At 47.7% G+C, this 51,078-nt stretch overlaps 15 pseudogenes; 9 read left to right on the top strand and 6 right to left on the bottom strand.

Annotated features, from left to right (window-relative positions):
- Positions 1-11,456: 11,456 nt before the first annotated feature.
- Positions 11,457-11,576, bottom strand: LOC143949302 (5S ribosomal RNA; annotated as a pseudogene).
- Positions 11,577-11,671: 95 nt separating this feature from the next.
- On the bottom strand, positions 11,672-11,790 carry LOC143949606 (5S ribosomal RNA; annotated as a pseudogene).
- A 3,940-nt stretch (positions 11,791-15,730) lies between these two features.
- Positions 15,731-15,849, bottom strand: LOC143949152 (5S ribosomal RNA; annotated as a pseudogene).
- A 2,747-nt stretch (positions 15,850-18,596) lies between these two features.
- LOC143945617 (5S ribosomal RNA) lies at positions 18,597-18,715 on the bottom strand (annotated as a pseudogene).
- A 101-nt stretch (positions 18,716-18,816) lies between these two features.
- LOC143948418 (5S ribosomal RNA) lies at positions 18,817-18,935 on the bottom strand (annotated as a pseudogene).
- A 321-nt stretch (positions 18,936-19,256) lies between these two features.
- LOC143948855 (5S ribosomal RNA) lies at positions 19,257-19,375 on the bottom strand (annotated as a pseudogene).
- Positions 19,376-22,753: 3,378 nt separating this feature from the next.
- LOC143947960 (5S ribosomal RNA) lies at positions 22,754-22,872 on the top strand (annotated as a pseudogene).
- A 321-nt stretch (positions 22,873-23,193) lies between these two features.
- On the top strand, positions 23,194-23,312 carry LOC143948417 (5S ribosomal RNA; annotated as a pseudogene).
- Positions 23,313-23,414: 102 nt separating this feature from the next.
- LOC143948103 (5S ribosomal RNA) lies at positions 23,415-23,533 on the top strand (annotated as a pseudogene).
- A 2,749-nt stretch (positions 23,534-26,282) lies between these two features.
- On the top strand, positions 26,283-26,401 carry LOC143948279 (5S ribosomal RNA; annotated as a pseudogene).
- Positions 26,402-30,338: 3,937 nt separating this feature from the next.
- Positions 30,339-30,457, top strand: LOC143949605 (5S ribosomal RNA; annotated as a pseudogene).
- A 95-nt stretch (positions 30,458-30,552) lies between these two features.
- LOC143949825 (5S ribosomal RNA) lies at positions 30,553-30,672 on the top strand (annotated as a pseudogene).
- A 14,609-nt stretch (positions 30,673-45,281) lies between these two features.
- Positions 45,282-45,400, top strand: LOC143949266 (5S ribosomal RNA; annotated as a pseudogene).
- A 4,086-nt stretch (positions 45,401-49,486) lies between these two features.
- Positions 49,487-49,605, top strand: LOC143947959 (5S ribosomal RNA; annotated as a pseudogene).
- Positions 49,606-49,927: 322 nt separating this feature from the next.
- On the top strand, positions 49,928-50,046 carry LOC143946833 (5S ribosomal RNA; annotated as a pseudogene).
- Positions 50,047-51,078: the final 1,032 nt, after the last annotated feature.

Raw genomic sequence — 51,078 nt, 5'->3', positions numbered from 1 at the left:
TGAATAATGCGAATAATGCTAATAATAAAGTCGTCTAAAACTCGGCTATAAGTAGAGAATAAAACTATCTTACATCAAAATAAACCATGTACTGCCAAACCAATAACGGCCAATTACTTAACGTCTATCAGTCAATGACTTAACAAAATAAACTTAGCACTCTTTTGCTCTATTTTGAATAGTTGTAGTTCTCCACATTAACTGTCACATTGATATCACCACTGACAACACACCACTTTTTAACAGCACCAAAATATGAAAAAAGCACTTTATATGTTTCAAAAGTAGTTGCATTAGCAAAAAATAAAGTCCTGTCTTCTTTACACGCTAGCTTTTCTGTATACATTAATCTCTCTGTGTACACCAGCCACTCAATATAGACTAGCCTCTCTGTCTTCTGTATACAGGTGCCCGTAATCTATATACACTAGCCTGCCTTCTTTTTACAATAGTCTCGGTGTCCCAGCCTCTCTGCATACACTAGCCTCACTGAATTCACCAGACTGTCTTCTGTATACACAAGCCTATCTGTAAAAAAAAAAATAGCCGGTCTTCTGCATACTCTAGCCTCTCTGTGTAACACAGTCTCTCTCTGGATTCCCTAGCCTACATCTCTGCATACCCAGGACCTTCCTCTGTATAATCTAGCCTATCTGTATACACTAGCCTGTCTTTTGTACAAATTAGCTTCTCTGTAGCCGGTTCTTCTGTATACATGAGCCTCACTGTCTACTCTTGGTTGTCTTTTGTATACACTAGCATCTCTTTATACATGAGCTCTCTGTATACCCAAGCCTCTCTGTATACACTAGTCCACCGGTATACATTAGCAAGTCTGCATACACTAGCCTCTCTTTGTAACTCAACTTCTCTCTCTGTATACCTTAGCCTCCATCTCTGCATACCCAGGACGTTCTTCTCTATAATCTAGCCTATGTGTATACACTAGCCGGTCTTCTGTAGACATTAGCCTCTCTGTATAAACTAACCGGTCTTCTGTATACACTAGTCCGCCTGTATACACTAGCAAGTATGCATACTCTAGCCTCTCTCTCTGTATACCCTAGCCTCCATCTCTGCATACCCAGGACGTTCTTCTGTATAATCTAGCCTATCTGTATACACTAGCCTGTCTTTTGTACACATTAGCCTCTCTGTGTAAACTAGCCGGTCTACTGTATACACTAGTCCATCTGTATACACTAGCAAGTCTGCATACTCCTGCCTCTCTGTGTAACCCAGCCTCGCTCTCTCTCTCTGTATACCCTAGCCTCCATCTCTGCATACCCAGGACGTTCTTCTGTATAATCTAGCCTATCTGTATAAACTATCCTGTCTTTTTTACACATCAACCTCTCTGTATAAACTAGCCGGTCCTCTGTATACACTAGTCCGTCGGTATACACTAGCATCTCTTTATACATTAGCTCTCTGTATACCCAAGCCTCTCTGTATACACTAGTCCACCGGTATACACTAGCAAGTCTGCATACACTAGCCTCTCTTTGTAACCCAACTTCTCTCTCTGCATACCCAGGACGTTCTTCTCTATAATATAGCCTATTTGTATACACTAGCCTGTCTTTTGTACACATTAGCCTCTCTGTATAAACTAGCCGGTCCTCTGTATACACTAGTCCATCTGTATACACTAGCAAGTATGCGTACTCTAGCCTCTCTCTCTGTATACCTTAGCCTCCATCTCTGCATACCCAGGACGTTCTTCTGTATAATCTAGCCTATCTGTATAATCTAGCCTATCTGTATACACTAGCCATCCATCTCTGCATACCCAGGACGTTCTTCTCTATAATCTAGCCTATTTGTATACACTAGCCTGTCTTTTGTACACATTTGCCTCTCTGTATAAACTAACCGGTCTTCTGTATACACTAGTCCACCTGTATACACTAGCAAGTATGCATACTCTAGCCTCGCTCTCTGTATACCCTAGCAAGTCTGCATACTCCTGCCTCTCTGTGTAACCCAGCCTCACTCTCTCTCTGTATACCCTAGCCTCCATCTCTGCATACCCAGGACGTTCTTCTGTATAATCTAGCCTGTGTTTTGTACACTTTAGCCTCTCTGTATAAACTAGCCGGTCTTCTGCATACACGAGTCTCTCTGTATACCCTTGGATGTCTTTTGTATACACTAGCTGCTCTTTATACATTAGCTCTCTGTATACCCAAGCCTCTCTGTATACACTAGTCCGTCTGTATACACTAGCAAGTCTGCATACAGCAGCCTCTCTGTGTAACCCAGCCGCTCTCTCTGCATACCCAAGATGTTCTTCTCTATAATCTAGCCTATTTGTATACACTAGCCTGTCTTTTGCACACATTAGCCTCCCTATATAAACTAGCCGGTCTTCTGTATACACTAGTCCGTCTGTATACACTAGCAAGTATGCATACTCTAGCCTCTCTCTCTGTATACCCTAGCCTCCATCTCTGCATACCCAGGACGTTCTTCTGTATAATCTAGCCTATCTGTATACACTAGTGTATACAGACAGACTAGTGTATACAGAGGACCGACTAATGTGTACAGATAGGCTAGATTATACAGAAGAACGTCCTGGGTATGCAGAGCGCTCAGCTTCAAGGTATGGCCAATGTGAGTAATATGAGGGACACTCCTCACCCCCGCCCCCACCTACCAGATCTGACTTTCATCCCCTTGCCCTCTCTGCCCCGGTCATCTGGTGGCAGTTTTATGCACTCCCTGGCCCCCACCCATTCATAATCCTTACCGACCTTTCTTTCCGCTGCTCACAGAAACACACTGGATGACTTGTCTAATTAACCAACTTGTACAAGACACAGCTATCCTCCTCTCTGACACCGGTCCCCCTTGGAGGCTTTACCCCTCACTGTTTGGGTGGTCCCTGCCTCTCCCTGGATGCTCCACATACAGTGCCTACAAGTAGTATTCAACCCCCTGCAGATTTAGCAGGTTTACACATTCGGAATTAACTTGGCATTGTGACATTTGGACTGTAGATCAGCCTGGAAGTGTGAAATGCACTGCAGCAAAAAAGAATGTTATTTCTTTGTTTAATTTTTTTTTAAATAGTGAAAAGTTTATTCAGAGGGTCAATTATTATTCAACCCCTCAATTCAACAGAATTCTGTTTGGTTCCCCTAAAGTATTAAGAAGTAGTTCAGGCACAAAGAACAATGAGCTTCACATGTTTGGATTAATTATCTGTTTTTCCAGCCTTTTCTGACTATTTAAGACCCTCCCCAAACTTGTGAACAGCACTCATACATGGTCAACATGGGAAAGACAAAGGAGCATTCCAAGGCCATCAGAGACAAGATCGTGGAGGGTCACAAGGCTGGCAAGGGGTACAAAACCCTTTCCAAGGAGTTGGGCCTACCTGTCTCCACTGTTGGGAGCATCATCCGGAAGTGGAAGGCTTATGGAACTACTGTTAGCCTTCCACGGGCTGGACAGCCTTTGAAAGTTTCCTCCCGTGCCGAGGCCAGGCTTGTCCAAAGAGTCAAGGCTAACCCAAGGACAACAAGGAAGGAGCTCCGGGAAGATCTCATGGCAGTGGGGACATTGGTTTCAGTCAATACCATAAGTAACGTACTCCACCGCAATGGTCTCCGTTCCAGACGAGCCCGTAAGGTACCTTTACTTTCAAAGCGCCATGTCAAGGCTCGTCTACAGTTTGCTCATGATCACTTGGAGGACTCTGAGACAGACTGGTTCAAGGTTCTCTGGTCTGATGAGACCAAGATCGAGATCTTTGGTGCCAACCACACACGTGACGTTTGGAGACTGGATGGCACTGCATACGACCCAAAGAATACCATCCCTACAGTCAAGCATGGTGGTGGCAGCATCATGCTGTGGGGCTGCTTCTCAGCCAAGGGGCCTGGCCATCTGGTCCGCATCCATGGGAAGATGGATAGCACGGCCTACCTGGAGATTTTGGCCAAGAACCTCCGCTCCTCCATCAAGGACCTTAAGATGGGTCGTCATTTCATCTTCCAACAAGACAACGACTCAAAGCACACAGCCAAGAAAACCAAGGCCTGGTTCAAGAGGGAAAAAATCAAGGTGTTGCAGTGGCCTAGTCAGTCTCCTGACCTTAACCCAATTGAAAACTTGTGGAAGGAGCTCAAGATTAAAGTCCACATGAGACACCCAAAGAACCTAGATAACTTGGAGAAGATCTGCATGGAGGAGTGGGCCAAGATAACTCCAGAGACCTGTGCCGGCCTGATCAGGTCTTATAAAAGACGATTATTAGCTGTAATTGCAAACAAGGGTTATTCCACAAAATATTAAACATAGGGGTTGAATAATAATTGACCCACACTTTTATGTTTAAAATTTATTAAAATTTAACTGAGCAACATAACTTTTTGGTTTGTAAGATTTATGCATCTGTTAATAAATCCTGCTCTTGTTTAAAGTTTGAAGGCTCTAACTTATTTGCATCTTATCAAACCTGCTAAATCTGCAGGGGGTTGAATACTACTTGTAGTCACTGTATACCACAACGACATTGTCAGAGGGGCACCACTTGACAGGACACGGGGCTTTCATTCCGGTGGCATCTCCCATTGGAGGAAGGGATGATGGCCCCAACCCCTTGGCAGCAGGTTCTTTCATGTACAGACCAGGGCGGCTCATCTTCCCTTCTGGAGTCTTGACCTTAGATGGGGGAGTTGCACTTTGGGGGGTCTGAGTGATACCTAATGCGCTGTACTGGAAGGGCTTGACATTCCCGCATATGTGTCCCCTCCCCCTGGATGCGCCCCTTGTCCCCCCCTCTGGCTCCCACCTACTCTTTGCCGACATTGCCTTCTGCAGCTTTCGGGGACCCTGGATGACTTATTTATTGAGCCTATTGGTATGAGACACTGCTTCCCTCCAGGGTGACTCTGGACCCCCCTGGAGGATTTACCCCTTACTGTTTGGGCGGTCCCAGCCTCCCTCTGGATTCTCTACACAGCCCCCGATGGCGATGCAGGAGAGACACTAATTGGCGGGCCCCAGGACTGCTGCTCGGGTGAAGCCTCCCATTGGATGGAGGGATGGTGGCACCAGCCCCTTGCCTGCCGGATTTTCCATGCACCGACCAGGGCTGCTCCTCTTTCATCTTGATGTGGTGACCATGAACTAACCGGTCTTCTGTATACACTAGTCCACCTGTATACACTAGCAAGTATGCATACTCTAGCCTCGCTCTCTGTATACCCTAGCAAGTCTGCATACTCCTGCCTCTCTGTGTAACCCAGCCTCACTCTCTCTCTGTATACCCTAGCCTCCATCTCTGCATACCCAGGACGTTCTTCTGTATAATCTAGCCTGTGTTTTGTACACTTTAGCCTCTCTGTATAAACTAGCCGGTCTTCTGCATACACGAGTCTCTCTGTATACCCTTGGATGTCTTTTGTATACACTAGCTGCTCTTTATACATTAGCTCTCTGTATACCCAAGCCTCTCTGTATACACTAGTCCGTCTGTATACACTAGCAAGTCTGCATACAGCAGCCTCTCTGTGTAACCCAGCCGCTCTCTCTGCATACCCAAGATGTTCTTCTCTATAATCTAGCCTATTTGTATACACTAGCCTGTCTTTTGCACACATTAGCCTCCCTATATAAACTAGCCGGTCTTCTGTATACACTAGTCCGTCTGTATACACTAGCAAGTATGCATACTCTAGCCTCTCTCTCTGTATACCCTAGCCTCCATCTCTGCATACCCAGGACGTTCTTCTGTATAATCTAGCCTATCTGTATACACTAGTGTATACAGACAGACTAGTGTATACAGAGGACCGACTAATGTGTACAGATAGGCTAGATTATACAGAAGAACGTCCTGGGTATGCAGAGCGCTCAGCTTCAAGGTATGGCCAATGTGAGTAATATGAGGGACACTCCTCACCCCCGCCCCCACCTACCAGATCTGACTTTCATCCCCTTGCCCTCTCTGCCCCGGTCATCTGGTGGCAGTTTTATGCACTCCCTGGCCCCCACCCATTCATAATCCTTACCGACCTTTCTTTCCGCTGCTCACAGAAACACACTGGATGACTTGTCTAATTAACCAACTTGTACAAGACACCGCTATCCTCCTGTCTGACAACGGTCCCCCTTGGAGGCTTTACCCCTCACTGTTTGGGTGGTCCCTGCCTCTCCCTGGATGCTCCACATATACCACAACGACATTGTCAGAGGGGCACCACTTGACAGGACACGGGGCTGTCATGCCGGTGGCATCTCCCATTGGAGGAAGGGATGATGGCCCCAACCCCTTGGCAGCAGGTTCTTTCATGTACAGACCAGGGCGGCTCATCTTCCCTTCTGGAGTCTTGACCTTAGATGGGGGATTTGCACTTTGGGGGGTCTGAGTGATACCTAATGCGCTGTACTGGAAGTGCTTGACATTCCCGCATATGTGTCCCCTCCCCCTGGATGTGCCCCTTGTCCCCCCCTCTGGCTCCCACCTACTCTTTGCCGACATTGCCTTCTGCAGCTTTCGGGGACCCTGGATGACTTATTTATTGAGCCTATTGGTACGAGACACTGCTTCCCTCCAGGGTGACTCTGGACCCCCCTGGAGGATTTACCCCTTACTGTTTGGGCAGTCCCAGCCTCCCTCTGGAGATGCAGGAGAGACACTAATTGGCGGGCCCCAGGACTGCTGCTCGGGTGAAGTCTCCCATTGGATGGAGGGATGGTGGCCCCAGCCCCTTGCCTGCCGGGTTTTCCATGCACCGACCAGGGCTGCTTCTCTTTCATCTTGATGTGGTGACCATGGAGGGGAGGAGTTGAAATTTATGGGGTCCGGGTGTTTGCTGGTGGGAGTGCGCTAAAGGACTTGACATTTCTGCATGTTTGTCCCCTCTCCCCTGTTTCCCCCCTCCCTTCCCACCCTTCCCTTCCCTCCTTTCCCTCCCCCTTTCCCCCTTCCACTCCCCCTTTCCCCCCTTCCCTGCCCCTTTTCCCCCCGGGGCGTGGACGGGGGAGCGGGGGTAAGGAGAGGACAATCTGCCAAAGAGAGAAAGGCATTTGTTTGGGGACTGCATGTACTTTAGGGGTATGGGACGGGGGGTGGTGGATCCCATTCTGTGATGCCTTTTCTGTTGTGACGGGCTCCCTCGTGCATGCCTACGTTTAGGGCGAGCCGAGGAGACCCCTCAGTGCTAACAGTTATATGCTCTACCTCTGTTTTGGTTATACTATTGTTTTTTGTTTCTTTGATGTTACTGATTGTCTTTTATTTGCATACCGGTATCAGACGTGACATTTACCACTGCCGGGGCTGGGGGGACTAGGATTCGGGGGCTCCCTCTCCAACCTGTCTACCCAATTACCCAAGTAGGACAGCGCGTTAAACCCAGTGTACATCTGGTAAGCGCTATAGCATAATTGTGCTGTTTTAGTATACCCTTCCTGTACTGTTGAGTGCGGACAACCCTTAATTTCCCTCTCCCCCTGGGGTTGAGGTGCCCGGCCTCTTTTTCCCTTTACCTTTCCTTGCATTTGCCCTTCCTTTCTCCCCCTTAGTTCCCACCATGCATTACCTACCCAAAACCTACCTTGGTTCAACTTTCTTTGCTTTTCTCTGATGTCCCCCCCCCCCCCTCCCCGAGGAGCGATGGCAGACTCAGTCAAGGTCACCTCTCTAAACGTTAAGGGACTGAACTCCCCTGAAAAACGGTGGATCCTCCTGTGAGAACTGAACACATCCTGTACTGATGTGGCCTTTATACAAGAAACACATTTTAAAAATACTAGCCTCCCCTTTCTATGGTCGAGATCCTTCCCTAAGGTCTACCACTCTACTAACCCCTCCTCTCCATTCTGATCTCTAGCAGGCTCCCCTGGGTTCTCCAGGATTCTCTGGTGGACCCTGGGGGCCAATATCTTTTTCTTAGGGGCCACATTGGAGAGCGCCTTTTTACATTTGCCACTGTGTACGCTCCCAATGATCACCAAGACACGTTCCTCAGAACTACCCTGCACAGATGATGTGACTTTCGGGAGGGCCAATTGATATTAGGTGGGGACTTTAATGTCCCCTTTCGCCATCGGTTGACACTTCTGCCTCTTGCTCCTCGCTCCCTACCCCTCACCTAGGTCTCTATTCTGGCACCTTAATGAGAGCCTGCTCCAGATACCGGAAGTTTTAGCAGATGTGACCAGGGAATTGGACCTTTATTTCCAAGAAAACTAAAGCAGGACTGTGACCCGGGGATAATTTGGGAGGCTCACAAGTCAGTACTCCGCAGGGTACTTATCAGGCACGGGGCGCGCATCAAACGAACACGGAAGGAACAGCTTGCTAATCTGTTTCGTGAACTTGCCTCTGTGGAAGCGAAACATAAACATACCCCCTTACGGACCTTAGAGATTGAATTGGGGACACTCCATACCCATATTGCTGTCCTACTCCATTATAAAGCGAAAGCGGCACTCCAGTTTTGTCGTAAACTGACGTAGGAGTCAGAGGACAAATGCAGAAAAATCTTAGCCAGGTCGGTAAAGGAGTTGAAATCTGGCTCTTACATACCACAGTTGATAGATGAGAATGGCCAGAGGGCTCTACCCCAACCCAAATAGTCGAAGTCTTTGAAAAATGTTACTCTGTTTTCTACAACCTGCCCGATTCAGGGTCTGGACAGGACAATATAGACAGATATGTAACCGGTTCTGGTCTACCAACCCTCTCATCGGAATCACGGGAGTACTTGGAGGACCCGATCACACTGGAAGAAGTCCAGACGGCCGTGGGACCTCCGAAGGTGGGTAAGGCTCCGGGCCCTGACGGATATACCGCACAATACTTTAAGACCTTCCTCCCTATTCTCGGCCCGCGCTTGGTGAATTTATTTAATACTCTGAGCTCGAATGGGGATTTTCCTGAGGATACCCTTAGAGCCCACATCTCGTTGATACCTAAGGAGGGCAAAGACCCAGGCCTATGTGGGAGCTACAGACCCATTTCCCTCCAAAATTCGGTCCTAAAACTATTCTCTAACTCCACGTGATTGGCACATCACTTGTAGTCCCTTATACATATTGACCAGTTAGGTTTTATTCCCACCAGGGAAGATAGGGACAACACCACTAAGGTGCTTACCCTGATCCGTAAAGCAAAGTCATCTGGGACCCCTTGTCTTTTCATGAGTACTGATATTGACCAGTTAGGTTTTATTCCCACCAGGGAAGATAGGGACAACACCACTAAGGTGCTTACCCTGATCCGTAAAGCAAAGTCATCTGGGACCCCTTGTCTTTTCATGAGTACTGATGCCGAGAAGGCTTTTGATCGGGTCAAATGGACATTAATGTTCTCGGTCCTTCGCCATATAGGTCTGAGTGAACGGATGCTGGCATGGATAAGTAAGATATACTCACGTACTTACATTCCACCGGACATCGCGCGTACGTTTATGTTGAACTTCCCCCCACCCCTTGTCACTAAGATCCGCAGTTTGCTTCACGGGTGGCATTCTGGCCTCCATTCCTGGTTCAGCAGATGCAATCTCATTAAAATGAACATACTCCCTAAATTTACTTATCTTTTCCAAGCTCTCCCGATCCAGATTCCAGTCCTGTTTTTTAAGCAAGCTCAATCCTTGCTCACTCAATTTAACTGGGCCCACAAAAATCCCAGACTTAAGCGGTCACAGCTGACATTGTCTAAACAACAGGGAGGGTTGGTTCTCCCTAACTTGCGACGCTACTACCTGGCCTCCCATCTGGGGCGTGTATTGGACTGGAATCGAAACAAATTTTCTAAGCTCACTCCCGAATCCCGCTAAGAAGCGCCATGTGGTGCTATAAGTATTTACCCACAGAATTTATGTCACATCCCACTATAGGGGCTTAGTTGAAAGTCAGTCACCTGATCGCTACCCAAAACACACTCACGTCTTTGACTTCCCCCCTATTCCCTATACGTGGCCATCCAACCTTTGAACTGGGGTCCCACTTAGAAATTCCAACCTAGACAATGCGTCTAAATTCGTCATTGATGGAAAATGGCCTTCTTTCTCAACCCTAACAGATCCGACAGGGCTTTTCCAACTGCCTTTTTGGAGAGCGGCGCAACGACATCATTTTCTCCATTCCATCCCCAATCCTCAAACGTTCGCCCGCCCTCAGACGGAGTTTGAGACTCTATGCAGGAGCGAAGGCCCTTTGGCCCACATTCTCTCTCAAACAGATTACCCACACTTAACCTGTCTGGCCAACTGGGTAAAGGACTTTAATTGCTAATTTTCCCCAGCACAGAGACAACGCATTATCACTTTGGCTCTCAAAATGTCGCTGTGCACGAAGATACAGGAGACGAATTTTAAACTTCTCACCAGGTGGTATTTGACACCATCAAAGCTGCAGAAATGTTTCCCCTCTTCCTCGAACATATGCTGGAGGTGTGGAGAAGAAGAGGGCACGTTGCTGCACATTTTTTGGTCCTGCCTCAGCTTGGTGGACTTCTGGACAGAGATCCGATGCATGACACAAAAATTCACAGACTTCTCCATCCAGGAAGAGGCTGCATTCTTTCTCTTGTACCATTCACAGATTCCCATTAAGAAGTACAAAAAAATCTATTTTACGGCATGTGATTAATGCGGCGAAATCCTGCATCCCTCTCTATTGGAAAAAATGTTCCCCCCCTTTCATTACTCACTGGCTTAGGAAAATAGAGGACATTAAAAAAAATGGAGGACTTGATCCTCACATCACAAGGTAAACAAGAATTTTTTAAACAAACCTGAGACATCTGGAATACCTTTATATTCTCGCTAGAAGGATGTCGCCTGCTATCGCCTTAGTGCTCTGAGCTTTCCTTGACTGGCCCCTTGGACAGTGGCTGCCATCGTGTCTCGTCCCCTCTTCTCCTTTTCTGATCTTTCAACCCTTCTCTTTTCGGCCTTCCTCCCCTATCTCTCACCCCCTCCACCCCCTCTCTCTTTTGGAAAGAGTGGAAAATTGGGAATGACGGCCCCACACCCCCCTCTGGATGGATTATGCCGGAGGGACCTGGGGTTTGTGTGACCCTGGATCTTGGTACAGTACTTTATCCGTGCCTCGAATCATTGTGATTGATGGAAGGCAGACTCACAGTTGCGAATATACCTGTATCAAGTATTGTTCAGCTGCTTTTTGCTCTGTATTTCTCTGTTGCATTATGTACTTGGGGGACCGTCTTCCCCTATTTGGAAAAAAAATTATATTTGAAAAAAAAAGAAGCCTACGACACCTGGTATTCCCAGGCGGTCTCCCATCCAGGCATTAACCAGGCCGGACCCTGCTTAGCCTCCAAGATCAGATGAGATGGAACAGATTCAGTGTGATGTGGCCGTAGCCAATATCTTCAGGCACTCTCAACTCTCTTGACAAACACCAAGATGGTCACCTTGGAAACAAGCGGAAAAAAATAGGTCAATGGCCACAACATAAAAAGAAGCCTACGGCATCTGGAAATCCCAGGCGGTCTCCCATCCAGGTACTAAACTGGTCCCAACCCTGCTTAGCCTCTAAGATCAGATAAGATTGGGCTCTTTCAGGGTGGTGTGGCCGTAGGAGATTTCTTCAGGCACTCTCAACCTTGACTAACGCCAATATGGTCACCTTGGGAAACAAACAAAAAAATCAAGTCAACGCCAACAACATGAGAAGAAGTCTACAGCACCTAGTATTCCCAGGTGGTCTCCCATCCAGGTATTAACAAGGCCCGACCCTGTTTAGTCTCTGAGAACAGACGAGATCTGGTGCTTTCAGGGTTATGTGGCCATAGGCGAGCTCTTCAAGCACTCTCAACCCTCTTGACAAACACCAAGATGGTCACCTTGGTAAACAAAAAAACAAAAAAACAAGTCAACGCCAACAACATAAAAATAAGCCTCCAGCACCTAGTATTCCCAGGTGGTCTCCAATCCAGGTACTAGCAAGGCCCGACCCTGTTTAGCCTCTGAGATCAGAGGAGATCGGGCGCTTTCAGGCTTATGTGCCCATAGGCAATCTCTTTGGCCACTCTCAACCCTCTTGACAAATGCCAAGATAGTCACCTTGGGAAACAAGCGAAAAAAAAACAGGTCAATGTCAACAACATAAAAAGAAGACTACGGCACCTGGTATTCCAAAGCCATCTCCCATCCAGGGACTAACTAGGCCCAACCCTTCTTAGCCTCAGAGATGAGAAGAGATAGGGCTCTTTCAGGGTGATGCTGCTGTAAGCGAACTCTTTGGGCACTCTCAACCCTCTTGACAAATGCCAAGATGGTCACCTTGGGAAACAAGTGAAAAAAAAAAAAAAACGAATCAAGGCCAACAACATAAAAAGAAGCCTACAATAACTGGTATTCCCAGGTGGTCTCCCATCCAGGTACTAACCAGGCCTGACTCTTCTTAGCCTCCAAGATCAGACGAGATTGGGTGCTTTCAGAGTGCTCGGACTCTTTCCCCATCACTAATGGGATGAGGCAGGGGTGCCCTCTGTCTCCCCTAATTTTTATTCTGACACTGGAACCACTTATGTGTCACGTTCGGAATGACCCGAATATTACTGGCATATCCAAACCCTCGGCACACCACAAAATTGCGGCGTACGCTAACGATCTAATTTCTTTTGTCTCCAATCCACACATTTCGCTTCCCAATATACTCACGGCTCTCCGGCGATACGGCAGCCTATCAAACTATAAAATCAATTGCACCTTTGGCTGTATTGAATATATCGGTCCCGGATGGTGAGGCCAAGAGGCTACGCTCCGCTTTTCCATTCTACTGAGCTGAAAAATCTATACGTTACCTGGGCGTTGACATCGCAGCGGATTTGGCGCAATTGTACCCCGCTTAATTTTGTCCCTCTCCTGAATAGACTGAAATCTGATTTGGGAAACTGGCATGCTTTAACACTGACCTGGTTCAGGCGCTGTAATGCATTCAAAATGACGGCCCTCCCGCGGATTTTATACTTGTTCCAGACATTACCGATCCGGTTACCCCCAATTTTTTTCAGACAACTGCAGGTGCTGCTCCGGGACTTTATTTGGCCGCGCAAACCGCCCAGAGCCCGTTTGCAATTGCTTGCCAGACCAAAGGACAAGGGGGGTCTGGGTCTCCCAGATCTGAGACAATACTACAGAGTGACTCTGCTAGCGAGAGTCGTTGATTGGCATTGTAATGGCCCACACAAGCAGTGGGTGGAGATGGAGATTGAGGATGGATCCATTCCCCTATTGACCTCCCCGTGGCTCCTGTCCTCCCTACCAAAAGACCTCAGAGATCACCCCGTAGTGGGAGCTACGTTGGCTGTTGTGCGGAGGTTGTTCCGCTGCACACACATTGCTCCCCTGCCGTCACCAATGACTCCGGTTATAGGTAATCCAGACTTCCCACCGGGATTTACCAACAAGAAACTGCGACAGTTGACAGTGGTGGGGAAACAGCGTCTGGGAGAGGTGTGGCCCTCGGGAGGGCTCCCGACCACGCAAACTGTCGCCAAGCTTTCTGACCCTCCGCTTGACTTGTTTAGTGCTTATCAACTTCATCACTTTCTTCTGGCCATACAAAGGGCCCCCTACACTCCTAGAGACCTGACACCCTATGAATCCATCTGTCACAAAAAGGAACCTGTGCGACACACCCTCTCCCTCCTGTACAACCTATTAAGTAGTCAGGAGGAGGAGTCGACCCCACCATTTATCCACAAATGGGAGAGGGACTTTGGCATCACATTTACCCCACAACAGATAGGCAAGATCCTGACATTAGTACATAAAGCTTCCATCGCAAACCAATATCAAGAATCAGGATACAAGATAGTCTCACGCTGGTATAGAGTCCCATACCTTCTGAATAAAATGAATAGATCGATCCCGGATGTTTGTTGGAGGTGCAATTCAGATACGGGGACCATGGGACACATTTTCTGGGCATGCCTGGCCTTGAGGAACTTTTGGGTGGAGGTGACCGAGACGATAAAAACTCTCAGAAATGTAGATATCGCAGACAACCCAGCAGCGTGCCTTCTACACTTGACCGAACAGCCTGTTCGAAAATACAAAAAAACCCTCCCGATGCAACTCCTGAACGCCGCCCGGGCCTGCATTCCCACGCTGTGGAGGCAGCCTCAGCCCCCCATCCAAAGTGCTGTGGTATTCCAAAGTCAATCATATTCTCCGGATGGAAGAATTGACCGCCACCCTTCACAACACTGAAGAGGCATTTAGTGTTACATGGAGGCCCTGGAGGTATTTTTCTGGTACTTGAGACTACATTCGGGAGGTGAGCAGCGCCCCTGTCCCAGAAAAAGACTGAACATCTAACGTTTACCTACGTAGGCCATGTCTGCCCTCGGTGGCATCCCCCCCCCCCCCTCCCTTTTCGTCTTTATTTTTCTATTTTTCCCCGCCGCCATCCCCCCCCTTCCTCTCTCTCCGTCTTTGCACTCTCTTCTTCCCCCGTCCTCCCTTTTGACTATGCCTTGTCTCCTTACTAGCCTTTGGGACCCAGAAGAGCCCCAGGGTTCTGGACACGACCGGCTCATATTTTACTCTGGTTCACATAGGTCATGATAAGCTGGCTCGCTGTGGTCCCAGTTGCTCTCCATGATTACATTTGTCCGAACAGGGCTGCATTAGTTATACTGTACTACATGTCCGAGGTGGGGTTTCTCTCATTTCTGCATGAAACTCTAGGACTCCCCTCTGAGAACCCAGAGTTATTTGGCTGCCTATTTTTTGTTACCATGTAATTGTGACCCTGGGTCATGCTGTATGGTTGACTGTTATATTTATGTTGTTCTACTTATACTTAATAAAAGAATAAAACAAAAAAAAAAAAATAAGTCAATGCCAACAACTTAAAAAAAGCCTATGGCATCGAGAAATCCCAGGCGTTCTCCCATCCAGGTACTAACCAGGTCCCAACCCTGCTTAGCCTCTGAGATCAAATGAGGTTTGGCTCTTTCAGGATGATGCAGCCATAGTAGATTTTTTCAGGCACGCTCAACCCTCTTGACAAACGCCAAGATGGTCACCTTGGGAAACAAACAAAAAAAAACAAGTCAACGCCAACAACATAAAAAGAAGCCTACCGCACCTAGTATTTCCAGACGGTCTCCCATCCAGGTATTAACAAGGCGCGACCCTTTCTAGCCTCTGAGATCAGCGGAGATTGGGCGCTTTCAGGGTGATGTGCCCATAGGCAATCTCTTTGAGCACTCTCATCCCTCTTGAAAAATGCCAAGATAGTCACCCTGGGAAACAAGCGAAAAAAAACAGGTCAACGCCAACAACATAAAAAGAAGACTACGGCACCTAGTGCCGTCTCCCATTCAAGTACTAACTAGGCCCAACCCTTCTTAGCCTCTGAGATCAGAAGAGATAGGGTGCTTTCAGGGTGATGCGGCTATAAGCGATCTCTTTAGGCACTCTCAACCCTCTTGACAAATGCCAAGATGATCACTTTGGGAAACAAGCGAAAAAAACAGGTCAACACCAACAACATAAAAATAAGCCTGCGGCATCTGGAAAACCCAGGCGGTCTCCCATCCAGGTACAAACCAGGCCCAACCCTGCTTAGCTTCTGAGACCAAACGAGATTGGGCGCTTTCAGGGTGTTGTGCTCGTAGGCAATTTCTTTGTGCACTCTCAACCCTCTTGACACATGCCAAGATGGTCACCTTGGGAAACAAGGGAAAATAAAACAGGTCAACGCCGACAACATAATGAGAAGCCTACGGCACCTGGTATTCCCAAGCTGTCTCCCATCCAGGTACTAACCAGGCCCATTGCTGCTTAGCCTCTGAGATCAGATGAGATTGGGCTCTTTCAGGGTGATTTGGCCGTAGGCACTCTCTTTGGGCACTCTGAAGCCTCTTGACAAAGGCCAAGATGGCACTTTGGGAAACAAGCTAAAAAAAACAGGTCAAAGCCAACAACATAAAAAGAAGCCCACGGCATCCAGTATTCCCAGGCGATCTCCCAATCAAGACACTAACCAGACCAGATCCTTCTATGGCACCTGGTCTTCCCAGGCAGTCTCCCATCCAGGTACAAACCAGGCCTGACGCTGCTTAGCCTCTGAAATTAGACGAGATCGGGTGCTTTCAGGTTGATGTGGCCGTAAGCATTCTCTTCAAGACACACCCAACCCTCTTGACAAACGCCAAGATGGTCGCCTTGAGAAACAAGCAAAAAAAACAGGTCAAAGCCAACAACATAAAAAGAAGCCTATGGGCTTACAGCGGACCCTAAGAGATGGGACCCACTAGCTCTGTCATGGTTCGGACGCTGTAATATGAACGCAATGCCACGACTTCTGTATCTACTACAAGCCTTACCTATCAAAATACCCCAGACTTTCTTTCATGCGGTTCGCTCAACCTTTATCAAGTTCCTCTGGCACGGAAAACATATGCGTATTGGTAGGGCAATGCTGTTGCGACCGAAATTGCGGGGAGGTATTGGCTTCCCGGACCCTGCTCTATATTACACAGCGACGCACATGACACCGGTGGTTGACTGGTGCTGGTGTTCTGCCATATACTGTCCGGCCATGATAAAGTGTCTGCGCCGTACTGCGCATGCGCAGTACGGAGCAGACGAAGCTTCGGAAAATCTCCGAAGCCGAACGGCGCCTGCGCGGTGAGTGGAGGTGGTAGCCCCACCATCCAAGCGGACATAGGGTTGTGAATATTAGAGGGCCCCTCGCAGGCGAGCTTAGCTCGCCACGCTTCGGGCTCGGCCTCGCTGTGCTCGGCTCTTTTATATTCTTACTCTATGTCCACTTGGATAGTGGGGATAGAAACTGGACTCAGTGCGCAGGCGCCGTTCATGCTCGGCAATTTTCGGAATCTGTGTTGCTGTGTACTGCGCATGCGCAGTACACAGCGGACACTATCCGATGGGGGACCATATGTGATAGGACACCGGCATGGGGAACTGAAGCTATGGGTCAAGCTAGAGCAGGAGATGGTGCGGGTTTCACTGACTGGTCTGCCTTGGGCGGGGAGGCCATTGGAGCCCTGTGTGACTACTCACCCGTTAATTGGCCCCTCGCTCGCCGAGATGGATAGTTTTTTTCACCTTTCCCACCTGACTAACTTCCCTTCTCCTATGACCCCAATTATTGGACATCCTAGATTCCCTCCGGGCCTGTCTGACCAGGCCTTTACCAGGCAAGCCCCGAAAGGGCTTCTGAGAGCAGCCCTATTTCTTGGACCCACGGGCTTGATTCCCATGGGGACCATACTGCTAGAGCAAGTACCTGTTGCATTGGATAGCTGGAGAGCTAGACAGCTAATCCATTTCCTCTGATCACTACCTAACCATTCGTTCTTCTCTAGACAATTCCACCCCTTCGAGGAACTTTGCCTGGATGATGGCCCAGTTCGTGGTTTCCTCTCTAGGTCCTACCAAATCCTGACAGACGCACAATCCTCCACGGATCCACCCTTCCTAGCTAAATGGAAAAGGACTTACAAACTACATTCTCCAAACCACAGAAGGACAGAATACTATTTTTCGCCCATAAGTCGTCACTCTGCAGTAAATATCAGGAGATCTCATATAAGCTGATCACACGCTGGTATCGTACACCGGTGGTGTTGGCCAAAATATTCCCCGGTCAATCTGACCGCTGCTGTCGCTGCGGGCAACAGGCTGGCACCATTCTCCACATTTTCTGGGAATGCCCTAAATTACAAACATTCTGGCAGCCTGTCCTGAGACTCATCCACAAGTTCACTGACATTTCCTTAGCCAATGATCCCACAGCAGTTCTTCTCAATCTAACTCCTATGTCGAGAAAGCGTTATCATAAGTCCTTACTTAAACATCTCCTCAATGCAGCTAGGGCCTGTATCCCAAGTCAGTGGAAAGAGCAATCTGCTCCAATGGTGACCCAGTGGTTCGCAAGGGTAAATGATATTGAACGAATGGAAGACCTGACTGCCACAATGAGGGATAAAACGGAGGAGCATGGGAACAGATGGTTCTACTGGACCCAGTTTCGCTTTTCGGAAGAATACCTCCGCGAGACATAGTAAGCTCATGGTGATCGTTGGAGATCGCTGTTCCAAACGTTGGACAGCTGATGAGCTGGTGAGCCGAGGGCGTCTCTTGCTCCCTGGGAGGGGACCCCATCCTATCCACTCTACCCACGACACCCCCTTACCCCTTCTTTTCCTTTTCTGCCATTTCCTTCCCCAATCTTCTCTTTCCCCTTCTCCCTCCTTTCAGTTCTACTATTTCCCTTCTTAACTCAAAAAAGGGAAAAGAAAATGGTATGTTCCGACCCCATTTGACTACTACACAATACTCTTCCCCTATCTATGGATATCTAAACTCTTCGAGGACAGCAGGGCTAGTATCAATAATATTTTAAGTGGTAGAGGATCCCAACGAGATGGAGCTTTAATCTCATCTTGATATGACCGCAAAGCTGTACACATGCTATTCTCCTCGGACTTCTTACCATTGGCTCTGATATCCATACAATATGATCGTTTGTTTGTAACTATTTGTATCACACATTCTGTGAAGTTGCCTTTGCATTGTATGTTGCATACTACTAAATAAAAAAAAATAAAAAAAAGAAGCCTATGGCACCTGGTATTCCCAGGCGGTCTCCCATCCAGGTACTAACCAGGCCCGACACTGTTTAGCATCCGAGATCAGACGAGATTGGGTGCTTTCAGGGTGATGGGGCCATAGGTAATCTCTTCAGGCACTCTCAACCCTCTTGACATACGCCAAGATGGTCACCTTGGGAAACAAGTGAAAAAAAAAACAGGTCAAGGCCAACAACATAAAAAGAAGCCTACAGCACCTAGTATTCCCAGGTGGTCTCCAATCCAGGTACTAGCAAGGCCCAACCCTGTTTAGCTTCTGAGATCAGAGGAGATCGGGTGCTTTCAGGGTTATGTGCCCATAGGCAATCTCTTTGGGCATTCTCAACCCTCTTGACAAATGCCAAGATAGTCACCTTGAGATACAAGTGATAAAAAACAGGTCAATGTCAACAACATAAAAAGAAGAATACGGCACCTGGTATTCCAACGCCATCTCCCATCCAGGTACTAACTAGGCCCAACCCTTCTTAGCCTCAGAAAAGAGAAGAGATAGGGCTCTTTCAGGGTGATGCTGCTGTAAGCGATCTCTTTGGGCACTCTCAACCCTCTTGACAAATGCCAAGATGGTCATCTTGGGAAACAAGCAAAAAAAAGAAAACGAATCAACGCCAACAACATAAAAAGAAGCCTAGAATAACTGGTAATCCCAGGTGGTCTCCCATTCAGGTACTAACCAGGCCCGACTCTTCTTAGCCTCCAAGATCAGATGAGATTGGGTGCTTTCAGAGTGATGTGGCCATAGGCAATCTCTTCAGGCACTCTCAACCCTCTTGACAAACACCAAGATGGTCACTTTGGGAAATAAGCGAAAAAAAAACAGGTCAACGCCAACAACATAAAAAGAAGTCTACGACACCTGGTTTTCCCAGGCGGTCTCCCCTCCAGGTACTAACAAGGCCCGACTCTATTAGCCTCCAACATCAAACGAGATCGGGTGCTTTCAGGGTGATGTGCCCGTAGGCAATCTCTTCAGGCACTTTCAACCCTCTTGACAAACGCCAAGATGGTCACCTTGGGAAACAAGCAAAAAAATAAAATTAAGTCGGAAGCTAGAGACAATACGGCCCGAGTCCTCAATTTAATCCATGCGGCGCATGTACAGGGAAGGCCCTTGCTTATGTTGTCAACGGATGCGGAGAAGGCCTTTGACAAGGTGGCCTGGCACTTTATGCAGGCCACCCTGGAACATATAGGTCTTGGCCCCAACATGATGAGCAGGGTAATGTCGCTTTACTCCACGCCATCGGCAGCGGTACGGGTGACCGAGTGGTGCTCGGACTCTTTCCCCATCACTAATGGGACGAGGCAGGGGTGCTCTCTGTCTCCCCTAATTTTAATTCTGACACTGGAACCACTTATGTGTCACGTTCGGAATGACCCGAATATTACTGGCATATCCAAACCCTCGGCACACCACAAAATTGCGGCGTACGCTGACGATCTAATTTTTTCCGTCTCCAATCCACACATTTTGCTTCCCAAAATACTTGCGTCTCTACAGCGATACGGCAGCCTATCAAACTATAAAAACAATTGCGCCAAGTCGGCTGTATTGAATATATCGGTCCCGGATGGTGAGGCCAAGAGGCTCCGCTCCTCTTTTCCATTCTACTGGGCTGAAAAATCTATACGTTAACTGGGCGTTGACATCGCAGCGGATTTAGCGCAATTGTACCTGCTTAATTTTGTCCCTCTCCTGGATAGACTGACATCTGATTTGGGAAACTGGCATGCTTTAACACTGACCTGGTTCGGGCGCTGTAATGCATTCAAAATGATGGCCCTCCCTCGGATCTTATACATGTTCCAGACATTACCGATCCGGTTACCCCCAATTGTTTTTCAGACAACTGCAGGTGCTGCTCCGGGACTTTATTTGGGTGCGTGAAGGGTGGCGGTCAATTCTTCCATCCGGAGAATATGATTGACTTTGGAATACCACAGCACCTTGGATGGGGGCTGAGGCTGCCTCCACAGTGCGGGAATGCAGGCCCGGGCGGCATTCAGGAGTTGCATCGTGAGGGTTTTTTTGTCTTTTCGAACAGGCTGTTCGGTCAAGTGTAGAAGGCACGCTACTGGAAACCCAAAAGTTCCTCAAGGTCGGGCATGCCCAGAAAAGGTGTCCCATGGTCCCCATATCTGAATTTCACCTCCAACAAACATCCGGGATCGATCTATCCATTTTATTCAGAAGGTATGGGACTCTATACCAGCGTGAGACTATCTTGTATCTTGATATTGGTTTGCGATGGAAGCTTTATGTACTAAGGTCAGGATCTTCCCTATCTGTTGTGGGGTAAATGTGATGCCTAAGTCCCTCTCCCATTTGTGGATAAATGGTGGGGGTCGACTCCTCCTCCTGACTACTCAATAGGTTGTACAGGAGGGAGAGGGTGTGTCGCACAGGTTCCCTTTTGTGACAGATGGATTCATAGAGTGTCAGGTCTCTAGGAGTGTAGGGGGCCCTTTGTATGGCCAGAAGAAAGTGACAAAGTTGATAAGCACTAAACAAGTCAAGCGGAGGGTCAGAAAGCTCGGCGACAGTTTGCGTGGTCGGGAGCCCTCCCGTGGGCCACACCTCTCCCAGACGCTGTTTCCCCACCACTGTCAACTGTCGCAGTTTCTTGTTGGTAAATCCCGGTGGGAAGTCTGGATTAGCTATAACCGGAGTCATTGGTGATGGCAGGGGAGCAATGTGTGTGCAGCGGAACAACCTCCGCACAACAGCCAACGTAGCTCCCACTACGGGGTGACCTCTGAGGTCTTTTGGTAGGGAGGACAGGAGCCACGGGGAGGTCAATAGGGGAATGGATCCATCCTCAATCTCCATCTCCACCCACTGCTTGTGTGGGCCATTACAATGCCAATCAACGACTCTCGCTAGCAGAGTCACTCTGTAGTATTGTCTGAGATCTGGGAGACCCAGACCCCCCTTGTCCTTTGGTCTGGCAAGCAATTGCAAACGGGCTTTGGGCGGTTTGCGCGCCCAAATAAAGTCCCGGAGCAGCACCTGCAGTTGTCTGAAAAAAATTGGGGGTAACCGGATCGGTAATGTCTGGAACATGTATAAGATCCGAGGGAGGGCCATCATTTTGAATGCATTACAGCGCCCAAACCAGGTCAGTGTTAAAGCATGCCAGTTTCCCAAATTAGATTTCAGTCTATCCAGGAGAGGGACAAAATTAAGCAGGTACAATTGCGATAAATCGGCTGCGATGTCAACGCCCAGTTAACGTATAGATTTTTCAGCCCAGTAGAATGGAAAAGAGGAGCGGAGCCTCTTGGCCTCACCATCCGGGACCGATATATTCAATACAGCCGACTTGGCGCAATTGTTTTTATAGTTTGATAGGCTGCCGTGTCGCTGTAGAGACGCAAGTATTTTGGGAAGCAAAATGTGTGGATTGGAGACGGAAAAAATTAGATCGTCAGCGTACGCCGCAATTTTGTGGTGTGCCGAGGGTTTGGATATGCCAGTAATATTCGGGTCATTCCGAACGTGACACATAAGTGGTTCCAGTGTCAGAATTAAAATTAGGGGAGACAGAGAGCACCCCTGCCTCGTCCCATTAGTGATGGGGAAAGAGTCCGAGCACCACTCGGTCTCCCGTACCGCTGCCGATGGCGTGGAGTAAAGCGACATTACCCAGCTCATCATGTTGGGGCCAAGACCTATATGTTCCAGGGTGGCCTGCATAAAGTGCCAGGCCACCTTGTCAAAGGCCTTCTCCGCATCCGTTGACAACATAAGCAAGGGCCTTCCCGGTACATGCGCCGCATGGATTAAATGGAGGACTCGGGCCGTATTGTCTCTAGCTTCCGACTTATTTTTATTTTTTTGCTTGTTTCCCAAGGTGACCATCTTGGCGTTTGTCAAGAGGGTTGAAAGTGCCTGAAGAGATTGCCTACGGGCACATCACCCTGAAAGCACCCGATCTCGTTTGATGTTGGAGGCTAATAGAGTCGGGCCTTGTTAGTACCTGGATGGGAGACCGCCTGGGAATACCAGGTGTCGTAGACTTTTTTTTATGTTGTTGACGTTGACCTGTTTTTTTTTTCGCTTATTTCCCAAAGTGAGCATCTTGGTGTTTGTCAAGAGGGTTGAGAGTGCCTGAAGAGATTGCCTATGGCCACATCACTCTGAAAGCACCCAATCTCGTCTGATCTTGGAGGCTAAGAAGAGTCGGGCCTGGTTAGTACCTGGATGGGAGACCACCTGGGATTACCAGTTATTGTAGGCTTCTTTTTATGTTGTTGGCGTTGATTCGTTTTCTTTTTTTTGCTTGTTTCCCAAGGTGACCATCTTGGCATTTGTCAAGAGGGTTGAGAGTGCCCAAAGAGATCGCTTACAGCAGCATCACCCTGAAAGAGCCCTATCTATTCTCTTTTCTGAGGCTAAGAAGGGTTGGGCCTAGTTAGTACCTGGATGGGAGATGGCGTTGGAATACCAGGTGCCGTATTCTTCTTTTTATGTTGTTGACATTGACCTGTTTTTTATCGCTTGTATCTCAAGGTGACTATCTTGGCATTTGTCAAGAGGGTTGAGAATGCCCAAAGAGATTGCCTATGGGCACATAACCCTGAAAGCACCCGATCTCCTCTGATCTCAGAAGCTAAACAGGGTTGGGCCTTGCTAGTACCTGGATTGGAGACCACCTGGGAATACTAGGTGCTGTAGGCTTCTTTTTATGTTGTTGGCCTTGACCTGTTTTTTTTTTTCACTTGTTTCCCAAGGTGACCATCTTGGCGTATGTCAAGAGGGTTGAGAGTGCCCGAAGAGATTACCTACGGCCCCATCACCCTGAAAGCACCCAATCTCGTCTGATCTCGGATGCTAAAGAGTGTCGGGCCTGGTTAGTACCTGGATGGGAGACCGCCTGGGAATACCAGGTGCCATAGGCTTCTTTTTTTTATTTTTTTTTATTTAGTAGTATGCAACATACAATGCAAAGGCAACTTCACAGAATGTGTGATACAAATAGTTACAAACAAACGATCATATTGCATGGATATCAGAGCCAATGGTAAGAAGTCCGAGGAGAATAGCATGTGTACAGCTTTGCGGTCATATCAAGATGAGATTAAAGCTCCATCTCGTTGGGATCCTCTACCACGTAAAATATTATTGATACTAGCCCTGCTATCCTCGAAGAGTTTAGATATCCATAGATAGGGGAAGAGTATTGTGTAGTAGTCAAATGGGGTCGGAACATACCATTTTCTTTTCCCTTTTTTGAGTTAAGAAGGGAAATAGTAGAACTGAAAGGAGGGAGAAGGGGAAAGAGAAGATTGGGGAAGGAAATGGCAGAAAAGGAAAAGAAGGGGTAAGGGGGTGTCGTGGGTAGAGTGGATAGGATGGGGTCCCCTCCCAGGGAGCAAGAGACGCCCTCGGCTCACCAGCTCATCAGCTGTCCAACGTTTGGAACAGCGATCTCCAACAATCACCATGAGCTTACTATGTCTCGCGGAGGTATTCTTCCGAAAAGCGAAACTGGGTCCAGTAGAACCATCTGTTCCCATGCTCCTCCGTTTTATCCCTCATTGTGGCAGTCAGGTCTTCCATTCGTTCAATATCATTTACCCTTGCGAACCACTGGGTCACCATTGGAGCAGATTGCTCTTTCCACTGACTTGGGATACAGGCCCTAGCTGCATTGAGGAGATGTTTAAGTAAGGACTTATGATAACGCTTTCTCGACATAGAAGTTAGATTGAGAAGAACTGCTGTGGGATCATTGGCTAAGGAAATGTCTGTGAACTTGTGGATGAGTCTCAGGACAGGCTGCCAGAATGTTTGTAATTTAGGGCATTCCCAGAAAATGTGGAGAATGGTGCCAGCCTGTTGCCCGCAGCGACAGCAGCGGTCAGATTGACCGGGGAATATTTTGGCCAACACCACCGGTGTACGATACCAGCGTGTGATCAGCTTATATGAGATCTCCTGATATTTACTGCAGAGTGACGACTTATGGGCGAAAAAGAGTATTCTGTCCTTCTGTGGTTTGGAGAATGTAGTTTGTAAGTCCCTTTTCCATTTAGCTAGGAAGGGTGGATCCGTGGAGGATTGTGCGTCTGTCAGGATTTGGTAGGACCTAGAGAGGAAACCATGAACTGGGCCATCATCCAGGCAAAGTTCCTCGAAGGGGGGGAATTGTCTAGAGAAGAACGAATGGTTAGGTAGTGATCAGAGGAAATGGATTAGCTGTCTAGCTCTCCAGCTATCCAATGCAACAGGTACTTGCTCTAGCAGTATGGTCCCCATGGGAATCAAGCCCGTGGGTCCAAGAAATAGGGCTGCTCTCAGAAGCCCTTTCGGGGCTTGCCTGGTAAAGGCCTGGTCAGACAGGCCCGGAGGGAATCTAGGATGTCCAATAATTGGGGTCATAGGAGAAGGGAAGTTAGTCAGGTGGGAAAGGTGAAAAAAACTATCCATCTCGGCGAGCGAGGGGCCAATTAACGGGTGAGTAGTCACACAGGGCTCCAATGGCCTCCCCGCCCAAGGCAGACCAGTCAGTGGAACCCGCACCATCTCCTGCTCTAGCTTGACCCATAGCTTCAGTTCCCCATGCCGGTGTCCTATCACATATGGTCCCCCATCGGATAGTGTCCGCTGTGTGCTGCGCATGCGCAGTACACAGCAACACAGATTCCGAAAATTGCCGAGCATGAACGGCGCCTGCGCACTGAGTCCAGTTTCTATCCCCACTATCCAAGTGGACATAGAGTAAGAATATAAAAGAGCCGAGCGCAGCGAGGCCGAGCCCGAAGCGTGGCGAGCTAAGCTCGCCTGCGAGGGGCCCTCTAATATTCACAACCCTATGTCCGCTTGGATGGTGGGGCTACCACCTCCACTCACCGCGCAGGCGCCGTTCGGCTTCGGAGATTTTCCGAAGCTTCGTCTGCTCCGTACTGCGCATGCGCAGTACGGCGCAGACACTTTATCATGGCCGGACAGTATATGGCAGAACACCAGCACCAGTCAACCACCGGTGTCATGTGCGTCGCTGTGTAATATAGAGCAGGGTCCGGGAAGCCAATACCTCCCCGCAATTTCGGTCGCAACAGCATTGCCCTACCAATACGCATATGTTTTCCGCGCCAGAGGAACTTGATAAACGTTGAGCGAACCGCATGAAAGAAAGTCTGGGGTATTTTGATAGGTAAGGCTTGTAGTAGATACAGAAGTCGTGGCATTGCGTTCATATTACAGCGTCCGAACCATGACAGAGCTAGTGGGTCCCATCTCTTAGGGTCCGCTGTAAGCCCATAGGCTTCTTTTTATGTTGTTGGCTTTGACCTGTTTTTTTTGCTTGTTTCTCAAGGCGACCATCTTGGCGTTTGTCAAGAGGGTTGGGTGTGTCTTGAAGAGAATGCTTACGGCCACATCAACCTGAAAGCACCCGATCTCGTCTGATTTCAGAGGCTAAGCAGCGTCAGGCCTGGTTTGTACCTGGATGGGAGACTGCCTGGGAAGACCAGGTGCCATAGAAGGATCTGGTCTGGTTAGTGTCTTGATTGGGAGATCGCCTGGGAATACTGGATGCCGTAGGCTTCTTTTTATGTTGTTGGCTTTGACCTGTTTTTTTTAGCTTGTTTCCCAAGGTGACCATCTTGGCCTTTGTCAAGAGGCTTCAGAGTGCCCAAAGAGAGTGCCTACGGCCAAATCACCCTGAAAGAGCCCAATCTCATCTGATCTCGGAGGCTAAGCAGCAATGGGCCTGGTTAGTACCTGGATGGGAGACAGCTTGGGAATACCAGGTGCCGTAGGCTTCTCATTATGTTGTCGGCGTTGACCTGTTTTATTTTCCCTTGTTTCCCAAGGTGACCATCTTGGCATGTGTCAAGAGGGTTGAGAGTGCACAAAGAAATTGCCTACGAGCACAACACCCTGAAAGCGCCCAATCTCGTTTGGTCTCAGAAGCTAAGCAGGGTTGGGCCTGGTTTGTACCTGGATGGGAGACCGCCTGGGTTTTCCAGATGCCGCAGGCTTATTTTTATGTTGTTGGTGTTGACCTGTTTTTTTCGCTTGTTTCCCAAAGTGATCATCTTGGCATTTGTCAAGAGGGTTGAGAGTGCCTAAAGAGATCGCTTACAGCCGCATCACCCTGAAAGCACCCTATCTCTTCTGATCTCAGAGGCTAAGAAGGGTTGGGCCTAGTTAGTACTTGAATGGGAGACGGCACTAGGTGCCGTAGTCTTCTTTTTATGTTGTTGGCGTTGACCTGTTTTTTTTCGCTTGTTTCCCAGGGTGACTATCTTGGCATTTTTCAAGAGGGATGAGAGTGCTCAAAGAGATTGCCTATGGGCACATCACCCTGAAAGCGCCCAATCTCCGCTGATCTCAGAGGCTAGAAAGGGTCGCGCCTTGTTAATACCTGGATGGGAGACCGTCTGGAAATACTAGGTGCGGTAGGCTTCTTTTTATGTTGTTGGCGTTGACTTGTTTTTTTTTGTTTGTTTCCCAAGGTGACCATCTTGGCGTTTGTCAAGAGGGTTGAGCGTGCCTGAAAAAATCTACTATGGCTGCATCATCCTGAAAGAGCCAAATCTCATTTGATCTCAGAGGCTAAGCAGGGTTGGGACCTGGTTAGTACCTGGATGGGAGAACGCCTGGGATTTCTCGATGCCATAGGCTTTTTTTAAGTTGTTGGCATTGACTTATTTTTATTTTTTTTGTTTTATTCTTTTATTAAGTATAAGTAGAACAACATAAATATAACAGTCAACCATACAGCATGACCCAGGGTCACAATTACATGGTAACAAAAAATAGGCAGCCAAATAACTCTGGGTTCTCAGAGGGGAGTCCTAGAGTTTCATGCAGAAATGAGAGAAACCCCACCTCGGACATGTAGTACAGTATAACTAATGCAGCCCTGTTCGGACAAATGTAATCATGGAGAGCAACTGGGACCACAGCGAGCCAGCTTATCATGACCTATGTGAACCAGAGTAAAATATGAGCCGGTCGTGTCCAGAACCCTGGGGCTCTTCTGGGTCCCAAAGGCTAGTAAGGAGACAAGGCATAGTCAAAAGGGAGGACGGGGGAAGAAGAGAGTGCAAAGACGGAGAGAGAGGAGGGGGGGGGATGGCGGCGGGGAAAAATAGAAAAATAAAGACGAAAAGGGAGGGGGGGGGGATGCCACCGAGGGCAGACATGGCCTACGTAGGTAAACGTTAGATGTTCAGTCTTTTTCTGGGACAGGGGCGCTGCTCACCTCCCGAATGTAGTCTCAAGTACCAGAAAAATACCTCCAGGGCCTCCATGTAACACTAAATGCCTCTTCAGTGTTGTGAAGGGTGGCGGTCAATTCTTCCATCCGGAGAATATGATTGACTTTGGAATACCACAGCACTTTGGATGGGGGGCTGAGGCTGCCTCCACAGTGTGGGAATGCAGGCCCGGGCGGCGTTCAGGAGTTGCATCGGGAGGGTTTTTTTGTATTTTCGAACAGGCTGTTCGGTCAAGTGTAGAAGGCACGCTGCTGGGTTGTCTGCGATATCTACATTTCTGAGAGTTTTTATCGTCTCGGTCACCTCCACCCAAAAGTTCCTCAAGGCCAGGCATGCCCAGAAAATGTGTCCCATGGTCCCCGTATCTGAATTGCACCTCCAACAAACATCCGGGATCGATCTATTCATTTTATTCAGAAGGTATGGGACTCTATACCAGCGTGAGACTATCTTGTATCCTGATTCTTGATATTGGTTTGCGATGGAAGCTTTATGTACTAATGTCAGGATCTTGCCTATCTGTTGTGGGGTAAATGTGATGCCAAAGTCCCTCTCCCATTTGTGGATAAATGGTGGGGTCGACTCCTCCTCCTGACTACTCAATAGGTTGTACAGGAGGGAGAGGGTGTGTCGCACAGGTTCCCTTTTGTGACAGATGGATTCATAGGGTGTCAGGTCTCTAGGAGTGTAGGGGGCCCTTTGTATGGCCAGAAGAAAGTGATGAAGTTGATAAGCACTAAACAAGTCAAGCGGAGGGTCAGAAAGCTTGGCGACAGTTTGCGTGGTCGGGAGCCCTCCCGAGGGCCACACCTCTCCCAGACGCTGTTTCCCCACCACTGTCAACTGTCGCAGTTTCTTGTTGGTAAATCCCGGTGGGAAGTCTGGATTACCTATAACCGGAGTCATTGGTGACGGCAGGGGAGCAATGTGTGTGCAGCGGAACAACCTCCGCACAACAGCCAACGTAGCTCCCACTACGGGGTGATCTCTGAGGTCTTTTGGTAGGGAGGACAGGAGCCACGGGGAGGTCAATAGGGGAATGGATCCATCCTCAATCTCCATCTCCACCCACTGCTTGTGTGGGCCATTACAATGCCAATCAACGACTCTCGCTAGCAGAGTCACTCTGTAGTATTGTCTCAGATCTGGGAGACCCAGACCCCCCTTGTCCTTTGGTCTGGCAAGCAATTGCAAACGGGCTCTGGGCGGTTTGCGCGCCCAAATAAAGTCCCGGAGCAGCACCTGCAGTTGTCTGAAAAAAATTGGGGGTAACCGGATCGGTAATGTCTGGAACAAGTATAAAATCCGCGGGAGGGCCGTCATTTTGAATGCATTACAGCGCCTGAACCAGGTCAGTGTTAAAGCATGCCAGTTTCCCAAATCAGATTTCAGTCTATTCAGGAGAGGGACAAAATTAAGCGGGTACAATTGCGCCAAATCCGCTGCGATGTCAACGCCCAGGTAACGTATAGATTTTTCAGCTCAGTAGAATGGAAAAGCGGAGCGTAGCCTCTTGGCCTCACCATCCGGGACCGATATATTCAATACAGCCAAAGGTGCAATTGATTTTATAGTTTGATAGGCTGCCGTATCGCCGGAGAGCCGCGAGTATATTGGGAAGCGAAATGTGTGGATTGGAGACAAAAGAAATTAGATCGTTAGCGTACGCCGCAATTTTGTGGTGTGCCGAGGGTTTGGATATGCCAGTAATATTCGGGTCATTCCGAACGTGACACATAAGTGGTTCCAGTGTCAGAATAAAAATTAGGGGAGACAGAGGGCACCCCTGCCTCATCCCATTAGTGATGGGGAAAGAGTCCGAGCACTCTGAAAGCACCCAATCTCGTCTGATCTTGGAGGCTAAGAAGAGTCATGCCTGGTTAGTACCTGGATGGGAGACCACCTGGGAATACCAGTTATTGTAGGCTTCTTTTTATGTTGTTGGCCTTGATTCGTTTTTTTTTTTTTTTCGCTTGTTTCCCAAGGTGACCATCTTGGCATTTGTCAAGAGGGTTGAGAGTGCCCAAAGAGTTCGCTTACAGCAGCATCACCCTGAAAGAGCCCTATCTCTTCTCATCTCTGAGGCTAAGAAGGGTTGGGCCTAGTTAGTCCCTGGATGGGAGATGGCTTTGGAATACCAGGTGCCGTAGTCTTCTTTTTATGTTGTTGACATTGACCTGTTTTTTTTTCGCTTGTTTCCCAAGGTGACTATCTTGGCATTTGTCAAGAGGGTTAAGAGTGCCCAAAGAGATTGCCTATGGGCACATAAGCCTGAAAGCGCCCGATCTCCTCTGATCTCAGAGGCTAAACAGGGTCGGGCCTTGCTAGTACCTGGATTGGAGACCACCTGGGAATACTAGGTGCTGGAGGCTTATTTTTATGTTGTTGGCGTTGACTTGTTTTTTTGTTTTTTTGTTTACCAAGGTGACCATCTTGGTGTTTGTCAAGAGGGTTGAGAGTGCTTGAAGAGCTCGCCTATGGCCACATAACCCTGAAAGCACCAGATCTCGTCTGTTCTCAGAGACTAAACAGGGTCGGGCCTTGTTAATACCTGGATGGGAGACCACCTGGGAATACTAGGTGCTGTAGACTTCTTCTCCTGTTGTTGGCGTTGACTTGATTTTTTTGTTTGTTTCCCAAGGTGACCATATTGGCGTTAGTCAAGGTTGAGAGTGCCTGAAGAAATCTCCTACGGCCACACCACCCTGAAAGAGCCCAATCTTATCTGATCTCAGAGGCTAAGCAGGGTTGGGACCAGTTTAGTACCTGGATGGGAGACCGCCTGGGATTTCCAGATGCCGTAGGCTTCTTTTTATGTTGTGGCCATTGACCTATTTTTTTCCGCTTGTTTCCAAGGTGACCATCTTGGTGTTTGTCAAGAGAGTTGAGAGTGCCTGAAGATATTGGCTACGGCCACATCACACTGAATCTGTTCCATCTCATCTGATCTTGGAGGCTAAGCAGGGTCCGGCCTGGTTAATGCCTGGATGGGAGACCGCCTGGGAATACCAGGTGTCGTAGGCTTCTTTTTTTTTCAAATATAATTTTTTCTCCAAATAGGGGAAGACGGTCCCCCAAGTACATAATGCAACAGAGAAATACAGAGCAAAAAGCAGCTGAACAATACTTGATACAGGTATATTCGCAACTGTGAGTCTGCCTTCCATCAATCACAATGATTCGAGGCACGGATAAAGTACTGTACCAAGATCCAGGGTCACACAAACCCCAGGTCCCTCCGGCATAATCCATCCAGAGGGGGGTGTGGGGCCGTCATTCCCAATTTTCCACTCTTTCCAAAAGAGAGAGGGGGTGGAGGGGGTGAGAGATAGGGGAGGAAGGCCGAAAAGAGAAGGGTTGAAAGATCAGAAAAGGAGAAGAGGGGACGAGACACGATGGCAGCCACTGTCCAAGGGGCCAGTCAAGGAAAGCTCAGAGCACTAAGGCGATAGCAGGCGACATCCTTCTAGCGAGAATATAAAGGTATTCCAGATGTCTCAGGTTTGTTTAAAAAATTCTTGTTTACCTTGTGATGTGAGGATCAAGTCCTCCATTTTTTTTAATGTCCTCTATTTTCCTAAGCCAGTGAGTAATGAAAGGGGGGGAACATTTTTTCCAATAGAGAGGGATGCAGGATTTCGCCGCATTAATCACATGCCGTAAAATAGATTTTTTTGTACTTCTTAATGGGAATCTGTGAATGGTACAAGAGAAAGAATGCAGCCTCTTCCTGGATGGAGAAGTCTGTGAATTTTTGTGTCATGCATCGGATCTCTGTCCAGAAGTCCACCAAGCTGAGGCAGGACCAAAAAATGTGCAGCAACGTGCCCTCTTCTTCTCCACACCTCCAGCATATGTTCGAGGAAGAAGGGAAACATTTCTGCAGCTTTGATGGTGTCAAATACCACCTGGTGAGAAGTTTAAAATTCGTCTCCTGTATCTTCGTGCACAGCGACATTTTGAGAGCCAAAGTGATAATGCGTTGTCTCTGTGCTGGGGAAAATTAGCAATTAAGGTCCTTTTCCCAGTTGGCCAGACAGGTTAAGTGTGGGTAATCTGTTTGAGAGAGAATGTGGGCCAAAGGGCCTTCGCTCCTGCATAGAGTCTCAAACTCCGTCTGAGGGCGGGCGAACGTTTGAGGATTGGGGATGGAATGGAGAAAATGATGTCGTTGCGCCGCTCTCCAAAAAGGCAGTTGGAAAAGCCCTGTCGGATCTGTTAGGGTTGAGAAAGAAGGCCATTTTCCATCAATGACGAATTTAGACGCATTGTCTAGGTTGGAATTTCTAAGTGGGTCCCCAGTTCAAAGGTTGGATGGCCACGTATAGGGAATAGGGGGGAAGTCAAAGACGTGAGTGTGTTTTGGGTAGCGATCAGGTGACTGACTTTCAACTAAGCCCCTATAGTGGGATGTGACATAAATTCTGTGGGTAAATACTTATAGCACCACATGGCGCTTCTTAGCGGGATTCGGGAGTGAGCTTAGAAAATTTGTTTCGATTCCAGTCCAATACACGCCCCAGATGGGAGGCCAGGTAGTAGCGTCGCAAGTTAGGGAGAACCAACCCTCCCTGTTGTTTAGACAATGTCAGCTGTGACCGCTTAAGTCTGGGATTTTTGTGGGCCCAGTTAAATTGAGTGAGCAAGGATTGAGCTTGCTTAAAAAACAGGACTGGAATCTGGATCGGGAGAGCTTGGAAAAGATAAGTAAATTTAGGGAGTATGTTCATTTTAATGAGATTGCATCTGCTGAACCAGGAATGGAGGCCAGAATGCCACCCGTGAAGCAAACTGCGGATCTTAGTGACAAGGGTTGGGGGGAAGTTCAACATAAACGTACGCGCGATGTCCGGTGGAATGTAAGTACGTGAGTATATCTTACTTATCCATGCCAGCATCCGTTCACTCAGACCTATATGGCGAAGGACCGAGAACATTAATGTCCATTTGACCCGATCAAAAGCCTTCTCGGCATCAGTACTCATGAAAAGACAAGGGGTCCCAGATGACTTTGCTTTACGGATCAGGGTAAGCACCTTAGTGGTGTTGTCCCTATCTTCCCTGGTGGGAATAAAACCTAACTGGTCAATATCAGTACTCATGAAAAGACAAGGGGTCCCAGATGACTTTGCTTTACGGATCAGGGTAAGCACCTTAGTGGTGTTGTCCCTATCTTCCCTGGTGGGAATAAAACCTAACTGGTCAATATGTATAAGGGACTACAAGTGATGTGCCAATCACGTGGCGAGGAGTTAGAGAATAGTTTTAGGACCGAATTTTGGAGGGAAATGGGTCTGTAGCTCCCACATAGGCCTGGGTCTTTGCCCTCCTTAGGTATCAACGAGATGTGGGCTCTAAGGGTATCCTCAGGAAAATCCCCATTCGAGCTCAGAGTATTAAATAAATTCACCAAGCGCGGGCCGAGAATAGGGAGGAAGGTCTTAAAGTATTGTGCGGTATATCCGTCAGGGCCCGGAGCCTTACCCACCTTCGGAGGTCCCACGGCCGTCTGGACTTCTTCCAGTGTGATCGGGTCCTCCAAGTACTCCCGTGATTCCGATGAGAGGGTTGGTAGACCAGAACCGGTTACATATCTGTCTATATTGTCCTGTCCAGACCCTGAATCGGGCAGGTTGTAGAGATCAGAGTAACATTTTTCAAAGACTTCGACTATTTGGGTTGGGGTAGAGGCCCTCTGGCCATTCTCATCTATCAACTGTGGTATGTAAGAGCCAGATTTCAACTCCTTTACCGACCTGGCTAAGATTTTTCTGCATTTGTCCTCTGACTCCTACGTCAGTTTACGACAAAACTGGAGTGCCGCTTTCGCTTTATAATGGAGTAGGACAGCAATATGGGTATGGAGTGTCCCCAATTCAATCTCTAAGGTCCGTAAGGGGGTATGTTTATGTTTCGCTTCCACAGAGGCAAGTTCACGAAACAGATTAGCAAGCTGTTCCTTCCGTGTTCGTTTGATGCGCGCCCGTGCCTGATAAGTACCCTGCGGAGTACTGACTTGTGAGCCTCCCAAATTATCCCCGGGTCACAGTCCTGCTTTAGTTTTCTTGGAAATTCCCTGGTCCAATTCCCTGGTCACATCTGCTAAAACTTCCGGTATCTGGAGCAGGCTCTCATTAAGGTGCCAGAATAGAGACCTAGGTGAGGGGTAGGGAGCGAGGAGCAAGAGGCAGAAGTGTCAACCGATGGCGAAAGGGGACATTAAAGTCCCCACCTAATATCAATTGGCCCTCCCGAAAGTCACATCATCTGTGCAGGGTAGTTCTGAGGAACGTGTCTTGGTGATCATTGGGAGCGTACACAGTGGCAAATGTAAAAAGGCGCTCTCCAATGTGGCCCCTAAGAAAAAGATATTGGCCCCCAGGGTCCACCAGAGAATCCTGGAGAACCCAGGGGAGCCTGCTAGAGATCAGAATGGAGAGGAGGGGTTAGTAGAGTGGTAGACCTTAGGGAAGGATCTCGACCATAGAAAGGGGAGGCTAGTATTTTTAAAATGTGTTTCTTGTATAAAGGCCACATCAGTACAGGATGTGTTCAGTTCTCACAGGAGGATCCACCGTTTTTCAGGGGAGTTCAGTCCCTTAACGTTTAGAGAGGTGACCTTGACTGAGTCTGCCATCGCTCCTCGGGGAGGGGGGGGGGGACATCAGAGAAAAGCAAAGAAAGTTGAACCAAGGTAGGTTTTGGGTAGGTAATGCATGGTGGGAACTAAGGGGGAGAAAGGAAGGGCAAATGCAAGGAAAGGTAAAGGGAAAAAGAGGCCGGGCACCTCAACCCCAGGGGGAGAGGGAAGTTAAGGGTTGTCCGCACTCAACAGTACAGGAAGGGTATACTAAAACAGCACAATTATGCTATAGCGCTTACCAGATGTACACTGGGTTTAACGCGCTGTCCTACTTGGGTAATTGGGTAGACAGGTTGGAGAGGGAGCCCCCGAATCCTAGTCCCCCCAGCCCCGGCAGTGGTAAATGTCACGTCTGATACCGGTATGCAAATAAAAGACAATCAGTAACATCAAAGAAACAAAAAACAATAGTATAACCAAAACAGAGGTAGAGCATATAACTGTTAGCACTGAGGGGTCTCCTCGGCTCGCCCTAAACGTAGGCATGCACGAGGGAGCCCGTCACAACAGAAAAGGCATCACAGAATGGGATCCACCACCCCCCGTCCCATACCCCTAAAGTACATGCAGTCCCCAAACAAATGCCTTTCTCCCTTTGGCAGATTGTCCTCTCCTTACCCCCGCTCCCCCGTCCACGCCCCGGGGGGAAAAGGGGCAGGGAAGGGGGGAAAGGGGGAGTGTAAGGGGGGAAAGGGGGAGTGGAAGGGGGAAAGGGGGAGGGAAAGGAGGGAAGGGAAGGGTGGGAAGGGGGGGAAGGGAGGGGGGAAACAGGGGAGAGGGGACAAACATGCAGAAATGTCAAGTCCTTTAGCGCACTCCCACCAGCAAACACCCGGACCCCATAAATTTCAACTCCTCCCCTCCATGGTCACCACATCAAGATGAAAGAGAAGCAGCCCTGGTCGGTGCATGGAAAACCCGGCAGGCAAGGGGCTGGGGCCACCATCCTTCCATCCAATGGGAGACTTCACCCGAGCAGCAGTCCTGGGGCCCGCCAATTAGTGTCTCTCCTGCATCTCCAGAGGGAGGCTGGGACTGCCCAAACAGTAAGGGGTAAATCCTCCAGGGGGGTCCAGAGTCACCCTGGAGGGAAGCAGTGTCTCGTACCAATAGGCTCAATAAATAAGTCATCCAGGGTCCCCGAAAGCTGCAGAAGGCAATGTCGGCAAAGAGTAGGTGGGAGCCAGAGGGGGGGACAAGGGGCACATCCAGGGGGAGGGGACACATATGCGGGAATGTCAAGCACTTCCAGTACAGCGCATTAGGTATCACTCAGACCCCCCAAAGTGCAAATCCCCCATCTAAGGTCAAGACTCCAGAAGGGAAGATGAGCCGCCCTGGTCTGTACATGAAAGAACCTGCTGCCAAGGGGTTGGGGCCATCATCCCTTCCTCCAATGGGAGATGCCACCGGCATGACAGCCCCGTGTCCTGTCAAGTGGTGCCCCTCTGACAATGTCGTTGTGGTATATGTGGAGCATCCAGGGAGAGGCAGGGACCACCCAAACAGTGAGGGGTAAAGCCTCCAAGGGGGACCGTTGTCAGACAGGAGGATAGCGGTGTCTTGTACAAGTTGGTTAATTAGACAAGTCATCCAGTGTGTTTCTGTGAGCAGCGGAAAGAAAGGTCGGTAAGGATTATGAATGGGTGGGGGCCAGGGAGTGCATAAAACTGCCACCAGATGACCGGGGCAGAGAGGGCAAGGGGATGAAAGTCAGATCTGGTAGGTGGGGGCGGGGGTGAGGAGTGTCCCTCATATTACTCACATTGGCCATACCTTGAAGCTGAGCGCTCTGCATACCCAGGACGTTCTTCTGTATAATCTAGCCTATCTGTACACATTAGTCGGTCCTCTGTATACACTAGTCTGTCTGTATACACTAGTGTATACAGATAGGCTAGATTATACAGAAGAACGTCCTGGGTATGCAGAGATGGAGGCTAGGGTATACAGAGAGAGAGGCTAGAGTATGCATACTTGCTAGTGTATACAGACGGACTAGTGTATACAGAAGACCGGCTAGTTTATATAGGGAGGCTAATGTGTGCAAAAGACAGGCTAGTGTATACAAATAGGCTAGATTATAGAGAAGAACATCTTGGGTATGCAGAGAGAGCGGCTGGGTTACACAGAGAGGCTGCTGTATGCAGACTTGCTAGTGTATACCGGTGGACTAGTGTATACAGAGAGGCTTGGGTATACAGAGAGCTAATGTATAAAGAGCAGCTAGTGTATACAAAAGACATCCAAGGGTATACAGAGAGACTCGTGTATGCAGAAGACCGGCTAGTTTATACAGAGAGGCTAAAGTGTACAAAACACAGGCTAGATTATACAGAAGAACGTCCTGGGTATGCAGAGATGGAGGCTAGGGTATACAGAGAGAGAGTGAGGCTGGGTTACACAGAGAGGCAGGAGTATGCAGACTTGCTAGGGTATACAGAGAGCGAGGCTAGAGTATGCATACTTGCTAGTGTATACAGGTGGACTAGTGTATACAGAAGACCGGTTAGTTCATGGTCACCACATCAAGATGAAAGAGGAGCAGCCCTGGTCGGTGCATGGAAAATCCGGCAGGCAAGGGGCTGGTGCCACCATCCCTCCATCCAATGGGAGGCTTCACCCGAGCAGCAGTCCTGGGGCCCGCCAATTAGTGTCTCTCCTGCATCGCCATCGGGGGCTGTGTAGAGAATCCAGAGGGAGGCTGGGACCGCCCAAACAGTAAGGGGTAAATCCTCCAGGGGGGTCCAGAGTCACCCTGGAGGGAAGCAGTGTCTCATACCAATAGGCTCAATAAATAAGTCATCCAGGGTCCCCGAAAGCTGCAGAAGGCAATGTCGGCAAAGAGTAGGTGGGAGCCAGAGGGGGGGACAAGGGGCGCATCCAGGGGGAGGGGACACATATGCGGGAATGTCAAGCCCTTCCAGTACAGCGCATTAGGTATCACTCAGACCCCCCAAAGTGCAACTCCCCCATCTAAGGTGAAGACTCCAGAAGGGAAGATGAGCCGCCCTGGTCTGTACATGAAAGAACCTGCTGCCAAGGGGTTGGGGCCATCATCCCTTCCTCCAATGGGAGATGCCACCGGAATGAAAGCCCCGTGTCCTGTCAAGTGGTGCCCCTCTGACAATGTCGTTGTGGTATACAGTGACTACAAGTAGTATTCAACCCCCTGCAGATTTAGCAGGTTTGATAAGATGCAAATAAGTTAGAGCCTTCAAACTTTAAACAAGAGCAGGATTTATTAACAGATGCATAAATCTTACAAACCAAAAAGTTATGTTGCTCAGTTAAATTTTAATAAATTTTAAACATAAAAGTGTGGGTCAATTATTATTCAACCCCTATGTTTAATATTTTGTGGAATAACCCTTGTTTGCAATTACAGCTAATAATCGTCTTTTATAAGACCTGATCAGGCCGGCACAGGTCTCTGGAGTTATCTTGGCCCACTCCTCCATGCAGATCTTCTCCAAGTTATCTAGGTTCTTTGGGTGTCTCATGTGGACTTTAATCTTGAGCTCCTTCCACAAGTTTTCAATTGGGTTAAGGTCAGGAGACTGACTAGGCCACTGCAACACCTTGATTTTTTCCCTCTTGAACCAGGCCTTGGTTTTCTTGGCTGTGTGCTTTGAGTCGTTGTCTTGTTGGAAGATGAAATGACGACCCATCTTAAGGTCCTTGATGGAGGAGCGGAGGTTCTTGGCCAAAATCTCCAGGTAGGCCGTGCTATCCATCTTCCCATGGATGCGGACCAGATGGCCAGGCCCCTTGGCTGAGAAGCAGCCCCACAGCATGATGCTGCCACCACCATGCTTGACTGTAGGGATGGTATTCTTTGGGTCGTATGCAGTGTCATCCAGTCTCCAAACGTCACGTGTGTGGTTGGCACCAAAGATCTCGATCTTGGTCTCATCAGACCAGAGAACCTTGAACCAGTCTGTCTCAGAGTCCTCCAAGTGATCATGAGCAAACTGTAGACGAGCCTTGACATGGCGCTTTGAAAGTAAAGGTACCTTACGGGCTCGTCTGGAACGGAGACCATTGCGGTGGAGTACGTTACTTATGGTATTGACTGAAACCAATGTCCCCACTGCCATGAGATCTTCCCGGAGCTCCTTCCTTGTTGTCCTTGGGTTAGCCTTGACTCTTTGGACAAGCCTGGCCTCGGCAGGGGAGGAAACTTTCAAAGGCTGTCCAGCCCGTGGAAGGCTAACAGTAGTTCCATAAGCCTTCCACTTCCGGATGATGCTCCCAACAGTGGAGACAGGTAGGCCCAACTCCTTGGAAAGGGTTTTGTACCCCTTGCCAGCCTTGTGACCCTCCACGATCTTGTCTCTGATGGCCTTGGAATGCTCCTTTGTCTTTCCCATGTTGACCATGTATGAGTGCTGTTCACAAGTTTGGGGAGGGTCTTAAATAGTCAGAAAAGGCTGGAAAAACAGATAATTAATCCAAACATGTGAAGCTCATTGTTCTTTGTGCCTGAACTACTTCTTAATACTTTAGGGGAACCAAACAGAATTCTGTTGAATTGAGGGGTTGAATAATAATTGACCCTCTGAATAAACTTTTCACTATTTAAAAAAAAATTAAACAAAGAAATAACATTCTTTTTTGCTGCAGTGCATTTCACACTTCCAGGCTGATCTACAGTCCAAATGTCACAATGCCAAGTTAATTCCGAATGTGTAAACCTGCTAAATCTGCAGGGGGTTGAATACTACTTGTAGGCACTGTATGTGGAGCATCCAGGGAGAGGCAGGGACCACCCAAACAGTGAGGGGTAAAGCCTCCAAGGGGGACCGGTGTCAGACAGGAGGATAGCTGTGTCTTGTACAAGTTGGTTAATTAGACAAGTCATCCAGTGTGTTTCTGTGAGCAGCGGAAAGAAAGGTCGGTAAGGATTATGAATGGGTGGGGGCCAGGGAGTGCATAAAACTGCCACCAGATGACCGGGGCAGAGAGGGCAAGGGGATGAAAGTCAGATCTGGTAGGTGGGGGCGGGGGTGAGGAGTGTCCCTCATATTACTCACATTGGCCATACCTTGAAGCTGAGCGCTCTGCATACCCAGGACGTTCTTCTGTATAATCTAGCCTATCTGTACACATTAGTCGGTCCTCTGTATACACTAGTCTGTCTGTATACACTAGTGTATACAGATAGGCTAGATTATACAGAAGAACGTCCTGGGTATGCAGAGATGGAGGCTAGGGTATACAGAGAGAGAGGCTAGAGTATGCATACTTGCTAGTGTATACAGACGGACTAGTGTATACAGAAGACCGGCTAGTTTATATAGGGAGGCTAATGTGTGCAAAAGACAGGCTAGTGTATACAAATAGGCTAGATTATAGAGAAGAACATCTTGGGTATGCAGAGAGAGCGGCTGGGTTACACAGAGAGGCTGCTGTATGCAGACTTGCTAGTGTATACAGACGGACTAGTGTATACAGAGAGGCTTGGGTATACAGAGAGCTAATGTATAAAGAGCAGCTAGTGTATACAAAAGACATCCAAGGGTATACAGAGAGACTCGTGTATGCAGAAGACCGGCTAGTTTATACAGAGAGGCTAAAGTGTACAAAACACAGGCTAGATTATACAGAAGAACGTCCTGGGTATGCAGAGATGGAGGCTAGGGTATACAGAGAGAGAGTGAGGCTGGGTTACACAGAGAGGCAGGAGTATGCAGACTTGCTAGGGTATACAGAGAGCGAGGCTAGAGTATGCATACTTGCTAGTGTATACAGGTGGACTAGTGTATACAGAAGACCGGTTAGTTTATACAGAGAGGCAAATGTGTACAAAAGACAGGCTAGTGTATACAAATAGGCTAGATTATAGAGAAGAACGTCCTGGGTATGCAGAGATGGATGGCTAGTGTATACAGATAGGCTAGATTATACAGATAGGCTAGATTATACAGAAGAACGTCCTGGGTATGCAGAGATGGAGGCTAAGGTATACAGAGAGAGAGGCTAGAGTACGCATACTTGCTAGTGTATACAGATGGACTAGTGTATACAGAGGACCGGCTAGTTTATACAGAGAGGCTAATGTGTACAAAAGACAGGCTAGTGTATACAAATAGGCTATATTATAGAGAAGAACGTCCTGGGTATGCAGAGAGAGAAGTTGGGTTACAAAGAGAGGCTAGTGTATGCAGACTTGCTAGTGTATACCGGTGGACTAGTGTATACAGAGAGGCTTGGGTATACAGAGAGCTAATGTATAAAGAGATGCTAGTGTATACCGACGGACTAGTGTATACAGAGGACCGGCTAGTTTATACAGAGAGGTTGATGTGTAAAAAAGACAGGATAGTTTATACAGATAGGCTAGATTATACAGAAGAACGTCCTGGGTATGCAGAGATGGAGGCTAGGGTATACAGAGAGAGAGGCTAGAGTATGCATACTTGCTAGTGTATACAGGCGGACTAGTGTATACAGAAGACCGGTTAGTTTATACAGAGAGGCTAATGTCTACAGAAGACCGGCTAGTGTATACACATAGGCTAGATTATAGAGAAGAACGTCCTGGGTATGCAGAGATGGAGGCTAAGGTATACAGAGAGAGAAGTTGAGTTACAAAGAGAGGCTAGTGTATGCAGACTTGCTAATGTATACCGGTGGACTAGTGTATACAGAGAGGCTTGGGTATACAGAGAGCTCATGTATAAAGAGATGCTAGTGTATACAAAAGACAACCAAGAGTAGACAGTGAGGCTCATGTATACAGAAGACCGGCTACAGAGAAGCTAATTTGTACAAAAGACAGGCTAGTGTATACAGATAGGCTAGATTATACAGAGGAAGGTCCTGGGTATGCAGAGATGTAGGCTAGGGAATCCAGAGAGAGACTGTGTTACACAGAGAGGCTAGAGTATGCAGAAGACCGGCTATTTTTTTTTTTACAGATAGGCTGTACACAAAATAGAGTCAGAAAGAGAATCCTATTGCATAGAGGTAGCGAGAGATGGTTGCATTAATCTTAATGTGCAGTGTGTAAAAGGTTTTAAAAAGATGGTTTTGTGTGACTTTTGCTTTAACGTAAAATTAGCTGTAGACATTATAACTTGTTACAATGATTTAGAGATAGTAATCTCTATAAAATAATAATAATAAGTATAGCAAAACAAACACTGGCAGAAAGACGGCTTACACTGCTTTTCTCACATTTTGCTGCGGTAAAAAGAAATGTTTTGTCACTGTGTTTTAACTGTGACAGATAAGGTGGAGAAAAAGAAGTAATACAGTACATGACAGCTGATACTGGTTGAGTAATAAAACTGTTTTATTAAGATGTAAGACTAGTTTTATTCTCTACATATAGGCTTTTCAGAGAGTTGTATAATATAGGCGACCAATAGGACATTTAAATGGCTTAATATTGTAGGGAGGAAGTATCGCAGTTCAAAGGTAAGAGATTGAAAGCTTAGCTTGAAAATGGCCGAGAAATAGTTGCGTTAGTCTAAATTTAAAGGATATGCCGGTACCAATGAGAAAGCTTATATTAGACTAGTTGATCTTTGCATTACACAATCCTATTATTATTATTATTATTATTATTATTATTAAGATCATAGTGCAGAGAGATACTCAGTTAATGTCAGAGATACTCGGTCAATGTCAGAAAAGCAATAAAACTGTTTACATCGTTAGAGAGCGATAGTTACATTACTCTTAGTATGTGCAGCATGTCTGGTAGCAAATGGATGGTTTTGTGAACATTTTGCATTAAGGTACAATTAGCGGTAGAACTCATGGAAGTGAATAGATTTAAGCGGATTTTGAGATAGTACTCTCCATTTCTAATAAGAAATAAAGAAAAATAAGTCAGGATGGTGTGTCAGGACTGTCACATACTCACAGTTCCGGTACAAATATGCAAAATAGAGCAAAAGAGTACATGGTTTATTTTGATGTATGATAGTTTTATTGCATGCTTGATGTGGATGATTAAAATCGTGTAGTGATCTATATTTAGCATAAGAATGAAAAGGCATAACCTGGCAATGAGACAAACTCCATTAGAGATGTGAGCTAGATGAAATAATGAGATGTCTCTGTATAGCCCAGATTGTCTTCTGTTATCACTTAGCCTACCCTCTAAATTCACTAGCCTCTCTATATACACCAGTATGTTTACACTAGCCGGTCTTCTGCATACAATAGCCTGTCTTCGATATACACTAGCCTATGTTCTGAATACACTAGCCCGTCTTCTGTCTTCTGTATGCCCTAGCCTGTCTTCTGTATACATTAGTCTCTCTGTATAAACTAGCATCTCTGTATACCCCAAACTGTCTTCTGTAAAAACGTGTCTCTCTTTATAGCCTGTCTAGCCTTTCTTCTGTACACACTAGCTTCTCTGTATACACTAACCAGGCTTCTATATACAATACCTTCACTCTATGCACTAGCCTCTCTGTATAATTTAGCCTCTCTATATACCCTAGATAGTGTTCTGCATCTCCGTAGTGGTAGCCTCTCCGTAGAAGCCAGCCTTTATTCTGTATTCACTAGCCTTTCTTCTGTATGCTGTAGTCTTCTATATATACTAGCTTCTCTGTACACCCTTGCATCTCTGTAATACACTAAACCCTCTGTATACCACAGCCTGTCTTCTGTATACACTAGACTGTAAACACTAGCTAGAATACACCAGCCTGTCTTCTGTACCCACTAGAATCTCTGTATACACTACCCAGTCTTCTGTATACACTGTCAGCTTGGATGTATACCCAAGCCTGTCTTCTGTATACACTAGTCTCTCTAGATGCACGGTCCTATCTGTATACACTCGACTCTCTCTATACACTAACCTCTCTATATACACTAACATCTTTGTATATACTAGCCTCTCTTTAAATTAGCCTCTCTGTGTACCCCAGCCTCATTGTTTACTCTAGCATCTCTGTATACTCAAGCCTATCTGCTTACACGAGTCTGTATTCTGTATTCACTAGCCTGTATTCACTAGCCTTATATATACTAGCTTCTCGCTTCTCTGTACACCCTTGCATCTCTGTACACTAGACTCTCTGAATACACTAAACCCTCAGTATACCACAGCCTGTCTTCTGTATACATTAGACTGTGAAAACTAGCTAGAATACACCAGCCTGTCTTCTTTACCCAATAGACTCTCTGTATGCACTACTCAGTCTTCTGTATACACTGTCAGCTTTGATGTATACCCAAGCCTGTCTTCTGTATACACTAGTTTCTCTATATGCACTGTCCTTTCTGTATACTCTCGACCCTCTCTATACATTAACCTCTCTATATACACTAACATCTTTGTATATACTAGCCTCTCTTTAAATTAGCCTCTCTGTGTACCCCAGCCTCACTGTTTACTCTAGCATCTCTGTATACTCAAGCCTATCTACATACACGAGTCTTCTGTATTGTGTATTAACTAGCCTTTCTTCTGTATGCTGTAGTCTTCTATATATACCAGCTTCTCTGTACACTCTTGCATCTCTGTAAACACTGTGTAAACTAGCCAGTCTTATGTATACACTCGCCGACTGTATACACTAGACTCTCTGAATACACTAAACTCTCTGTATACCACAGCCTGTCTTCTGTATACACTAGACTGTAAAAACTAGCTAGAATACACCAGCCTGTCTTCTGTACCCACTAGACTCTCTGTATACACTACCCAGTCTTCTGTATAGAATGTCAGCTTTCATGTATACCCTTTCTGTATACACTAGCTTCTCTATATGCACTGTCCTTTCTGTATACACTCGACTCTCTCTATACACTAACCTCTCTATATACACTAACATCTTTGTATTTGTCTTTAAACTAGCCTCTCTGTGTACCCCAGCCTCACTGTTTACTCTAGCATCTCTGTATACTCAAGCCTATCTACATACACGAAACCTGTATTCTGTATTCACTAGCCTTTCTTCTGTATGCTGTAGTCTTCTATATATACCAGCTTCTCTGTACACCCTAGCACTGTAACAGTACTAGGTTCCTGTATTACAGAAACAGAACACCAGCAATAAGGTGTATACTGTGCAGGAGGCACACAACACCGACTCTAACTTCTGCACTGCAGATGCATGTATTGCAGAAATTGAACACCAGTAATAATATGTGTACTGTGCAGGAGGCACATAACACCCACTGTAACAGTGCTAGGTTCCCAAGCAGTAAAGGCACTGTCCCTGCCTATAGTCCTCTTTCCCTGACCACCGCAACACACTATACAAGGCCGCCGCGCTGGCGGCCTTATATAGTGTGGGGTGTGTACTAAACCCCCCTGAGCTATAATTGGCCACAGGAATCCTGCCTGTGGTGAATTGTGGCTCTCTTCACAGAGGATGTCACATCTGTTCTTATTATATAGAACCTATTATGCTCCTCGTAAACTTTTTCAGTTTGGCCGAACGGCCGGACGCAAGTTGCCCCCGGTGCGGGAACATGGGGGGAGACATGATGCACATGTTTTGGAGATGCCCGAAGTTGATCCGCTACTGGACAGAGGTGACAGGAACCATTGATCGGGTGGTTGGAACCTCCACCAGGATGGAGGCGAAGTATTGTCTCCTGGGATTAGTTGAAGGAGTTGGAAACCCAGGAAGTAGCCAGATGGCAGTTCTGAGATGCCTATTTCAGGCAAGGAAACTGATTGCTCAACCCTGCTTAGCCTCCAATGTTGGCAATGACTTGGTTTTTTTCGCTTGTTTCCCAAGATGACCATGTTGGCGTTTGTCAAGATGGTTGAGAGTGCCCGAAGAGATCGCCTATGGCCCCATCACGTTGAAAGTGCCTGATCTTGTCTGATCTCGGAGGCTAAGCATTGTCGGGCCTGATTAGTAACTGGATGGGAGACCAACTGGGAATACCAGGTGCCGTAGGATTCTTTTTATGTTGTTGGCGTTGACATGGTTTATTTTTTCCGCTTGTTTCCCAAGGTGATCATCTTGGCATTTGTCAAGAGGGCTGAGAGAGCCCAAAGAAATCTCCTACGGCCACATCCCCCTGAAAGCGCCCGATCTCATCTGATCTCAGAGGCTAAGCAGGGTCCGGCCTGGATAGTACCTAATTAAAGGTGCCGTAGGAATCTTTTTATATTAATGGCTTTGACCTGTTTTTCTTTCGCTTGTTTCCCAAGGTGACCATTTTAGCATCAGTCAAGAGTTTTGAGTATGTCCCAAAGCGTTCGCCTGAGGTCACATCACCCTGAAAGCGCCCAATCTCAGAGGCTAAGCAGGGTCTGGGTCAGATGGGAGACCGGCAGGGTCTATGTTGTTGGCGTTGACCTTTTTTTTTTCACTTGTTTCCCAAGATAACCATCTTGGTATTTGTCAAGAGGGTTGAGAGTGTCTAAATAGAACACATATGGCCACATCACCCTGAAAGCGCACAATCTCATTGATCTCGGAGGCCTAGCAGTGTACGGCCTGGTTAATACCTGTATGGGAGACCATCTGTGAATACCAGGTGCCGTAGGCTTCTTTTTATGTTGTTGGCGTTTACCTGTTTATTTTCGCTTGTTTCCCAAGGTGACCATCTTGGCGCTTAACAAGAGGGTTGAGAGTGCCCAAAGAGATCACCTACGGCCCCATCACCCTGAAAGCGCCCAGTCTCATCTGATCTCAGAGGCTAAACAGTGTCGGCCCTGGTTAGTACCTGGATGGGAGACCGCCTGGAAATACCAGGTGCCATAGGCTTCTTTTTTTGTTGTTGGCTTTGACCTGTTTTTTTTCGCTTGTTTCCCAGGGTGACTATCTTGGCATTTTTCAAGAGGGATGAGAGTGCTCAAAGAGATTGCCTATGGGCACATCACCCTGAAAGCGCCCAATCTCGTTTGGTCTCAGAGGCTAAGCAGGGTTGGGCCTGGTTTGTACCTGGATGGGAGACCGCCTGGGTTTTCCAGATGCCGCAGGCTTCTTTTTATGTTGTTGGCGTTGACTTGTTTTTTTTGTTTGTTTCCCAAGGTGACCATCTTGGCGTTTGTCAAGAGGGTTGAGCGTGCATTTGATCTCAGAGGCTAAGCAGGGTTGGGACATGCTTAGTACCTGTATGGGAGACCGCCTGGGATTTCTCAATGCCATAGGCTTTAGTTTTAAGCTGTTGGCATTGACTTATTTTTTTTATTTTTATTATTCTTTTATTAAGTAGAACAACATAAATATAACAGTCAACCATACAGCATGACCCAGGGTCACAATTACATGCTAACAAAAAATAGGCAGCCAAATAACTCTGGGTTCTCAGAGGGGAGTCCTACAGTTTCATGCAGAAAATAGAGAAACCCCACCTCCGACATGTAGTACAGTATAACTAGTGCAGCTCCGTTCGGACAAATGTAATCATGGAGAACAACTGGGACCACAGCGAGCCAGCTTATCATGACCTACGTGAACCAGAGTAAAATATGAGCCGGTCATGTCCAGAACCCTGGGGTTCTTCTGGGTCCTGAAGGCTAGTAAGGAGACAAGGCATAGTTAAAGGGAGGACGGGGGAAGAAGAGAGTGCAAAGACGGAGAGAGAGGAGGTGGGGGGATGGCGGCGGGGAAAAAAAGAAAAATAAAGACAAAAAGGGAGGGGGGAATGCCACCCAGGGCAGACATGGCCTACGTAGGTAAACGTTAGATGTTCAGTCGTTTTCTGGGACGGGGGCACTGCTCACCTCCCGAATGTAGTCTCGAGTACCAGTAAAATACCTCCAGGGCCTCCATGTAACACTAAATGCCTCTTCAGTGTTGTGAAGGGTGGCGGTCAATTCTTCCATCCGGAGAATATGATTGACTTTGGAATACCACAGCACCTTGGATGGGGGCTGAGGCTGCCTCCACAGTGCGGGAATGCAGGCCCGGGCGGCATTCAGGAGTTGCATTGTGAGGTTTTTTTTGTATTTTCGAACAGGCTGTTCGGTCAAGTGTAGAAGGCACGCTACTGGGAACCCAAAAGTTCCTCAAGGTCGGGCATGCCCAGAAAAGGTGTCCCATGGTCCCCATATCTGAATTTCACCTCCAACAAACATCCGGGATCGATCTATCCATTTTATTCAGAAGGTATGGGACTCTATACCAGCGTGAGACTATCTTGTATCTTGATATTGGTTTGCGATGGAAGCTTTATGTACTAAGGTCAGGATCTTCCCTATCTGTTGTGGGGTAAATGTGATGCCTAAGTCCCTCTCCCATTTGTGGATAAATGGTGGGGTCGACTCCTCCTCCTGACTACTCAATAGGTTGTACAGGAGGGAGAGGGTGTGTCGCACAGGTTCCCTTTTGTGACAGATGGATTTATAGGGTGTCAGGTCTCTAGGAGTGTAGGGGGCCCTTTGTATGGCCAGAAGAAAGTGACGAAGTTGATAAGGACTAAACAAGTCAAGCGGAGGGTCAGAAAGCTCGGCGACAGTTTGCGTGGTCGGGAGCCCTCCCGTGGGCCACACCTCTCCCAGACGCTGTTTCCCCACCACTGTCAACTGTCGCAGTTTCTTGTTGGTAAATCCCGGTGGGAAGTCTGGATTACCTATAACCGGAGTCATTGGTGATGGCAGGGGAGCAATGTGTGTGCAGCGGAACAACCTCCGCACAACAGCCAACGTAGCTCCCACTACGGGGTGACCTCTGAGGTCTTTTGGTAGGGAGGACAGGAGCCACGGGGAGGTCAATAGGAGAATGGAACCATCCTCAATCTCCATCTCCACCCACTGCTTGTGTGGGCCATTACAATGCCAATCAACGACTCTCGCTAGCAGAGTCACTCTGTAGTATTGTCTGAGATCTGGGAGACCCAGACCCCCCTTGTCCTTTGGTCTGGCAAGCAATTGCAAACGGGCTCTGGGCGGTTTGCGCGCCCAAATAAAGTCCCGGAGCAGCACCTGCAGTTGTCTGAAAAAAATTGGGGGTAACCGGATCGGTAATGTCTGGAACATGTATAAGATCCGAGGGAGGGCCATCATTTTGAATGCATTACAGCGGCCGAACCAGGTCAGTGTTAAAGCATGCCAGTTTCCCAAATCAGATTTCAGTCTATCCAGGAGAGGGACAAAATTAAGCAGGTACAATTGCGCTAAATCCGCTGCGATGTCAACGCCCAGTTAACGTATAGATTTTTCAGCCCAGTAGAATGGAAAAGCGGACCGGAGCCTCTTGGCCTCACCATCCGGGACCGATATATTCAATACAGCCGACTTGGCGCAATTGTTTTTATAGTTTGATAGGCTGCCGTGTCGCTGTAGAGACGCAAGTATTTTGGGAAGCAAAATGTGTGGATTGGAGACGGAAAAAATTAGATCGTCAGCGTACGCCGCAATTTTGTGGTGTGCCGAGGGTTTGGATATGCCAGTAATATTCGGGTCATTCCGAACGTGACACATAAGTGGTTCCAGTGTCAGAATTAAAATTAGGGGAGACAGAGGGCACCCCTGCCTTGTCCCATTAGTGATGGGGAAAGAGTCCGAGCACCCCTCGGTCACCCGTACCGCTGCCGACGGCGTGGAGTAAAGCGACATTACCCAGCTCATCATGTTGGGGCTAAGACCTATATGTTCCAGGGTGGCCTGCATAAAGTGCCAGGCCACCCTGTCAAAGGCCTTCTCCGCGTCCGTTGACAACATAAGCAAGGGCCTTCCCTGTACATGCGCCGCATGGATTAAATTGAGGACTCGGGCCGTATTGTCTCTAGCTTCCGACTTATTTATATTTTTTTGCTTGTTTCCCAAGGTGACCATCTTGGCGTTTGTCAAGAGGGTTGAAAGTGCCTGAAGAGATTGCCTGCGGGCACATCACCCTGAAAGCACCCGATCTCGTTTGATGTTGGAGGCTAATAGAGTCGGGCCTTGTTAGTACCTGGATGGGAGACCGCCTGGGAATACCAGGTGTCGTAGACTTCTTTTTATGTTGTTGGCGTTGACCTGTTTTTTTTTCGCTTATTTCCCAAAGTGACCATCTTGGTGTTTGTCAAGAGGGTTGAGAGTGCCTGAAGAGATTGCCTATGGCCACATCACTCTGAAAGCACCCAATCTCGTCTGATCTTGGAGGCTAAGAAGAGTCGGGCCTGGTTAGTACCTGGATGGGAGACCACCTGGGATTACCAGTTATTGTAGGCTTCTTTTTATGTTGTTGGCGTTGATTCGTTTTCTTTTTTTTGCTTGTTTCCCAAGGTGACCATCTTGGCATTTGTCAAGAGGGTTGAGAGTGCCCAAAGTGATCGCTTACAGCAGCATCACCCTGAAAGAGCCCTATCTCTTCTCTTCTCTGAGGCTAAGAAGGGTTGGGCCTAGTTAGTACCTGGATGGGAGATGGCGTTGGAATACCAGGTGCCGTATTCTTCTTTTTATGTTGTTGACATTGACCTGTTTTTTTTTCACTTGTTTCCCAAGGTGACCATCTTGGCATTTGTCAAGAGGGTTGAGAGTGCCCGAAGAGATCACCTATGGCCCCATCACCCTGAAAACGCCCAATCTCGTCTGATCTCGGATGCTAAACAGTGTCGGGCCTGGTTAGTACCTGGATGGGCGACCGCCTGGGAATACCAGGTGCCATAGGCTTCTGTTTTTTTTATTTTTTATTTAGTAGTATGCGACATACAATGCAAAGGCAACTTCACAGAATGTGTGATACAAATAGTTACAAACAAATGATCATATTGCATGGATATCAGAGCCAATGGTAAGAAGTCTGAGGAGAATAGCACGTGTACAGCTTTGCGGTCATATCAAGATGAGATTAAAGCTCCATCTCGTTGGGATCCTCTACCACTTAAATTATTATTGATACTAGCCCTGCTACCCTCGAAGAGTTTAGATATCCATAGATAGGGGAAGAGTATTGTGTAGTAGTCAAATGGGGTCGGAACATACCATTTTCTTTTCCCTTTTTTGAGTTAAGAAGGGAAGTAGTAGAACTGAAAGGAGGGAGAAGGGGAAAGAGAAGATTGGGGAAGGAAATGGCAGAAAAGGAAAAGAAGGGGTAAGGGGGTGTCGTGGGTAGAGTGGATAGGGTGGGGTCCCCTCCCAGGGAGCAAGAGACGCCCTCGGCTGGGTAGGGTCCCCTCCCAGGGAGCAAGAGACGCCCTCGGCTCACCAGCTCATCAGCTGTCCAACGTTTGGAACAGCGATCTCCAACGATCACCATGAGCTTACTATGTCTCGCGGAGGTATTCCTCCGAAAAGCGAAACTGGGTCCAGTAGAACCATCTGTTCCCATGCTCCTCCGTTTTATCCCTCATTGTGGCAGTCAGGTCTTCCATTCGTTCAATATCATTTACCCTTGCGAACCACTGGGTCACCATTGGAGCAGATTGCTCTTTCCACGACTTGGGATGCAGGCCCTAGCTGCATTGAGGAGATGTTTATGATAACGCTTATGATAACGCTTTCTCGACATAGGAGTTAGATTGAGAAGAACTGCTGCGGGATCATTGGCTAAGGAAATGTCTGTGAACTTGTGGATGAGTCTCAGGACAGGCTGCCAGAATGTTTGTAATTTAGGGCATTCCCAGAAAATGTGGAGAATGGTGCCAGTCTGTTGCCCACAGTGACAGCAGAGGTCAGATTGACCGGGGAATATTTTGGCCAACA

Source organism: Lithobates pipiens, unplaced genomic scaffold (genome assembly GCF_037356315.1).
Source record: "Lithobates pipiens isolate NorthernLeopardFrog02 unplaced genomic scaffold, aLitPip1_a1.2 Scaffold_30, whole genome shotgun sequence".
In the NCBI taxonomy this organism is placed as follows: Eukaryota; Metazoa; Chordata; class Amphibia; order Anura; family Ranidae; genus Lithobates; species Lithobates pipiens.
This window is presented reverse-complemented; position numbering and strand designations above follow the sequence as displayed.